General features: G+C 46.7%; 7 protein-coding genes across 7 annotated transcripts in view; 6 read left to right on the top strand and 1 right to left on the bottom strand.

The window, feature by feature from the left end:
* The first annotated feature begins 34,963 nt into the window (after positions 1–34,963).
* LOC131283557 (beta-1,4-glucuronyltransferase 1) lies at positions 34,964–40,410 on the top strand. The gene is made up of 8 exons (XM_058312779.1): positions 34,964–35,407; positions 37,602–37,933; positions 38,038–38,217; positions 38,306–38,468; positions 38,549–38,814; positions 38,879–39,054; positions 39,128–39,261; positions 39,321–40,410. Exons 1-8 carry the CDS (start codon positions 35,066–35,068, stop codon positions 39,516–39,518), a joined length of 1,791 nt encoding a protein of 596 aa, XP_058168762.1. The 5' UTR covers positions 34,964–35,065; the 3' UTR covers positions 39,519–40,410.
* A 2,817-nt stretch (positions 40,411–43,227) lies between these two features.
* On the top strand, positions 43,228–45,447 carry LOC131281662 (beta-1,4-glucuronyltransferase 1-like). The gene is made up of 3 exons (XM_058311009.1): positions 43,228–43,463; positions 44,254–45,190; positions 45,253–45,447. The coding sequence occupies exons 1-3, from the start codon at positions 43,228–43,230 to the stop codon at positions 45,445–45,447; spliced, it is 1,368 nt and encodes a 455-aa protein (XP_058166992.1).
* A 195-nt stretch (positions 45,448–45,642) lies between these two features.
* On the bottom strand, positions 45,643–47,288 carry LOC131281244 (protein obstructor-E). The gene is made up of 3 exons (XM_058310515.1): positions 47,225–47,288; positions 46,233–46,309; positions 45,643–46,158 (listed from the first exon to the last, which is right to left on the bottom strand). The coding sequence occupies exons 1-3, from the start codon at positions 47,286–47,288 to the stop codon at positions 45,643–45,645; spliced, it is 657 nt and encodes a 218-aa protein (XP_058166498.1).
* Positions 47,289–48,518: 1,230 nt separating this feature from the next.
* On the top strand, positions 48,519–50,963 carry LOC131293834 (zinc finger protein 467-like). The gene is made up of 2 exons (XM_058321891.1): positions 48,519–48,729; positions 48,797–50,963. Exons 1-2 carry the CDS (start codon positions 48,580–48,582, stop codon positions 50,618–50,620), a joined length of 1,974 nt encoding a protein of 657 aa, XP_058177874.1. The 5' UTR covers positions 48,519–48,579; the 3' UTR covers positions 50,621–50,963.
* A 339-nt stretch (positions 50,964–51,302) lies between these two features.
* LOC131282016 (1-acyl-sn-glycerol-3-phosphate acyltransferase alpha-like) lies at positions 51,303–52,636 on the top strand. The gene is made up of 4 exons (XM_058311399.1): positions 51,303–51,330; positions 51,400–51,604; positions 51,667–51,800; positions 52,080–52,636. Exons 1-4 carry the CDS (start codon positions 51,303–51,305, stop codon positions 52,634–52,636), a joined length of 924 nt encoding a protein of 307 aa, XP_058167382.1.
* Positions 52,637–55,758: 3,122 nt separating this feature from the next.
* LOC131286389 (1-acyl-sn-glycerol-3-phosphate acyltransferase alpha-like) lies at positions 55,759–62,430 on the top strand. Its single transcript, XM_058315373.1, has 5 exons — positions 55,759–55,836; positions 60,922–61,100; positions 61,242–61,375; positions 61,481–61,662; positions 61,772–62,430. Exons 1-5 carry the CDS (start codon positions 55,798–55,800, stop codon positions 62,084–62,086), a joined length of 849 nt encoding a protein of 282 aa, XP_058171356.1. The 5' UTR covers positions 55,759–55,797; the 3' UTR covers positions 62,087–62,430.
* Positions 62,431–68,802: 6,372 nt separating this feature from the next.
* Positions 68,803–69,672, top strand: part of LOC131282950 (1-acyl-sn-glycerol-3-phosphate acyltransferase alpha-like) — a 2,784-nt gene continuing 1,914 nt past the window's right edge. The window contains exons 1-2 of the mRNA XM_058312502.1: positions 68,803–68,987; positions 69,606–69,672. The exon at positions 69,606–69,672 is cut by the window's right edge and continues 67 nt beyond it. Of these exons, the coding sequence (XP_058168485.1) occupies positions 68,809–68,987; positions 69,606–69,672 (246 nt within the window). The 5' untranslated portion in view covers positions 68,803–68,808. The remainder of the gene's footprint in view (positions 68,988–69,605) is intronic.

Genomic DNA, 69,672 nt, shown 5'->3' with positions numbered 1-69,672 from the left:
CTCAAATGGCAACCTGTCCCCACGGACTCCCGACGGCCTGAAAGGTCCCCTGGCTTGGCGAAGAGTGTGAGAATGCCTTTTTAACGGAATTGATTTACGATGTGTTTTTGCCTTTCGTGCGTTGCTCTGGCACGTTTGTCGGTGTGTGTGCCAATTTGTTGAGTGTCGTATCGGTCTTCACAGTGGATCATCACTTCGTCCTTATGATTCCCTTTTCGCAGATGACGCTTGCACAATAAGGTGCATTATTTTAATGCGTCACCTTTTGAATGCGGAAACCAAACAGCATATCTTTCGCGTTTCATGCCGCCGGTTGGCTTTTCTTTACAATCGACCAATCTCTCTTCAAAGTGACATTTTTCTATTGCTTGTGTGTGTACTAGTGATGTGCGAAAAGAGTAAGAGTGAATCATTTAGTTGAATCTTACTAATAAATGATTGATTTAAATCCTAACGGATAGTTTTTGTTACTCGTTTTTGATTTGAATCCTTAACTGGGATCGAATCCCTAAAGAGTGAATGAGTGGGTAAAAGAGTTGCTAGTCGTCATAGAGTCAATCCCATGTAGTGATTCGAATCCCATACTGGGACTAAATATACGAACTATATATGAATACACATACAATTTGGGATTCAAATCCCAAATTGGGACTCGACTCTCTATGGCGACTAGCAACTCTTTTAATCACTCTTGGGATTCGAATCCTTATTTGGGACTCGAATCTCTATGGCGACTAGCAACTCTTTTAATCACTTATTCACTCTTTTGGGATTCGAATCCTCCCTCCCGGATTCAAATCTCATCGAAGATTAATAAATCATTTGCACGTTTTAAATTACAAAAGAGTAGCTTAAAGATTCGAATCATCGTGATGATTGTTCACTCTTATTCAAATCTTTAAAAAGAGTTGTTATTCCATCATAGTCCGCTGCTTATTTTGCTTTATTCACGCACTTACTGAGTGTGCCCAAATACACAAATGGTTACAAACCACCGAATCATTTCCATCATGGACGTACCTTTCTGTCCAACTCTCTAATGAACTCCGTCCGAACTAAATTTAATGTACATCAATGTACGATACAGCTTTCCCTAGGAAACTTGTAATGCTATTAAACAGTGTAACTGACACAAAGTGGAAACACCATCCCTGATGGGAAAAAACACCACTTTTCCTCTATTTGTTGATTTGTTTTCGGATCGTTTTTAGAACTTTCGCAACGATAGAGAGAAGAAAAAAACGACTGGGGGAGTCATAGGAAAATAGTTTTGTTTTTGTGTTTGTTGTGAGTAACAGTTGTTATCCTTTTTTTTGGTTGTCTAGCCGTTACCATGGTTTGTTTATATTGCATTGAGGGTGCGGTTTACTGTTACATTGCGGTATTGCGACAGGGGAAAATGTCCCAAAACACAAACTGGCTGGCCGAAAGGTGTCCGCTTTTCTGGGCGTTTTGTGTTAGCTCTAAGGGTGCTTTTTTACACCTAACCTACACCTGGTCCGTGATTCGATTTTCGTTTTATCTACCCATCTACTCCAGTCGTCCTTCCAGTGAAAAATCAACCATGCTTCTCTACAACTACCGGCCATTTGGGGGTGTCAATGAAAACTGGTGGAAAGTTTCAGCATAGAAGCTGATTAGAGGTGTGAAACGAAAAACAGAAACAAAACCGCATCTACACAGGTGTTAGTTAGATTTTCGAACCGAAAGTTGGTCCATTTGGGCTTCCATGAACCGAGGCTCCTGTCACCGGGGGAATTCGCTTCCAACTACATCGATTCCGTTGTTTTTTTATTTATTGTTGCTGCTGCTGCTGTTGTTTATTGCAACCGGCCAAAGGACAAGAACACATGTTGGGACAAAGTGCTTTTTTGTGAAAAGCTTCCGGTTTTCACAACCGACACCGGTTGGGAAATTGAGCGTCGATAGGGGGAGTATTTGGGTTGAAAGTGTAGTACTTGGTTTGGGAGGAGGCCGATTGTCGATCGATTCACTCGGAGCAGGAATTTGTTTTCGCCCGAGCATGGCGAAGTGACGAACTGTTTGGAGGACATTATGAAAGCAAAATTATGCGCTAGCCTACGATAAAACTAAAGTGTCTTGAGAAACAACCAACCAGGGATGAGAAATCAGGCCAAGAAGGAACAAACATAAACAGAGTTCATAGCACCGTTAGGAAAAGATCTGAACATATTTTTCGTCGATCAAACCGGGACAGAGTGCAATATATGTATTTTATGTCATCGATCGAGGTTTAGCACAAACGGGTTTCTGCCAAATTTATGGCACTTATGTTTGGCATTTGTTTGTCTCCGAGCGTCAAAGTGAGAAACTTTTTTCGACATTTCGATAAGAAATAGGGTCAAAACAAAATGTCTAAAACTGGTTTTAAATACAGTTCTGGAAAGGAGGGATAAAAAAAACCCATTTGAGATCGCTGAAACCGGAATCTAAGACTATCGTGTGTTTGGACGCAAAATACGAACCTAACGGTGATGTTTGTAATCGGCTACGAATATGCAAATTTTATCAAAACACTCAAACTGGGGTATGCAGGGTCACTGAACCGGCAAAGATTGCGAATTATATTAAGATTATGCATTTTAAGAGCCACCATCTAAGAGAAAGCGATGAAAAACTGTTTGGAAAGTCCTTTAGAATTGTAGCGTTTCCGGTCTATTTATCTACTCCAAGTCGAATAATTACCTCCCTTCTTATCGTATTATTCATTGGACATCTTTACACCAATATCAATCATCTTACACTTCAATCATTCGATCTTCATTACGCATACTCGAGGAAAGGAAATGCAATGCTTTGAGCTTCCCACAGGAAGATGCACTTGCCCGAGTCGAGTGTTGCTTGTGAAAATGATTTATAGTGGCTCGATACAGTCGACACTTCGTTTCACTACAACCCCGGTTGTCGCTGCAACCGGTTTTACAATGGTGATGATCACGTCAAACGAGGTGGATCTGTGTCGCAACGGAAGTGTATCATTCCGGACCGGATTCTTGACCGTAATGTAACCGAAACCCCTGTGCCTGGTTCATCAATCCTACTTGTGGTGGGTTAAATTTGTGGAGCAATATAGTATTGTTTACAATGTTGTGTTTAGGCTTTAATAAAACTGTCGGGTGTTGTTGTTTAAACCAAACAAAGTGAAAGTTAAGAATACAGTTGGATGGAAAAACTTCGAAAAGAAGAAAATAAAAATGGTTACTCCACATCGGCTATAATTTAATTCCAATATCTGTAGCATTGGGTGAATGGAAACTCATTGTTCTGTAAGGGCATCTGAGACGTCGTGAGAAGATAAAGCGATAAAGCAATGTGCTCTGTTACATAAATTAATAATTAGATAAACAGATCCTACGATAAAACGGCCTCCCCCGCCGCAGCTCGTTGTTTCTTTAGATGGGGATAGATTTTCATTGAACCGTACAGACATATACTCCCACTTAACCGGAATCGTCTTTTCCGTCGATGCAGTTTCATTCATTGCTTTCTCATCGCCCCAGAACGCGATTCCTTATCGATTAAGCAGTAAAGCGGCCGCCTCGAACCGCCCAGCCGGAAGCTTGTTTGCCTCGATCACGGCAACTTTCCGTCGCTCGGGCTCGGAAAATATGGGTTGCAAACTCTTTCCGGGGAGGCGGGGAGTGAAGCAGCTAAATTGAAAGTAAAGTTTTCGTTTCGTTTTTCGCTCCGGCACACACACACCGGCTTGACAGGTTCTGGGTGTTTTCCATCTCTCCCGTTGGGTTGGTGGCGCCACGTCAACACTACTCTAGCTCGACAAGTTTGCAGCACAACCAGCGACGTTGGCAACAATGTTGCAATAAAGGAAAGGGAATATTTTCCACACGAGGGCTGGCCCACACCAAGTGTGTGTTTACTTTGCCGGTTTCCGAATAAGCCGATTCCATAAACCCGACCCGACATTCTAACCCGCGTTTTTACCCCCTAGGGCCATGCCCAGATGTTGCTGTGCGTGTAATCTTGTTTAGCAACCTTCCGGGGTCTGGGGTCCATTTAATTGCTTGAGAAAACATGGTTTTGACTTCGGAAAACGATTGCCAAGGGGGGGCGTTTCCCTTGGAAGTGCAGTTATTGCTTGCATTTCTCCGTTCTCCTTTGTAGGCCAAGCCAGGCCGTTGCCTTTGTAGTTTCCGATCGTGCATGGGGCCGACCATCGAGTGCGAGGTTCTTCGGACGCCGCCTATCCATTGCATCCTTTTGCTCAATGGAGCGAATTTTATTGCTTCTTCCAGCACATTTCCCGTACCTTGATTGGATGAAAAATCTGCGAAGAAAACACCTCGTACGTTACATACTTGGTGATAATGTTGGCATTTTTTGGCAAAACATCCAACACAAACACACACACAAAAACACACACATATAGATTTCATTCCCTTCCTTCCCTTGGTGGGCCATTCCGGAAGGAAGGAAAACCTAGGGCAATTTCTTCCGATGTTTTCTTCACCGAAAGGAAGGTCGAAGATTGTTGCTAAATATTTATGACATGCAAATGAGGTGAAATATGTGTGCGTCGGTAATTTTTTCTTCACCTTTTTCTTCATTCGCCCTCAACACACGTACAAACACACATACCTAGTCCATGTCTTAGAATAGGTCCAACGTTTCTGTTCGACGTGCGGAAAGATGGTGTGTTGCCTTTTCGCGAACCATTCCAGACGCAAGATGGAGAGCTTTCCACCGCCTGCTTCGCTCGCCCGAAGTTCGCTGGAAAAGTTGCAAAATGACGATATTTATCGTGGCGCCCTTTCGTTCGCGCACCAGAAGATGGAACCCGATTGCCGCCGGACTGCGCTTTCCCCCCGTGACCTGTTGGAGTGGATGGAGCATAATTTACCGTTTTGGAAATCGGTGCACACAATCTCGGGCGCGAGGAAAAGGGGAGGGAGGTGGCGGTTTTGGCATGGCGTTTGCTACGACGTTTGAGGAAGCGTTTGTGTGGCAGCCCACAAGTGTATTATTATATGATTTGCGCTATTTGTTCAAGACCGGGCATTCCGAAGCCGAAGCTGCTGCTTACGTGCGATGAGATAAATGATCGGCCGGTCCACGCTTTCCCGGAGCAGCAGCAGCCGGGGCGACCTTTTTCCCATTCCCCCCACCATATCCATTATTCATCCTATCAGGGGTTTGCCAGGGTTTTCGTGACCACTTTCCCGCCGGCCGCGGTAAAACGGGGGCTAATCTTACGTCACTCTATTTTTAGCGCGCCCAGCACACGAACTGAAGCCCCATAATCTGTTTAACTACTCGAAGCCATCAATCAAAAATTCGAGACGAATTGCGCTCTTCTCCGGGTCGGCCAACAACAAGCCAACTGCTGGTCCATTGTTTTCCTACTCCACTTACAATTATGCGCCCGGCGAAATGGCCGATGCGAAGTGGGATTATTTTGCATACATGAATTGCTCGTCATCTCGGAGATATGGTGTCCGAAAATATTTAAATGTCTCTCCCCCGACATTCCTCGTTCCCCTCGGCATCCCCCTTGGCGCTCACGAACCACACCGTCAACACTGCATTAGAAAGATATCTACCCTCTTACCTTGCCTTTCCTTAGCTTAGCTTCGGTTGGAGCTAAAACAATGACTTCCTGTATTGTGTCCTCCTCGGCGTGGAACATTATCCAATTGGCGGCTTCGAGAGGCTCCGGCGGTTAACCGTAATCTCCCGATTTGAGCAACATCGTCGGCGCATAGCAAATAGGAGCGGCGTTGTGTGGCGTACGGCCACGGTTGGCGTAATTGTTATGGTTTAATTGAATTGATGCTCTCCGATGCCACCGATCCGAGGATGGTTCCACTTTTATGGCGCACCAACGATGCGGGCATCGCTTGCCTTGTGTTTGTGTCGAGTAGATTACTAAACCGAAAACTTACAACTTGATGACGATTATATTTTCATCCCCCCCCAGCCAGCCTAGCCCCCCTCCCCGCGCTGTCAAAGTGACGATCAGCCAACCAACGGAGGGCGGAGTAATAAGTTCGCTTTCATTTTTCGAGCACTAGAAAGGGCATTTATTGGTAGCTTGTTTTTCGGAGTGGTTGTTATATAATGAATCATGCCCTTCTCTATCTATTCTTGCTGGGGTGTATATTGCAATCATTTGACTTGTTACAAGCGAGCTCATTTTGTTGTTTTTTCGGTGGATTTTTTGCTTCTCCAAAGTGTGCGAAGAAGTTTCTTGCTGAACTTCTTCTCCTCTGTGAATCTGTTTATGAGAAGCATTTCGTGCGGTGAATGACGCCTTTTGTAAGTAGTTCTTTGTGCGTGATTTTAATTTTCAATATTGGTGATTGTAAAATTGATTCAGGTTCTAAACCAAAGATGACGCTGTTTTCAAAAGTTTTCTTTCAAATCTATTAAACTTCTTTAAAATTAAAGCCAGTTTGTTGACAACTCTCTTGCGTGTTTATTCTGCCATTCAGCATGTTTCTATTTTCTTTTTTATTTTGTTGTCTAAATCGTGCCTGATTCAACTTTGAACTTTTGGAAAGTAAAAGTTTATAGGGTTTGTTTAATGCCGGTTTTATTTCGTATTTGTTACCCCGTTCGGTCGAAAACAAAACCGCCTAAACCGGCGTGTCTTATTTCTTTCCCATAACTTCCCCTTTTCTTGTTGTGTTGCCGCACCGAGCAACCACAAATGCGCGAACGCACGGAAGGGACACGAAAGTTAGCAGGAAGGGCAGACTTTTCCTAGCGCTAAAACCACCCCATCAAGCCACCACAACTGGCGCCCGCGCGGGCTCGAAAAAAGGGACGGGGGGGAAGGCAAAGGGAAATGCCAAAAAGCGTCCACTTCCTTCATCGACACGCAACCAAAAACCGAACCGGCGGGAAGCAATAATAAGGATATTAACAAAAACAGTAACAAGCCCGAGCGTCGACGGGAAACCGCAGCTTGGAAGGAAATGCCTCGCCGCGGCAACACCTGGTTTCCTCGCATTTTACCTCATCCTCCCAGCAAGGGAAGTATGATTTATTACATTATTCAGAAGTTTATGTGTTCGCAGGATTTTTACCTGTGGTCTAACAAACCGCTTGAAGTTCGTTGCTGAGCTGTGTTCGTCGGGCTGGATGAATGTTCACGCGGGGTGGGTTCGGTAATGGTTGGGGGGGAAAAAAGGATGTTGTGTGTCGTTATAGGGTCCCCCCCATATATACCTTGATTCTTTTCTCGCGTGTTGCGTTCGCCAATACACCTTTTTTTTTCTTCTTTCGTTCCCTTTTTGATCTGTCCAGATGTTTTCGGCCAAGCTCGTGGTATAGGTGGAGTGTCAAACGGGAAATTGGAAAATTCAGTTCCATTTTAGGATACCTAGCTTCCAGTCCCGACTGGGAGACTGATTGGATCCGACTGGAGGTAGCAAAATAGATTCGGGCGGAAAATTGACATTTTCTCTATTTTGCTAAACGATGCCGGAAAGGAGTGTTTTAAAATTTCCGTATAGAGCTTCTCTACCAACGTTTCATAGCTTGACATCATCATGAGAGAGCAAAGTTATTTTGGAATTCGGTACCAAATATTCTAGTGACCTGTGCGATGATCGAGTCTTAATTCATGCCGATGGTTGATCCGAACACATCTTGTTGGATGAGAAATATTCCAAACGAAACGAACGGGCTTAGCTTGAGTAATGTTTTATCACAAAGAAACTAATTCGACGATAAGATATTATTTTATCAATGGCGAAATAAAAACTGGATTATCAAAATGTTATGCTTTCGATCGTGAAAATAAAATTATACCTGATTTTATCCTCCGTTTCGCTTTGGGCAACAGGAGTTCATCTCATTTCCCGCATTTGTATTGCACATTGTAGCCTTAGAAAAGACAACTTCAACCATTAAAAGCAACCAACCCATTCCCTCTCGTTTAGTGTTAGTGTTTCTTGTTTTTTTTTTGCTTTCCCCCTTGCAAACATTTAAGAGCCTTCCCATCATTACCTAGTTCAACACTAGAAATACAAATGGTACTAATTCATCACATTTCGGAGCGCACAATTCGAGATTCGATGGTGTGTGTTTGAGGTGGGGTCTCGGGGGCAGATGAAAGAAAAAGTTGGTGGAAAATGAAACCGAAAATCATGAGCTGAGAAGAGCCCCGACAGACGGAGACGGCGGAAAGCGATCTTCTCAGCCCGTATAATAAATATGTATGATGATCGTTCGGACACGCCAGCTCTCGAAAGCCCTTTAAATTTATTACGCTCGGTGAGTTGATGGGGCTATTCAGTTGCTGCGTGGTCGGGCAAACAGTTGCAGCATTGTGTGGTGGCTTTCCGTAGATCATGCGATCCGTGCGCAGCCACCGCCAAGTGGCGACGATTATGTCGCCGGAGTAAGAAGGTAGCGTGTTTCTTGAGGGTATGTGGAGGGCATTAATAGCAATACTGCGATTACTGCTCGGGGTGTGTGTGTCCTAATCTGTGACGACAAAACCCTCGTCGACAGCTAACACGTCGAGTCAAAGCAAATTACCAAACGGTTACTACCGTGTAGGGAAAGGGATGAATTTATTATGATGTTGCTGCGTGTTGATAGTGGATGATTATCGTGTTTGGAGCCTGACACCGAGCGGTTTATCTTGCCGGGCTCCAAGATGAGCCTTAGTTAGCTCCCACCTAGCATTGTAAAATTCGACTCCGGGAAATGGTGCTTACCGGGGCATGCAAAAGGCGTACCGGAGGCCTACATTCCCAGGCCGCATTCTCGGAGCCATTCTCGGCATAGTTCACCGGGTGGCCCACTTTCGACGATAATTAGCTCGCGTGTTCACGCTGCCCGCGACTCCGGCGCTTTACGACGTTGCAACTGCTACCAAATCCTGCCACTCAGCATCGGTGTGTGTTTGTGTGTGGGGGGAAAATTACACCTCGAAAACTGATCATCGCTCGCTGATGCAATGCGGCAAGACCTCCTTCGACAGTTTTATACACGTTCGAGTGCAGCTTACAGCTGGCATGCAGTGTTGTCTTGTGTGTTTGTGGTTTTGCCACTTCGAAAGCTAGACGAGTCGACTTTGCCATTTGCAAATCATCACGCCCCGTGCGGAAGTTACCCCATGAAAGCACGGGAAAGGTCAAATTATCTTCATACGAATTTTACACTCCCCAACGACGACCAGTCATGCCGCTTTATTACGGCGAATGGGGCTGAGGTGCATCATGTTGGGTGGGTGTTAGCATATGAAAGTCACCATGGTCGAGCTCTTTCCGTCATATCCATGAGGTGGGTGATAGCGAAGATAACGACGACGGGCGGGGGAACGGGAACACGAACGCAAATATGCACGGGAAAACTGATCCATATTGCTGATGCCGTTGGATGGATGTGCCGCCTTTCAAAGCAAACTAATAAAATGTGCTCCGCCCGATGGCATGCACATTGCATTCCCGCGCATCAAAGGGATGCAAGTGCATTGCGAAAACATCCCTCAGCCCCCAGATGTGCATCGAAGTGCATGAGTTAAATCAAAACTGTCAGCAGAAAACCTCTTTCAACGCTTCTTGGAAAGTTATTTTATGTTTAACTCTGAACTAAAGAACTTTTAGCATTTACTACTTAAAACATTGTGATAATTTGCACAAACAAATAAAAAAAAAGAAAAATGGAACACCACCTGTCAACAATGATTAACATCCGTCGGATAATAAATCATACCAATGGAAAACGATAAACAGAAGACAACAAAAGACAGTAAACGGCATCGTAAAGGTGGAAACAATCTCTCGAAACGCCAGTTGAGTGCAGGGTAAAGATAAAGCTATTGCAAACTTGTTGTCGTTCGGAAGAAATTTAACCCACATATTTTGTTGCGGGCGGAAGCGGAACAACAAAACCCGGGGGTTGTTAAAAAATTAGCACAGTAGAAAAACGGTTATAGTCGGTGAAGCAAGTTGTCAAAGGCTCAATTTCTGTGAACTCTGCTGTGTCTCTTCCTAACATCAACCTTGTGACCGAGTGTGTAGACACTTTTGTCCTATTTTGTGTGCCAGTTATGGGTTATGAATTTTGTCGTACATCTGGCGGTTTTTTTGTTTCGGAGATCTTTGCTTTCTCGGTCTTCTCGGCTGGCATAACACTTTCTCCCCGCCGGGAAATTAAGGTATGCAACAAAACGAGCCTGACAGTAATTTACTGTCACCATGAGTCACTCACTGGTGGTACGGTGTGTGTGTCATCGGTCGCGAAAGTTTATTTGCGAAAGTAATTGCGATTCGTTTGGGGGCGGTGGAGCAATCATGTCTTGAAATGATGAAGTTGTCTATTTCGTTCCGCGTGCCTTATGCTTCGAGAGGTGTGTGTGTTTTGTGTGGGGTTTTTTGTTCGTTTTTACCCTTTCAAAGGAGAAGCTTGAATATTCGCCTTCGAGCACGTTCCAATCAGACCGACGAAGATGATTATGATTAGCACACTTCATCGTCCGAGCCCGGCTATCTAGTGTTGCGCTTGCACTGGAACCTCGATTGTGCTAACCGGATGAGAGATGTGACGATGCTTCCTATCATGACGCTATACAGCCGCAACCTCGTAATCTTGATGTTTCGATAGCGATCGATTGTTCTTTCTTATTGCTTCCTTCCTTCCTTACTTTGCTAATATTTATTTCTCGCGTGTGTTTTTTTTATCTCTCGTTTCAGGTAAGCCCTCAGCCCCCCGAGGAGCCCATACCTTGTGAAGGTCTCCACCGAATCAATCATCTCATAATTTTTAATTGAAACGTGAACGAACACCGAGCGATCGTTTGGAGCGGAGGTTCTCACCAACCTGAGCTGCGCTGCGAGGGTCGAACGAAGTCGAATTCCAACGGCGAACTCTCGCGCGGCCCCCCGGAAGGTATCATCTTCACGTTTGTAGCACCATTCGGGCCAACAAGATTCGAGACCTCTCATGTGGTTCTCGGGCCTTTTTTTCCCCCTATGCTTGCTTCTTGCGACTGTGTTCAGCTCAAGTGGCGTTTGTTCAAATGCTTATGGAGGGTATTTTTCTCCCCGGGTTCATGGGAAGGAGGTCGGTTGGCCCCGCACGTTGACCTTGAGCATTATTACATGGTGCCTTCTTCTGCTGGGGGGTGAAGAGCATGCACCCAATCCTATTTCGAACTCGTGCTTTGAAGTGTTCGTTTCTGCTCACATTAAAGTTTGATGGACGGATGACGAAATATATATATATTTTTTTTATTTGATGCGAAAAATTTGAATATTCGAACCAACTGAGGCAGCACACTCAACAGCTTGGAAACTGTGCATGACTGAGGGAGGGAAAAAAAACTCCTTCTCGTTGTGAGTCAGATTTTATGGTTTTTCGAGCAGAAAAAATTGGATTCGTTGATTGAATGTTTTCAAGAGCTGCTTCGGACTATTTCGATTTTCCTTTTTTCCTCTCCGTCTCTCTGCACACTTACACCACCGCACCAATAGCTCGATCATGAACAAATAGCTCCATGGGTAAGGAACAGGAAAAAATGGCTAAGGACATTCCTTGTCTCCTGGCAACCCGAGCTGTATCCGTTATTTCCTGATTGAGCCAATTACCGGAGTTCGTGGAAATGAATCTTGCCCGCTCGGGCGAGGAAGTGAATCGCCCGAAGTGCTGAATTAAGAGCTAAACGGAATTCAACTGATGTATTTATCTTGATGCTAACGTTTTTTTACAAAGTTTTCTCATTTTTTGTATTTTATTTTAAGCTGTCAAATAATCTTTGTGATTATTGTTTGTCACCTTCACTTAAAAGGTCCGTGAGTATCATGTCCTCCTAGTTTTTTTTGGAAAGCAATATTCGAATGTTAATTACCGATTGTTTTAGGCTCGAAAACGATGCAAACAAACCCAAACCTAGCAGCGGACGGTACGAGAGGACAAGGGGAAAGCAAACGGGACGGAAGGCAGGCACCAAGTAACCGTGTCAAGTTCGCGGGACTTGATGTGCATCGCGATGGCGCCTATTTTTCCATGAGGTTAATATTCATGCAACAATTCCCTCTCGAAATATGGCCACTTCCAAACCGAGAGCACATGAACACAATGTGCCCCGGTGGGCATTGTGTTTGTTGCGATCCATGTTTGCTGAAATTCGCGTTGTTGTGGGATCGAACGGCGCGCGTTTGTGGTGCAAACCCCCCCGAGTTTTAGCCAAGTTTTATTTTTCCACCCTCACCCTCTCGAGGTGGATGGTATCGTTTTCGGTGGTGCAAGGGGAGGAGGCGGCGGGTGCCTCGTCAGAAATTGCCAACGCAGAAGGTTGCATTTTTAATTGCAATCAGCCCTGGTTAAGCGAAGGTAAACTGAAACTGCACCGCCGACGCCGAGTGGGGCACCCTTTGCACCCATCGGTTTTTAAAAATAGGTTGCCGGTTGGTGGAAAATGATGACGGAAAAGCTGCATGACGCAATTTCGTCAGGTGAAGCTTTTTTTCGGGTTTAAAAAATAACCTTTCATGCATTGAAAAACAGCGAACGTAAGTGTTGCTCTCATTGTCAAAAGTACTGCTGTTTTATGTCCCCAAGGGACTACAAGGGCCTTTAGTGGAATTATCGCGTAATCGATCGGTTAGTCATGTGTCTGGTTAACATCGTTGTGATGTCCTCAAAGTAGGTCTTATAGTTCTTCAATGCATCTTTTGTTGTGCTCTTCGAAAGTCCAGCATTCGAATTGCAACAATAATGGCATCATTGTGTAATTCAACCAAACTTGAACGGTATGATTTATTCCGTCCGATAGAGTCAACTGCACTTCAAACGCACCACAACTAACACTTGTGGAGCTCATCCTCACATACCTTCTAATGCTCCTCGGGGCGCGCAACATCAATCGATGAAGGGCAACACGATTGAATTTGCATTCCAAAGAGGCACTCGCGGTGTTTTATGGGCAGCAAATTTATTAGCCCGATAGCAGACAGCATACCGATGCGGTTGCGCTGTACTTTACCTTTGATCATCAAGGTATTGCTGGAGGTTAATACGATGGGCATGCACACGCTGTATAATATTTAATCTATTTTCTGTACACAATTTTCATGTTCAATGTGTTTCTCAGTATGTTGACACCTTAACACAGTGATGTCAAACTCGTTAGACTTCGCGGGACAAAACGTAAAATTGATTGCAGTTCGTCATGTTTGTTTTCTATGAGCACTATTTATTCGCTTTTATTTAAAAATCTGTGTGATGTGGATCAAAGATTTGTATCACTTTCTTAAAGAAATTGTTTAAAAGTGTTTATAAGTGAATTGCTCTTTCAATTCGCAGTTCGTGAAACCATTCGCAAATGTTCTTATGGGCATGTTTGACATCCCTGCCTTAACATATTGTCTTCCTTTACTGTTTTTCAAACCCATCTGATGGTCATTGGTATATTTTCCTTACTTAATGGATTGTAAAAGTACCTTTAAAATTGTACTCAAACCGTAAGATGCAAAAATGATGCCATTGCTGTCTAAAGCAACAGAAGTAGGAAACCCCCGTCGGGGGAGCGAAAATCATAAATTTTGAGCTATGGTAATTTAGATGCAGATTGCTGACTGAAGCTAATTAATGCCTTCTTCGCTGCTTGCGCCGCATTGTCGTCACAGGAAGTTGGCTTGCGCTTTGACCGTGTGAGCGCGAAGGCAGGAAAATAACTTCAGCTGGAAGGCGAGAAAAGTGGAACTGAAAAACGGCCTTCCCGAAACCATCCCTGCCTGGCCTGCCAGGTTTGTGTGTCCAATAGCTTTACTCACATTTGCTCGCACATTTGAAGATATGGTGGATGCTCATTTGCATAACCATTACTTGCGAAGCGCGGAGCCCTCATCCTAGAACGGCCAGACCCCGCAGGGCAGCATTGGCAAGAGTACCCTCTCCATTTGAAAGTTGATGAACGGTGTCCGAACTTACATCCTGCATCATAACGAACCGCAAATACGAGTGATGTTCGAAGGCGATAGGGATTTTTGCAGACACTTCTCTCACTCCCTTCTGGCATTCATGACTTTTGCGCTATTATGTTGGTAGTTTAGCCTGGCGTTTGGGTTCATTTGGCGAACTGGAAGACTAACTTTCGGCCTGGCGTCGCCCGCAATGCGAGATTGAGTTTTATCGGCTTCTCGCAACACGTTCGCCAGACGATCGAAAGGGGCCGGGGCCTGATGAGACTCTGGGAGTTCCTCCTTCCTTGTTTAAACTAAATGGCGCTTGACGACGGGACGCATCCCGTCTCGAACCGCACCGAAGGGGAAATTAATTGTAAATGATTCGGGCAAAATTACGGGGATTAAGTTAACGATGGCGACAGCGTCGAGCTCGCTCTCGAGATCGTCGTTGTTTTCACAGGAGCAAGCGGTCCCGAGACGTTCTTCCCGGTTGCGCGGTCGTGAAAACCAGGAAGTTTCGAATATGTATGAATGGCCACCAAGACACAACGCTGGGGTTGGGAAATTTTTCATCTTTCCCTCCCCACTGCGTCTCATAAAGTGACCTTCTAATGTGGGGTGTTTGTTGGCCATTCCCTCCTTCGAGGGAAAGCTTTTGCAGTATGTTATAAAGCTGCTTTTAATGCTCACAATGAGCTGTCTCTTTTCTCGACCCCCCACCGTCGCATCTTCCTTCCTTTCGAGACGGTCGAGTGCGATAGAGGGAGACGCCATTATGGGCAACGGAACCGGAACGAATAGCGCCCCTTTTCCGGCTGCGTTTGTTCTTGCTCGTGCGGCGCATGAATGAGAAATGCGGTGTCGGTTGGTTGAATTATTTAACATTTATGCAGGACAACGGAGGACCGACCCCGATCGAGACTCACACCTTATGCTGGCCACAACACTGCACTGGCCCCGTTGGTGCGTGCCGGGAGTTACGGGCTTTACACCATTTCAAGGGTCACTTGCAATCATCGTTAGAGGCGAAAGAAGAAAAATGAAGCTTTTAAGCAGAGTAGAACGGGAGAGAGAGAGGTAGGGAGGGAGGGTGGTTTGCATACGATCGCCGCAAAACTTTCTCCGCCTAATGGTTGTCCGTCTCGGTGCATCCCCGGGCAGCGCTCGTCTCGAGGTTGTTGTTGTTTGCCTATGATGAGATACGCCGAACGGATGAGGCTCGGAAATCTCGGTAACACGAACTCTCCTCGCCTCGGTTTGGAAAACGGTGGCGAGGAATTTCCACCATTTCGGAAGATCGCAATCTGCCGCGTCGCTTAACACAACCATTAGTTACGGTTAGGCTGTAACCGGGCAGAGGGTCGGTTGTAGTGCAGAAACTCAAACAAATCTCCTACCCGAACCAACTGCTCTTAGTGATGAGTTCCCGGAACCGCACCCACCGCCCGGAACCGCTTCCGAGCATCTTTAAACCGGCTCCGATTACGGCTTAGTAAAACTCACGATTCCGGATCCGGACGGCTCCGAACGGTTCCGGACGGCTCCGGCTGCTGATTAGCGGCTCCGGACGGCTCCGGACGGCTCCGAACGGCTCCGGACGGCTACAGACGTCTCCGGACGGTTCCGGACGGTTCCGGCTGCTGATTAGCGGCTCCGGACGGCTCCGGACGGCTCCGGACAGCTCCGGACGACTCCGGACGGCTCCGACAGCTCCAACGGCTCCGACAGCTCCGGACAGTTCTGAGCTCGGAGTATTGCACCTACCTTACGGAGCCGCTTCCGATGTTGGTGGAGTCATTCGGAAGCGGTTCCGATTTTTTGTCGAATTTACCCATCACTATTCGCTTGTAGTGCAGAAACTCAAACAAATCTCCTACACGAACCAACTACTCTCCCTCTGTTCGACTGAATCCGCTTAAAACCGTGTCGTAACTGTTTCGATCTCCTGTTACACCATCAAAGATTGCAAAGCTCGACCTCTCGTGAGCGTCGGAAAAACGACATCGCGCACATCCCGCAAAGCTGTATTTTCCCGGAAGTGTTGCGCGGGATGGCCTTGATTTTTTCGGAGCACATTCCGGAGCACATATTTTCGTCATCAGCCCTGCTTCCTAATGAGCAGGTTTCCGAGAAGAACAAAGTCGGAACTGTGCTTGGTTTCGTTTGAAATCAATTGTATCGCGAGACAAACGCCACCGGGAGAAGGCTCCTGGTTTGATTTATTATTTACTCGCCATTCGAGTGGTTTTTGATGGGAAGCAGGAAAGGGTCGGAAAGCGACCACGATTTTAGTTTCTCGCTCGGTGCTAAATTTTTCATCAATCCGTCCTTGACCCTCCCGCGTTCTGTTTCTTCCAGTGCACACAACATATTTGTGAAACTCGTTCAGCCGACAAAGACGTCATTTTTGTCTGTAAAAAATGGAATACGTACGTACTTCCGCAGCTTCATTGGTTCGGTGGTTCATTTGAATTTAAAATATTGATCGCCCCCACCGTCTTTACTTCGACTTGAAAAAGTATTTTTGAAAAGCCCGAAAATATACCAGAGGGTGAGCTGATCAAATTTTGAAAAATATCAGAATCCTTCTCCAGAAGAGAAAGAGTGTTCGTTAACACAAGATAGTCAATAACGGGTTGGTGGCCCAAAAAAGCAAATTTCAACAATCCCCCCCCACTTGAAGGGGCGGATGAAACTGATTCATCGGCGTTGGTGAGTTTTTTTTCCTTTTGCTTTTTACCCAATGTCAGCGAAGGCCGGAGCAAAGATTGAATTGGTGGTTAAAGTTTAACCAACGAAAAGGTTCGCAAGGGTCTTATCACGTAGCGGACACTCAAAAACAAAAAAAAAACAAAAAAAGGGTGCCCAGTGCTGGGAAATATAATGACGCAGCAAGAACTTGTTAGTTCTTGGGAGATTCTGGTTCTTCTTTTTGCGGAAAAGCACAAACACACACACACACACATTTAGAGAAAAGGAAAGATGGAAACATGGAGATACTATCGACATGATTGGGAGCCCCCGGACAAGGGTTTGTGTAAAAGTAAATAACATTTGTGGCTGAGATTGTGTGTACTCCTGAGGAAGTTTGACACGTAACCACCGACCGCTGCTGTCCTGTTAGGAGTTTATGGACATTTCCGCTAGCGAGCAACAGTTCTACAAACAAAAATAAAATAAGAAAAGACCAAATATTACACAACATTTGTGTTTGTCGTGAAAAAGGCCACCACCAGAAGCGGTTTAATATTTCCAGCAGGTAAAGTGCAATTTGATAACGTTGTGCGTGATTGTTCGGTCAGATGTACGAACATCATGAGCTCGGGGATTAATGTCCACTTAAATACCTCGTTAAGATGGCTCTCGCACCACCTCTTTTCCGGAACGTTCTTACTGCCTTTTTCATCATTGCATGTCGTGACAAATTCGCTGGACCATGCAAAAATGTCAAGGACCTCCGGAGCCAGGGTAATTTGGGTAATGTTTTTTTGTTTTGAACATCTTTGAGCGCGTACTCGTTGGGATGACACACACAAAAAAAAGAAGCGGCCATCTAATGAGACATCGGAACCGCTTTGGGGCTTTGTTTGGGTAACTGTAAAATCGTGATGAATTCCTTTCAACGCATGATAGACGTCCTACAGATGAAGCACGCCGGTCGAGTAGCAATCGGGCAATGTCAAATTCGCGGATGGACAAGCTGAGAAAAAAAAATGGGGAGGGAAATTGGGTTCATGTGAGTAACCACCTCGACCCTCGAATCTCTGACGGTCTTCTCGATGTTGTTGTTTTTCGAACAGCTCTTTGGCAAGTCAGCCCTAGAACGCTTTTTTTAATGCGGTTTTCCTTTTGGTGAGAAAAATGAGACTGTTAAAAACGCTCGGGAGTAGATATCAGATCTCCAAATTGTAGCGCCGATGAGTTCCTCAACCTAGGGAAAAGGGCTTCGGTGGAAAATTAAAATACTCTCAACCTAAATTAATACGCCTGCTAAAATTGGTTCTCTGCCTTTCTCCAAACCAAAACGCTCGTTCTATCTTCCCGCGTGCGGTTAAGAGCGGCGACGAAGAAAGGATTGTCGGAGATGGCCGATTTCGCCGGCGGAAGGGCAGACGAGTCCGATTGGGGCCCCCAAATTAACCATTGTGTTCAGTTTGATTTTCTTGTGCTGATAATCGGCAAAACCGCCAGGCGGCAGTAATGATGATGATGACGTGCCGTTCGCCAATGGGGTTCGCCCCGTTAGATTGGCGTTGGCATGGCGTGAGTGAGAACATCGCCGGCCGAATGGGCTTCCGAAAAATCGAATTCTTCTTTCTCCTTCGGCGGTGACCTGTCGTCGGTGACCGAGTTTTGGTGGGTTTTCGAACAACAGAAGGGTTTTAGAAAATTACTCCACCCGAAAAAAAAACGCGATGTTTGCTCTCTTACATTAGTTGGGCAGAAGGGACCGGCTGTTCGTTGGGGGGAAGGAGGACGATGGCACCACTCGGGAGATTTGGGTGGTTGGTTGCGTGACGAACCGTCATTACTGAAACGCGATCACAAAACGGCACAACCGTTGCCGGAGAAGAAAGGTTCCAAGAAAGTCAACAACGAATACCAGCTGTAATGTAACCGTAAGAGCCTGAAAAAAAAACCTGTTCCAATAATGTCTAACTCATTGCGAAAAAAGGAAAACACAACAGAACACGTCAACGGTCAAAAGAAAGTTTGCTATTTGTTAAACCTCAACCCCAGGCCGGTGGAAGTAACACGGTGCCTCGTATCGATTGGTTGGTTGGTTTGAAATGTTATTTAAATATTTTCCTATCGCGCTTTCCACCGGTCCGTCCTTTGGTGACCTTCACATCGATGGCCTTTTTCTTTACACCGGCTTCGGGAACCACTTACCGAGGGTTCGGTATTCATGTTTTATGCTGAGTGCGCACCGGCATGCACTTTTAATGGGTTGACCCGTGACCTCTAAAGCCAAGATCACGCCAGAGGGGTGGACATCTGGGAAAGCCTTTACTTCGTGATAGTCCCAGCTTGGGAGTTCGTCATTTACGTCACGGCGTGTTATTGGAACTAATGTCAATTGATTGATGACATTTTCCACAATTGAACGCTTCGGAAGGGTTGGGAAAAATGAATCCACCTTTGTGAGATGTCACCGTGTATCTACAACGAGGAAAGCGTCTATTTTCGGAGACACTCCATGGGAAACCCTTTGGTATACGCCTAGCCTCAACTATCGATCCACTGTAGGGAGTGAAAACCTCCGCATCAAACACCTGCGAGGAAGATCACAAGAAGGGAGGAAGGACCAATAGGTAACTCTGTGCATGCACGATAATAATTTGGCCACTATATCCACGCACGGACGATTAGAATAATTGGAAACGGGTGCCATTAGCGTTAACAACAAATGGTGCATTGCGTGCCTCTATAGAGTTCCCGTCCGCATGGAAATTTCCCTTTTGGCCAGATGACATTACATCCATTTGAATAGTGCATGGGTAAGTTCATTACTTTTGTTCACGTTCCAATTTTATGTAACAGAAGAATTGTGATAGCAATTACCTGCAAATGGGTTTAAATTAGCTTTAAGAAAGTAAGTGCTCATAGAAATAGTATGAAAATGATTGGTCAAAGATCGAAATTACAATTAACAATATAACTTTCAAATAGTTTGGTAAATTTCGTACAATTTGGCCTTCTCCAACTAAGGAACAAAGAATTACCGGTTTACCTTGGCCTTTTGTCAATGTCAATCATGCGTGTTGTTCGCTCTAATGTGTGGGTTAGAACACCCAAGCGCAGTGACAACATCCTGCGATCCAAGACGGCCGGGCGAGTCTCTATAATGTTCTGTTTGATTTGGTGATTTTCATTTTCGACAGTCTCCAACATCCAGCGACGACCTTAACCTTCAAATGCTAACCAGTCCATCGCACGCACGCGACCGGAGTGTGTTTTTTGTTTTGGTCTGCGAGTGTGTGAAGGTTAATATATCCGCTAAACGCTCGTTAGCATTAATCTTCAAGATCGATGCCGAGCGAACGGACTCCAATGTCCTTCTCGCGTGCACTTTCGTCGTCGAAGGCGAACTCCGGAGGATTAGGTTTTCCGATCGTTTACGGGCGAATTTACGACTCTAGTTGCGGGGAAATGGGGTACCTTCGTTCGATTTTCCACCTCGTGGCGGGAGAAAGAAAGGGTATAAAAATGCATCCAAGTAATTAATATCGACTACCCTTGCCTGGCTTCGGAGGGCTGCGAGAGGTCGTTTGGTGTTCGGTGGCCGGTAATAAATTCTTCGACCGAAGACCACAGAATACACCCATAAACGCGGGCCCCAGTGGAGCAGGCCAGGGCGAAGGTGGTCATTCCCCGACTGATATCCAATATCCGGCGATATCGACCTCGGGGATGGCCGCGAGGAGTTGTCGATGGCTGGCAAATAGAATATCGAAACGCCTTCCTGTCCAACGACATATTTTCATTCTCCTTTTCCGTGCTGCCAAAGTCATCGTCCTTACGAAGCGGAGGAGCGATGGAGTAAGTGCATCCCCCTGGAATGGAAGGCGTAGACCCCCCCTACCCGCCGTGCGGTATGTAACTGTCATCCGATACGAAGATATTCCCCTGAGGAGATCCTAGGAGATTCCGATGGCAAGGCGCCATCCAAGGGAAATTCTGTTTTGCTACACATTCCCCGCACCCCATCCCCTCCGGCCAGCGTCTTTCCGGTTTCACCTGCCATCGTCGTCGTTGGCGTACGGCGGAGCCTTGATTACAAATCGTTCCCAACTCGTCGTTTGTTGTGGTTTGTGGTTGCGGGAAGCGGGAATGTTTTTAATTCTTTGTGCTATTAATAGCCGCACATCTTGGTGCCCGTAATTCCGCCTCTGTTAGTTCCTGGAATTCTCATCCTGGACAACGAATGTGTATGTGAGAGAGAGAGAGAGAGTGAAAGCATTCATGTTGTAGTAAAAGAATGTGGTGGAATTAATTATCAACGGACAGTTTTATGGTACGGTCGTCCTGCGATCGTCTTGCGTAAACTTTGTACATCCCTCCCCCCCGCGGGGCCCGCTTCCTGGGGGTATCTTTTCAATCCGTTTTTTCTCTTTACCTTATGGCATCGGTTTTCCGACGATTGGTTTGCGAAATGCTCGCGGTAAGGAGGATAAGGAAAGGGTTTGGTTGGTTGCACCCAGGGAGTGAAGAACGACATCATCCACATGGTGGTGGTGGATCCATGATAAATTGTAGCCCCTACACTCCGCTGACGTTGTGTCCGTCTTGCCAATCCCAAACGTGCGTTGTTTGCGCGGGAAAAAGATGCGCGCATAAACCAATCCGAAGGAATCCGAGACGAATGATAAACGAACGCACGAACCGCAACGAAAACGTGCAATGGAAATCGATCTTCGTTTGATCTGGACTTGCTTGCGGTGGGGAAGGAGTCTTGCTTGCTTGGCTCGTTTATTCTTTATCGTCATCGTCTGGTGGCGATCGGATCTTATCAGATCCTTCTTCTGCTGCTTCTCATCTCTGAACGTTGCAGGGTGCTTGAGAAACCATTTATAACACGGTTTAATTAGTGTCAGGTTCGCATTCGCCGCTGGCTTCACAAGGGGTAATGTGGATGGCCAATGCGACCGGCAAACATTTTGTTCGGTCGAAATCCATTAAGCTTCACAAGATATCTGCTATTGCGTCCCGAATACGCTTAAGCTGCACGTGCCAGAATGCCTCCGAAAGGCTCCGGCGAGTGAGGTGATGAAATCTTGCCTGTTGTGTTTTCTATCCCCCCAAGTGGAAACTCATACGAAAGGCACCCGTTCCCGATGAATGAACCCTACGAAATGGAGAAAGAGGTAGAACAAGAAAAACTTAAAGAGCCTCCACGGTGCAGCTAATTACTACCAGGCGTAAATTGATACTGCCCGACATTAATCAGCCGTTATTAGCCGCCCGTAAGTATGGTGAAGAAATGTGCTATTTACCCGTAAAAGGAAGAATGAAGAAATCTATTTTAAAAGAAGTCTTTTGTCTTTCAACTATTCATTAGTATTCTTGTGTCGCCTGTTGAGCAACAGCAGCTGTGTGTGGCGTTGCATGCATGATGAAGAGTAGTTATGCTTTGGTTCACGCTCATAAACGAGATACTTTGGCGGGACGAAGCGAAAGTAATTGTTACGACGTGCAATATCAATATAAAGGCTTGGGTAACCGTATCACAAGACAGAAACACAAGCGATTGATTTCAATAAAGTACGTTGTAAGACCATGATGATTCAGGGTGGGTTATTTAAACACAAACCTACTTAAACTGTCTCCATCAACAACTTCGAAGCTGTGATATTTGGTGTGTTTCCGCAAGGTTTCCAAATTTCACATACCCTTGCGAATATTCCTTTCAACGGTTCGGTCAGTTCTTACACCCATTCGTGTAAAGGCCAGACATGTTTGCTTTTCTTTTTCTCGTCTCAAAGGCGTACGTCCAGCAACCGATAATTAAGATGCAAAGTTATCGATGTGCTCCTCTAGTGATGGGTAAATTCGACAAAAAATCGGAACCGTTTCCGAATGACTCCACCAATATCGGAAGCGGCTCCGTAAGGTAGGTGCAATACTCCGAGCTCGGAGCCGTCCGGAGCCGTCCGGAGCCGTCTGGAGCCGTCCGGAACCGTCCAGAGCCGGAGCCGTCCGGAGCCGTCCGGAGCCGTCCGGAACCGTCCGGAGCCGCTAGTCGGCAGCCGGAACCGATCGGAGCCGGAGCCGTCCGGAGTCGTCCGGAGTCGTCCGGAGTCGTCCGGAGTCGTCCGGAGTCGTCCGGAGTCGTCCGGAGCCGTCCGGAGCCATTCGGAGCCGTCCGGAGCCGTTCGAAACCGCTCGGAGCCGGAGCCGTTCGGAGCCGTCCGGAGCCGTCCGGAGCCGTCCGAAACCGTTCGGAGCCGTTCGGAGCCGTTCGGAGCCGTCCGGAGCTGGCGCCGGCTGCTGACTAGCGGTTCCGGACGGAATCGTGAGTTTTATTAAGCCGGAATCGGAGCCGGATTAAAGATGCTCGGAAGCGATTCCGGGCGGTGGGTGCGATTCCAAGAACCCATCACTATGCTCCTCATGCTCCTTTTGCGTTTTACTTGTGTGTTGCTTATGTGAACAGGAATTTATTCCGCGTTTTGTTTGATTTTTGTTTGTGAGCAGAATCTGCGTACGACAACCAATTGGACGTGTTGACCTTCGTCGAACCGCCGATGGTCCTTTCCGGCCGCTCGCAACCCCAGGGGAGGTTAAGGTCGGTTGGAGAGAAGTTTGTGAGACTTCGTAAAACTGTTTGCACGTTCGGTTGTTTCACCCTTCAATTATGGCGTCTCGATCGGTCGCTCGGCGTTCGGAACCAATCTATAAACATGCCAAACCGGGTTGAGGACACCCTACACGACAGGCAAGTTACGATGTGAACTTTGGCGTGGTGCAGATTTGGAGATCTGAAAAATCAAACACGGTCCGTGGTCGCGGTGTTTCTACCTGAGGTGAGGATGGAGCTTCAGAAAACGAAACCACCATCATTAACCGTTTCCCGTACGCATGGGAAAATGGTGAGGGGAGGAGGGGGGCCCCATTCGAGGCTGTTCAATTGCGAGCACGATGTTTCCTGCCCGTTTATATTATACGTCGCCGTTCTTTGTCGTTTGCTCATCGCTCGCGGTGTTGTTTAATTTACCGGAAAAATGCATATATTTTATTTTCCATTATTGTCTTTCTACCTTTCAATGTGGTGGAACTGTTGTTTTGTCTTCTTCTGAAAATAAGGTGCCTTCAAAGACAGCGTTATAATATAAACGAGTAATTAATCTTCATTCCATCCGGAGGATGTATTCATCTTTGCCAACCCATCCGCACTGGATTAACCGTGATGATGAATTTCAATACACCACCATTTCAAAGCCCTGGTGACGTTGACCAACGTTATTTAAGTTTGACTTTTAAGGGATAAGGTTGCGAAAGGCGAAATGAAAAAAAAAAACACAACCGGAAAATCAATTCTCCGAAGGGTTTTGCTGAAAGCGACACCTCATTGACGAGGGGCTTTGGATAAGAAATTACCTGCCAGTAAGGTAAAACGTCCATCCGCCCGTCCGTCCATTAGTCTGGGCCGCGCGGCTCATAAATACCAACCCATTTCCACTTCCCGTCCCCAGACGCATCCGTCCGAACGAACTCTCCGTTGCGAACACTGATGGATTTGAGCAACAAACGGCCGCAAACTCGCACTCGGAAGTGGGACGATGATTGATGGAACGTGAACAAGTCACCGCCAACAGCACGCGGGACTTGGCGCGACTTGCTGAAGCCCGGCGCGTCCAGGGACTGCTCCGGTCCGAAATTAATGGCGTATGGGGAAAAAGGATTATTGAATCGAGATTTTCCCCGACGCTGGTCTCTCGGTACTCCGCGGCATTTACCAACAACGACTGATCAAAGCGAGAGATAGCGCCTGGAAGGGGTAGATGATACTAATGGTTGCGAGATGGTTTTGTGATAAAGGCTTCACAGGCCTATTTCGATTAGCTAACACCATCGCCATTATCAATAGTTTATGGGCGTTATTTTCAAATTAATGCATTGCTCTGGTTCACCACAAGGATCGTTTCGGAGGTCCTGCTTGAACGGTGTGGATATAAAGCAAAAATCCGTTAATTTATTTTAGAGTCTGAAATACGCTGGGGGCTGGAAAGGATTATATACACCTTTTCCCTGCGAGCGGTGGACGAATAAACATTTGTTTCCAACTGGCACACTGAATAATTTAAAACCACTCCAAAAGCAAAACCATTGATCGCCAACCGTTATCCTTACGGACACCCTTCTAATCTTTGCACAGACGGTAACCCACACTTCTACTCTCCGATCTCAACTCGGCAGAGGAAGTTTGAATTATTGTTCTCTTCCTGCAAACACATTGCCCTCTCGGGGCACACCACGGACAGGGAAAATGCACCGTAGACGGTCGGCAAAAGGAAGGGGGTTTTAAAGTGTGTGTGTGGCTGGGATTTTCACATCCAACACCACGCCATCGCTAATCCCCTTTTGTCAACGAACCATGAACCCGTCTGTGAGGATCAAACTGCTGGTGCTTTCCCTCCGATTTCCACTCGACCATGTGACCATTTTCACATCATACAACAGCCGTAATTAAGGTTCACAATAGGACGGTGGTGGGTGGAAGTACGCAGTCAACCACCATGCGTCTCCATTCATCCGGAGACTGACCCTTGTTTTTGCTCCCTATCAGAAGATCGGTTGTGCTGCTGGCAGTTTTTCGGTCCAGACATCTACAGCATCAGACCCTTCCCCGTGTTTCCCGAGGGATGGGGGGACTCGTGCCAATTGCCGCCGGATTGTTTGTCACTCCACCGCCGCCTATACGTTCCTAGACCGTCCCTTTTATGTGTAATTTACGAAGCAATTGCACACTTCCGTCCGGCGTGTTCGAAGGGGTTCCTGTTCTTGTTCGTCGTTCCGATGCGCACGGCTGGCCACATGGCAAACAAGCGGCCCCGTTCGGACCGGCAAAACGACGAGAGTAAACAGCAAAATTATCCTCCGACCGATCCTTCCGAATCACGTCCAGCACACACGACGCACCACGACGGACGACCACGAAGGGGATGCGATACATATTTGCTTTCCCCCTTTTTTCACAGGAGGAGAAGGGTGAGGAGGAAGGCAGGTAGCCACACACACACACACTGCAGTGTGTGCAAAATTACCCAGCCAGACTGGGAGGATGCTGGGTGGGTGCTTTTGGTATTCCGAGCCACGTGCCACGAAGCAGGAAACGGACAGGGGGGAAAACCTGCGACCCCTAAATGGATTTTCCATCCATTGCATATCGGAAGCCGCGATTGGGGGAGATTTTAATTTAAATATTTGCAACCCCCCGTTCCAGGTGACGCTGCTGCAGAACGGTTGCCGTCGCAATTTGCACGGTTCCTTTTTGGCATCCCATCAACTAAAAAGGGCCCTCGTTGGAAAGTCCTCCCAACAACCGGCCCGGTATGCCCGGACGATTCGGAATTAAAGGGATTCTGCTCTGCGTATGTTGTTTTTTTCCCCTTTCGATATTAAAGCGCCACTCGTTTGACAATTTGTCCCGTGTGAGAAGGGCGCTCCCGGGAAAAGGGCGATCGATGGGCGTTGCATGTTTTATGTTTCCATCGAGGGAAGGGGAGGGGGCGGTTTTGACCATGAATTCCCCCCGGGATGGGTTAATTGCGAATGGCAATAATTCATCCGGGCGTCGGCACGTTCGTCGTGTTCAGAAAAGTGCAGGTTTATTAAAGTAAATATAAATGCACTCAGTTTATGGTAAATCAAACGTAGGAGCACAGGTTCATTTATTATACCACATGGATTTTGACTGTGTTTTACATCAATACGAGTGATATTTTAGTTATCTTAATTGAAAATTTGACGTCATTCGGTCGATTTGAAATAATTGAAACGACCATCGTGCCGTCAGATAAAATGATTGATTACCTCGATCGTTTCCAATCGCGCCAGCCTCTTATCTAAAATTTAATTCAACATTCCTCGATACCAGAGATAAATGAAAACGATTCAAATGAATCGATAGCCTTTTTCGTCGTGGGGCGAATAATGAGTGAACGAATCATTCAACGGAATCACTTGGTTCCGCTTCACGGCAATATAATCGCGACCATAATTTTTCAAGGGCTCTGCTGCGTGAGTGCGTTTTAATCCACCACACGGTAGCATTACTCGTGCCCACCCTTCGAGAGATGCATCCTGCAATGCACATTTACGCAATCACGTCGACGACATCAACCCCGGGTTGCGTTCGCGAAGAACCTGTTTCCCGTGTCGAATCGAATCGAAGAAAAGGTATCCAATCGATCGGAAATTACCATACAAATGAACATAAGTTGCCAATCGAGCTGTTGTTAGGCTTCCATTTTTTCCTTCCCCCTACCCCACCCCAGTCTTGACGAGACATCCAACGACAAGGGTGCGTATGTCTCGAAGGTCGAAGTCTCTGGGCGCAACCCCGATTCCCAATGAGAGCGCGCGTGTGTGTGTGTCTCAGGTGGGGAGATTAAAAACCATCTCGGGAAATAAAAGCCTAACAAATTGCACCCAGTTTTCCACCGCACGCTGCACCCCCCTCGTGGTCTCCCCATGGGGGGAGGGAGTGAAGAGTTCCGCCTAATTCCATGTTCTTCGCGTGGTTCTGCAACAGGGCTCTTCCTCAGCACGCGATCGCATTTCATTGCAGTCGGGTGGATTTGCCGCAATTTCCATAATTCTGTCCCTAATGACCCGTTCGTACGGGCGTGTGCGGCTCGCGGAGTTGTTACGTGGACGGTAACTCGTTCGGGAACCGACCATAGTCCCGCTTCTCGCGGGTAGGACTTTAGTTTACGCGAAGATCACGATCGTATGTTAGCGGAGACCGCTCATGCTCATGTCGCTTGCCAAGATCTGCGATATGTGCACGAAAACAACACGCTTGTGACCTTCCGCAGCACCGACCAAGGCCATCGGATGATGGTCAGTGTCCACGCGAGAAATATAATTTCCTTTTTGCGACCCGCGCGTTCACTGAACTCGCGATGAAAAATGTTCCCTTTCGAAATTGGACGTTACACCTTTTTTAAAACCATCCTCCGTTTATGCTTTCGAGACTGGATCATCGTCACTGTCGGGTGCTCCGGAAAGGACACTGCACACCCAAATCCCCCGTTGGGGAAAGCGTGTGGAAAAACGGAGGAAAAAAGAAGAGAGGGGTTCCACAAAAGGTCAACCGTGAGTGTTACACCAGCGTCAACGGTTAGTGATAATCGAATTAGCGTTATGGAATTTTCTGACACCGACATGACGTCGGTACAATGGCTTGGCTCGGTTGGCTTTTCCTCGAACCCTCGACCAGGACAAACATTGTTTGCAACGCAAAACTTTCTCCAGGGTGAAGTCGTCGTGTCCGCACCAGGTAACACCTACACCCTCCCCCTTGGGTGTCAAGGGAGTTGGGAACGAAAAGGAACGGAACCTCTAGTCCCTTCCTTCCTGGTCGTGTTTGAATGCGTTACACCTTTCCAAGGAGAGGAGGGAGGGTTGGAGTTTGTGGAGCAAACAGGTGAGGTAAAAATTCCTGTGTTAAACATGTATGCATACACACACGGTTGGTTGGCAGGTTGAAGCGCTTTACATAATTAATTATCGATTAAATATTAAATTAAGCCCGGAAGCGTGACATGTGGAAGGACACAAGAAGAGAGCTAACGCAATTAAAAACTAATATCTGAGTCTACTTTTCATACGGGGAGCCTTCTTTTCTATCTCATACTTTTATCTGAGCTTCAGTGAAATGTTGCAATGTTGCAATGAAACACCAGAACGCATTTGCAATGAGCATCCTTCCAGTGCAACGCGTGAAGTGCGTGCACGCACTTTCACGCGAACTTCTTCGTCACGAATAATGGCATGGCGTGCGAATGCAAAATTGTGGACTACAATTACGCCGCATGCACAGTTGTCAGATTGTCATGTTTGTTGGTCCAACGTCCATGGTCTTTAGCTACTTACATTGTATCCACCCGCGAGATCCTGTAGGGAAGGCGAGAAGCGTGCGGATAAGGTTTTGTTTTAAGTTAATTTAGTTTTCCGGTTGCGAGCAGTAGAGGAGTCGTGTTCGGTTTAGGTTTCGAGTTTCGATAGTATCGTGCCGTTTTGTTTTCTTTCTGATTTTCTGATAACAAGGACAGCTTTTCCCCCACTTCCTTCCCACAATTCATTGCGGTGGAGGATATATGAGTCATGTCGTCGTGCACTTTTGCTCTCGTCGTGTGCATGCGGTGATTCCAGGCCCACAAGGCCCACAACACAACCGGTCCAACATGCGGTCGTCCGGCAATCTTCTTGGCATGCGAAGCATGCATCCACCGTTAAGGAGCAGCGGCATATTAATGAGCCGCGAACTTATTTATAGCCATACTACGCGCCGCAAGGTGATTGAAGCTCCTACGGATCCCACCTCCGGAGCGGGATTTGCTTGCGTAAAACAGGTTAGCCCCACCGGACCCCCGTGCGTTGTTGTATCGAGCGTGATCGAGTGTAACGATTCCACACCGATCGGTACTTATCTTTTTAATTAACTTTCCACGCTTTCCCTCGCCCTCGGGGGGTGGACGAATTGGTGGCTTGGTGAAGTTGTTTGATTATTTGTTCACACAGGAAAGAAGTTCTTGCCCCCGCGATGATAGGTTTTCACACCCTTCTTTGGCAATAAGGAATACTCTGTTATGATGTAAGCTGGTCTTGGGAAGGAAGCTATGTTGGAAAATAATTTATTTTTACCATAGGCATACGAATCCTTTTTCATAATCATTTGAATGGCATTAACATCACCACCGTTCCATTGCTTTGCTCATGCTAATTGGTTACGTGTTGTACCCGTCGCATTCGCACAACATTTGTTTTTTTACAGCAGAGCCCTACTCCAGGGAAAGACATGCTTCCACCTCGAACCGGCTCCCTTTTAGATTGCATCCATTTGCGATGCATGTAATCATCCTAGAATCGATTAATCTTCCAATGCCCGAGTCACCAAAGAGAAATGAATTGATGGTGGTGTGAAGCGGGAGACCCATAGGGGAAGGGCAAGGGTTCGGAACGGACCTAAGGGCACGCGCGCGCATCCAGCAAGTCATTAAGATTAATGCATTTCGTGATAATGATTTCCCAAGCTGCTACGCCAAAGACGGCGCAAAGTCGGTGAAACAACGGTGAAATCCATCCCGAGATGCATCATTATGACACCTTCCCCGGATAGTGCCTTTTTCTTGTCAATTTAAAACCGATTTTTCTAGACCCGTTTTCGACGGAAATAAATTAAAACGAACGTACCTCCCGCTCAACCGTTCGTGTGAGGTACATTATAGTAGTGGCTTCCGCCGTTACGTTTATCATTTAATTGACTTAATTTATCTCCGGAATTGCGTCGCTACACTCGCATTTGCCTATTCTTTCCACCTCGCAGGAAAATGGGAACCTCCTGTAGTCGTGAAATCAAATTATCGATGAAATTGTGTCAGCCCCACATAGAAAGGTTTGTGTCTATGTGTGTGTTTGAGGGTGGAGAGTGTGCGGGAAGTGGGAGGTTGTTTGTTAATTAAACGATCAATTATGCATAAATCTCATGTTCGCCATTTTTTCCCACCAATCACTGGGTTCAATTACGCAAATGTACGCTCCAGGATGCCATTATCGAATTTGAAACCATTTAGCGAGTTGTTGTTATGGACTTATTTTTCCAACAGTTTATAGACATATAAAACCATTTTTTGTTGTTGTACTAAAAGCTTTGATAGGAAAGGAATATTTATTTTTGGATTAATTGGCAACCCCCGGGAAAGTGGAACTGCAAAGAATCGTTAAACACGAGGCAATAAAACGTTTCCACTCACAATCCATTTCCGTATTATCATCGATCCATTTATCGATTTTCCACACCGCCAGGACTTACCACCTAATGTCATTCTCTTTTGCTTGTCTCCTCTTTTTTTTTTTGCAGCAGAGTTAGTTCCCACTGCAAGTCGTCCTCCCGGAAGTGAGTTCGATTGAAATCAAACAGTATCCGGCAGTCGGTCGTTGGAGACAAATGGATTGTAATTGCTGTCAGCGCCATTGTTGCCGGTCGTCCCGTTGTCATCCAGCTTATCAGCAGCACGCACACCACGACCATCACCACCACCATCGTTGTCAGCACCTGCTGAGCGTGGGCCGGAACTAGGAAGAACGTCGCGCGTTCCCTTTCTCGTCGACGCCGTCCTTGAGCCGAGAGCGTACCCTCGTACTTCCGCCGCCGCCGTGTCGAACTGATGTGCCCTCGAAGGGCCTCGGCTGGTACCGAATGCATCATCAGCAGCGGGTGCATTAGAAGGAAGAAGAAAAGGTTCGTAGAGGTTCGTGACGCCACTATCGAAAGAATTGATGCTTTGCTTTGTTCGATTTGCAGATTTGCTCAAGGTAGCTTCACATTGATGATCTCACGCGATGTTCTCACGGATTGTGAATAATCACAAACTGTAGCCACACACACTCAACTTCACATTGATCGGTTCAATCCATTGAACTGGGCTTCGGGCTGAGGATAATAATATCCGGCGGTTTTTATTGGAACTTCAGCCGGCGCGAGACAAACATTCAATCAGCCTAAGTGCAGCACAAACAGGAAGCGACAAATGCAACGGCGACGACGCTCCGTTGATAATACCGTGCCGTCGTGCCGATGATTGGTGTCCCCGCCGAAGGGATCAACAGAACAAAACGACCAAACAGGATGGACACACCACGCGGACCTTCTCGCTCATTGCCACTTGACATTGATCTGTCCCGTTCTTCGTTCGTGTTCTGGCGGGCAGACTGAGCGTCAAACATTTGCACAACTGACCATGTACACCATGTGCTCCGGTCCGGTCCCTGGCCATATTATGCAGTCACTTTCCGGTCGCTAAATATTGGCAGAGGTGAATGGAAAAAAGGTTACCTTAATAGCGGGGGTCAATTTGGAAAAGAATGACGATCTGTTGACAGAATCGTTGTCGAGCCGGCTGTGACGTACGGTGACCACCACAGCTAGCCTTTCAATATTTTATGATACACCCGTGGACCCGTTTAGATACGTGATATCGCATCGCAAACAATTACCTTCATGCTCGCGAAGCAGAAACGACGCTATACGACTGAATGGTGGTATGAAGTTGATTGGTTACATTGTCGGAATTGTACTTTTTAATCCACTAGTGGACATGAGTCACTCAACCGCAAGGGTCAGAGAACCGTATACAACTGTTTTTAGAAGTTGGTTTTACCTTTTAAACTAAAGTTTTTGGTGTAAAGCATACAATTCCGCTTATCATACGGTACTAAAAGGCACCGGGATAAACCAGCATGTTTTTCTCCTCGGGACGGAGCTGGAAAAGTTCCACAAGAAAGTCCGCCTCACTTTTGCCGTCCGTAGCCGAAAGTCAAAGGCAGGTCCCCGACTTTTCCCACCGCCAACATCATCGTCCACGCCACTGATGCTGACACATGTCAAACCAGATGAAAAGAGAGCAAAAAGAAAAAGGTAGCGGCATGGCGCTGGTTAAAATTTACGCCTACACGACCGACCCACATCATCGATCGGGTCCTCGGCTGGTTCCGTTATTCCGGCAGGTTGGGGGGTTCAATCCTAAGATTAATTGGAAACATTGTGCAAACATGTTTCGCTCGTCATCGTTTTTCGGGGCTAATCAATGGAAATGGTGAGTGATAAATCGAAATGACGCCACAAGAACACACCGGCACCAAGGGAGGAGTGCGGGATTAATACTTTTAAAAAGGGGACACACTTCATTCACTTTGGAAAAGGTTGTTTCTTTTTATCCTGACAACAAAGAAAATGATAACACAGCATCATGAGGCACGCTGCTTGAGAATCATTTATCTAACGTAGGCCCTTGCCTCTTTTTTTTTTCTTCGTAAACGAATGAACCACCTGTTGGGTTGGTTACGTGTCCTTTTTGAGCACCGCATATCCACTAACTCGAATGACCGACTCACCAGATGGAACAGATTTGTCGAAAGACCGGGAGGAGGGGGGTTTGGCCTTTTGCGAGACGACTTGTGGCTTTAGCGAGACGGCCGTTAAATCTCAAACGTGCCCATCGTACCAACTAAACGGCTCCGAGCGGGTCGGTCGGGTCGAACGTGTCCTAATGCCCCCAAGCAGTCGAGACCTAGAGGCTTAACGCTAAGACATGTGTGTCGTTTCTTGTGGTGATTCAAGTTCAGGGCACTTCGTTGACCCTACCCCGTCACAAGGTAGGGGAGGCTTTCGGTGTGAGATTTGTAGAGTTCGCGCCACGAATCGGTGCACATGTGAGGTAGACCTCAAAGTGCAATTGCAGTTACACCGGAGTGTACCGTTGCCGATCGACAGCAATTTATCATTCTCGTCTGGAGTTCGTCTTGCGCCTTGGCGTGGCGCGGTTCTCACATTGCGTGTAAAAATGTCTCGCGGAAAATGACGCGGTGGGAGTAGGTTGTTCTCAGGCCAGCCTGGCGCCATGAAATCGCGTTCATCGGCTAGACGGGCAGCAGCATAGACAAGAAGCTTTTACGTTTCGCCTCTTCGCTTGCTGTTGCCACCCACAGCGTCATGTTGGGAGTTTAGGAATACTTTTCCTTAATCAGATTGCAGCAGTATCTTGTCTCATAATTACACAACCCGTATGCAAGAAGGTGCATTGAAAGGTGCAGGCTTCTTGTTGGCTGGGAGTTTGAATACTTTCATTGTTTTCTCGGCCTTTTAACGCTCATTCTTTCACCCATTCTTTCGTTCGTTTTTTTTTTTTTTTTTTAAGGAAAAGCTTCCGTACTTCCCTTGTTGCTCCGTGTTGGAAATCTTTTAACTGCCGTTGTCCATTCCGTTCCTCGTTCTCCTTTCTCTGTCTCTCTCGTGGCCGTGGAAAATGGTCACCGAAGCGTGGAAGTGAAGTGGCCGTCCTGGGCGCCGAGCATTCCCTTAAATTGGCATTTATGAGACGCGCATTTTCGCACATTAGCTGTGTTATGGACGGTTTTATCGGTTGTTTGTGTTGTTGCGCATCGAAGCGCGCTGGGAAAATTGGTGGACTTTTCCTCCGTCCCGTTTGCCAAGGATAGTCGCTTTTTTGTAAGTTCATCTCGACGCGCTAATTAGTTGGGTTTGCCTTTTAGATGTTTTTCCATTCCTTTTTGGGATGTTAAAAAAACTGTCATTATGCTTTGACGGAAAGCAGAAACTCATCCTGTTGACCTTTACTCATATCTCTAACATAAAACTTTGAAGATAATTAGCAGCCATTTTATGTGACTGATGGCACCACCAATTGTGGTTTTGTAGTTGTTTTTTTTTAAGGCTCGTCGGGATGTGTTAACGTGCAACCACTTGCCCCCTTCAACCTTAACCTCAACCGAGAAGTGTTTAGTTGTCGTCGTTTCGACGATGACATCACCGTTAGCGATGATTATGTTGCGTGTATCATCCTATTCCCGAGGAAGAACGAAGGCTTCTCAAGGCTACTGAAGCCACCGAGGAATGTAAAACGCGATGGCTCATCCGGTGTATATTAAAAAAAAAAAAAACATGGTAAAAGGGTTAACGAATGGACGGTTAGTCAAACGTCGAAATTGTAGATCGTCTGATCGCAAAGTTATTATGATGCTGTGTTGTGTTAGCTCTTCCGCGCGCAGGCATTCGCTAACTTCGTGCTCGCTGACATCACTTGCCGTGAATTTAGTTTCGTAGCCATTGGCCGGTATTTAATTCCCTTCGTTGGCGCAGGAAATCGCCATTGCTTCCCCCAGTGCCTCAACACACGATTGTACCATTGAGTCAGAATCTCGGCAACCCAGTCTCCCCTGCCTCGATGGTTCAATAGAGATGATGAATCAATTGCTTGCGGAACTGACATTTGAAAGAGTGGAGATCGAAAAAGGGAAGAGAAAAAAAACATGGTTCTACACAGTCAAACTGCTACGACAATGATAATCCATTCCCCCAGCCTCTCGTTTCGCACGTGGAAGTACGTGTCTTACTGATTTCGCGTTTCTGGTGTTCTCTCTATCGTCCCTTTGCAGATTCATCGGTGGGAATTGGAATTCCGTGCCACGTACCGCGACAGAAATTGGAACACGATATTAAAAACGATGACATAGATTTGTGCATGCAAGTTTCGTGCGAGACCGTGAAGCCCCGGACCGCCATAGACGGAGACTGAGCCGTGGAGGTGTCGAATGTTACGGAATCGGATCTGCCACCGAACGGACTAGAAGTTCTGTCTTTGGCGCACATCGCCGTTTGCCAGTCTGTGGTGCACGCAGCAAGTCAACGAGGCCCTTCGCTCTCCCTTCCCTCTTCAACGCTGCCAGATTGTTGGACCAAACGGAAAAACTATCCTTCGGAATCTCAATCAACTGCTAAACTCCACGCTACATTTCGCCGATCGGTAGCTTCTACTAGAGAGACGCCTGCAGCAGTGTCTGAAAGCTATTTTTTTCCGGTGCACCCCAAGTAAACACTAAACGGCCCCAAACTGAAGCTCCCAAACGTCATCAGAATGCGTCGCAACTGGCTCCTGCGCTGCAGCATCCTGATCAATGTGGCGGTGGTGCTGTACATCGGCAGCCACCTGCTGATCGGGAGCGGCAATTTTGCCATCGGACCGGCCTACATCATCTCCGATGAGGTGCTCAAGCAGCCCGCATCCTCCGCGGCCCAGTACAAGCCATACAATCCGACGGCGCAGCAACATCAGCAGCAGCGAATATTGGAGGAACAGCAGCAGATATTCGTGCAACAGCAGCTTCTTCAGCAGCAGCAACAGCAGCAACAGCAGCAGCATCAGCAATCACCCGAACAGGCGCAGAGTAGTTTAATATTAAAAATTCAGGAAAATGGGGTAAGTTTTGGCCCACGCCCTAACGCCGCAAGGTTAACGTTTTCGCCAAAGAGCGGCCAAAGAGGGGACGTGTCACGTGAGGATGAAAAACGATCCCCCACATCCACGGGCACGTGAGGCGCAACGGCCATAGGTCGGTCGCTTAATGAAGGTTAATGTTTCTCGTCCACGTGGTGGCAAAACCTCGCCACGGAGATTTTCCCCCGCGTGGTGTAGTGTACGGCCATATAATGCCTTCCATGGTCATTGTGGGGCTCCCCGTCTGTGGCCCCTTTTTCCACAGCACATCACTCTGTTGGATCTGTTTTTGGACCGTTTTATGTGGTAACGACAGTTGCATTTGAATCACTCCAAATCCGTCGCGTCGTCGCGAAGGTCCGCAATCTGCGCCACTCAACAGCGGCGCGGCTCGTGGTCGTAAATGGTATAAATGACTAATGGTGCCGTCGGACCGTCTGTCCGACGTGAGATGATTGCGTTGAGGTTCGGTTTCCAGAATTGCATCGTGTTTTGCCTCTTGCATTCGTTTGGGGAAGGTGGCATTAGAACGAGGCCTTTTTCTACTCTACTCCAAGCTAAAGAACTCACAGTCGGTTGTTGGTTTGGAGGAACGAGAGTTAGAAATGGGAAATGCTAATGAATATTCAAACAGTGAATCCGCTCGTTTATTGAGCGGTAGAGTTCATGATTCCGGAATTCTATGCTTCCATTTAAAATGAGAAAATTTAATCAAGCGATAGTTCTTGTTTGTACCACTCCCATGAAATCCCTCGATTTTTTCAACACATTCAAAAACTGGTTATTTTTGCATGTTTTTTAGATGGCCCGATTCATTTTATCACTCGTATTTCCAATGCTCGACCTCGAACGGATATAATAAAAACTTCTGCGTTGATTCTTCGGAATCCATCATCCATCTTTGATGCGGATTTTGATCGAGCTGACGAATATGCATAGACTGGGACGATAAAACTCGCCAGGTTTCGCGAAACGACATATTTTATGAATCCACGAGCAGCGAAAGAACGTCTTCATCAAAAGTAAAAAAAAATCCTAAAAGTAGAGGTTTCTCCTACGTTCTTATCCCAATTAGTGCCACGAGAGAAAAACACGATGCAATCGGAAACACCACAACGTAACAAATTTTCCTTCCTTCCTTTTTTTAGCCAGTGCTGGAATTCGGAATCAACTTGATCGTCAAAGTGGCATTTTTTAGGACACATTTTTCGGGCGGTCTGATCGGAAATGGCAAACCGCACATTTTTTGGCCAACAGATTTCTCTTCTTTTCCTCGTTGGCTGTCGTTGTACACCTGATTCGTGGCGGTGTCGGCTAACTGTGCTTTTCGCCGCGTTCCTTTTGTGCGAACACTATCGCACGACACACGGAATTCACTCGACCGGGTCGTTTGACATATTAACCGTAATCCTCCCGCGTGCGGCAGTTTTCGGTCCGGAATCCGACATCACGAACACCGGACGCTGCTCTGCATTGCGTCCGCCCCCCGGTGGTAAGCATGTACGTCTTATGGCCGGGCCAACATCAGGCAATAGCAGATGATAAATATTTGCCCGAAAGCTCTCTCGGGCCGTTGCAGATTCGCGACATCGAAATCGCGAGCGCTATCAATTATGCAAAAAGGGTGGATGTGGAGATGGTGGTGGACAAAGAGATTTTGTGCACTCGGAATTAAGTTGCCAATGCGACATCGGAGTATGCACCGGGGGAATGCCAGCTTGTTCCCCGGGGAATATAAATGACCGTGACATGACCGATGGAAAGCTTTTCTTAAGCGTTTGCGGTGCGAAGTTCATATTTATGTGTCTTTTTGGAGAGTGTAGTGGCAACCTTCACCGGGGAAGACCGTTTAACGGCGAAGAATCCTCCTCCCTCCCTGGCTTAGTGTGTCACCGTGCAAGGCATCATTTAGTGTGCCTTCGATGACAAATGAGGATAAGGTACGCGCTCCGGCTGCGGAAGGAAATTAGGTAGAGATATAGCGGGGGAGGGAGGGGCATTAGCATCGGTTGGCATTCGGCCATTGCTTGTGGACGTGACTTCATCAGTCAAGCGGCACGAACGGAACGGAAATTGGGTCACCAACGACGACACTCGTTGCGTGTGAGCGTCGCACAAAAGCGAGAGACGATATGATTGATGCAATCCGTTGTTCCCCCCCCTGATATGATTGCAGATCGGTGTTCAGGAAGTGGCCGCACCGTCCCAGCAGCAGCAGCAGCAGCATCAGTTCGTGGCAGGAGGAACGCCGCAGCAAAAGCAGCAGCAGGAGCAAGCGATGCCAGAAACTCGAGATGTAGATAACAGTAACGTAGACGATAGTCGTTTCGATGTGCCAACGGAGAGGAACACCGTCCGGAAGCTGGATATGCTCTACCAGGATCAGGCCCAGCAGATGGCGGCCGGTGGTGGCGGCGGCGGAGTGCCAGGAGCGGCGGCCACGGGTGTGCTGAACGGTAGTGACATCTTCTCCACCACCGCTTCCATGGATTTGGATGCCAAGTTGCGGTAAGTAGAAATCCGATAGATACCTCGCGCAAACGGAAAAGAACCCCGTTGTTGACCCCAACCCATTGTGCTCTCTATCCCACCCCCTCTTGTGCATCCTGAAGGTCCCAGCTAAACTGTCATGACCGCGACTATGAGCCGTACATCGGCCAGCGGGGCGATTTCTGGGTGCTGCAGAACTACATCCGAGCCGAACACGGTGACCTGCGGTGCTACGAAACAATCACCTACACAACACACGCCGACTACACGTTTCTGGACAATTTAGTTCCACTGCTGGAAAGGTAGAACCGAATGCCAATGGTCGAATGCCCAGGAACGAATGGAACTAACCTGAACCGTTTCCCTTTTCTCTCTCTCTCTTCCGCACAGGTGGAATGCCCCAGTTAGCCTTGCGCTTCATGCGCCCGGTACGGATTTTGTGCCCACGATCAATTCGATAAAATATTTAAGAGACTGCATACCAGAGAGTCATTTAGTGCGACAGTTTGTCACATTTCATATTTATTTTAGTAGTAAACATATTCCAAAATTTGTAAGTATTTTGAACGCCCTTCTTCGGAACTAACTGGAGGATAAGTGAGAGAACTAATACAATTGTTAAATATTTTCCAGGTTCCTAAACACAATCAAGTATTAGACACACCGTACAACTGTTCGCTCGCGGTACCGTACTTCAACGTGTCCGCGGCGCAGCTGTACAAGACGCAGAAGAAGCTGCTCTATCCCGTCAACGTCGGTCGCAACATTGCACGCGATGCAGCGATGACGCACTTTCTCCTAGCTAGCGATATCGAATTGTATCCCAATCCGGGCTTAGTGCACAAATTTCTCGAAATGATCGCGCGGAACGAGCCCGTTCTGCAGCGCAAGAATCCACGGTATGTAGTAGGTGTATGTATAACAATCTGGAAACGATTTTATAACACCCTTCTGCTCTTTCAGAGTCTTTCCACTGCCGATATTTGAGGTAGATAATAGTTCACCGGTGCCACGGGATAAGGCGGAGCTGCAGGAGCTGTTGCGCAGCGGTAAAGCGATTCCCTTCCACAAGCGTGTCTGCTCCAGCTGTCACGGAGTGCCGAAGTCCAAGGAATGGATAGCAGCCAACGAAACCGATGGTAATGGGCTCACGTTACATACACCGGAGCATCGTTCGGGGTTTAATTAATCTCCCTTCGTTTGTGGTTGCAGATTTGGGCGTGTTTCATATTGGCAAACGTATCGGTTACTTCGTGCACTGGGAACCAATCTACATTGGAACGCACGCTGACCCGCACTACGACGAACGATTAAGTTGGGAAGGGAAGAGTGATAAAATGACACAAGTAAGAAGGAAACTAACATGATATGAGAGGTTTTACTAATTGCCGATGTTTCGCTTCAGGGTTATGCGCTTTGTGTCCTCGACTACGACTTCCACATACTCGACAATGGCTTCCTGGTGCACAAGCCGGGCATCAAGGTCCTGAAGAAGGACCCCAAGCGCGCCATGCTGGCGGCGAAAACCAACCAGCTGATCAAGAAGATCATCTACCCGGAGCTGCAGGTCATGTACGGAACGCGCAAGGGCTGTGCTGTATAGTTGAAGGGGAAACAACATTAGTATAAGGCCAACGACCGTGCTGGTAGCGATAGTACTAATGGTGGTGATGGTGGTAATGGTGCTAGTAATCATGCAGGTGGTGGTGGTGGTAGTGTTCTAAGTGGTAGACGCTCGCGGACCATGATCTCATCATCCTCGGGAGGATGGTCTTCGCTGTCGGTGATCTCGCCGCTATCGGGCGACGGTGCACTACCGTACCGGCCGCACGTCAGTAGCCGGCGCAAGAAGGGCAAACCGAAAGGCTACATCCGTCGCCGACGCCGATGATGAGCGCATGGTCCATGGCCTTGCAGCGAACAGGGGAGTCTACAGGGTATAAGAATCTTGCGTATTTTTATGTAAGTATGTACACGTAAGAGGGGAACAAGTAGAGTGAGGGACAAACTCATCTCGACGCCATCTGGGACGACTGTCCCGAGTGGTGGCCAGAGTGTCCCCGCAGCAATTGGAAGATCTGTCGGGGGACTGGAACGGGGCCCCGTACAAGTGATATTATATGAGAACACTTTTATTAGTTATGATTTAATTTTAAACTGCGTCAACAACAAATCTCTAGTGTGTAAAAACCACGATATTGTGAAGATCTGAATGTGAGGTAAATTTAGAAGCAAAAATCACACTTTTCCCCAGTCATAGTCATTTTCGATTCGACTCACTCGTCGCAGCAAAGGATCGGAAGAGACCCCCCCCCCCGTATTGTTGTTGCACCCCGTGAAGCACCCAACAAGCATAGTCATTTCAATGTTTCGTGTTATTCAATGTGGATAAAATGAGGATGAAACAGAATGATGCTGGATGTGATAGAAAATGCGTACGGAATACAAACACAACACATGAATCCATCAAATACGGTTGCATTTGGTATTCCTACTCCCCCAAACATGCTTCTCAAAACAAGCCTATTCCCTTTTACATGCTACTCTCATCATACATCATACCTTCTTGAAGATGGCATTACACATCTTCACAAACGATCCAGTTATTTCAGTTACCAACCGGAGTTAGTGTAACTCAAATTAAATAGAAAAGGAAATTTAATAACGAACGACCAACCAATGACGAAGGACGAGGTGAAGATGCAAAAGAAACGTTAAGGAAAAACATTAGACATTTTACAATCCTTAAAAGCTCGCATAAAGGTGTATTAGGATAGGAAAACCCATACACCTTATTGATAACATTTTTAGTTTGTTTTTTGAGGGATCGAGGAAAGAGAGAATATAGATAAAAAGTAACATAGAAAACAATATGACACGTTTTAAAGGAATGCAATCAAAAAAACACAAGGAAAACTTCTTAAAGCAACAAGAATCTTACCCTAAACTATTGCTCATGAATGATTGATATAGTTTCGTGTGTAGTGCTTTTGTAAAGATACATGCCTTTCCGCTTTGCACTGTTTTCAAAGACATATGAGTTTTTTTACGATGCACAGCTTTTATTTATCCATTGTGGAAACAGTTTAATGGAAAAATCACATTTCGGGTTGTTTTCAGATGTACTACACAACGTTCGATGGTCGTCCATTAACGCTTCGTATAACAAGCCCCAAAAGCTGACGCAATTAGAAATGTAGAACTTTGTTATCTTATCGCACGAAGCAGACGTTCGAGCAAATATGCAAACGAAAAATACTAGTAACATATCCAAACAATAAGCATTGTAGCGTGATAAAATAGCTATTTATCTCTAACACATTCTTTACCCGATATAAAAAAAACAAGCACATGTCTACTCTCCTTTGCATGACTAGCACTGCATCACTTTAATGAATTTTAAATTTACAACCATCTCTAACTCTCTCTCTCTCTATCTCTTCATTTTGTTGATAAGAAACAAACAATCCCCTATCACGAATGCGCAATACTAACGGTAATAGAATTTAGAAACAAAACCAAACGGACAACAACACTACACGATGGTACACACATCTCTCAAGTAGGTGTTTTATTTGACTTCTCCATAGAAAGTGCCTTATTCGTATTGAAGAATATTTGTGAAACACATGCAAACGAAAAAACAAACTCGTTCATGAACGATGGATGAAACCAAACGAGCAGAATCGAAGAGTCGGAAGGAAATTTACCCTTAGGTGGAAAAAAAAATGCAGGAACAATGTCGAGCCGAGCTAACCAAGCGAGAATCTTTAGGATGAGGAAGGGCAAAGAAAAACGCTAATCTCAACGAACCGTTGACTTTCTTGGAAGGTCCACCGCTAGCAAACCCCTGACCAGTCACAGGAGGACAAATGCCCCGGTACCATTAAGCAAAACAATATGCGGAATATTTTGAACGGTTTTAGTTCGAAATGGTACGGTTTATTTTCTTCTTGCACTAGTTACGTTAGCTTTTGTACATAGTAGGAGTTATACTGATTAATTGATACGCAAATCTTTGCAATTTCGTAGTTAGTTAGTTGCAGGAGAAGAAAATGTGCAGGAAATAAGATAAAGTGCATTAGTTTCATCTTTTTTCTCTTTATTGACCACTTTCAAACCGCGGGTCAAGCAAACTCGAACTTCCTAGAAGGGGGCATTCTAAGTCGAAGAATTGAGTTAAACTGAACCCCATTTAAGTTGAAGCTTTGAAGTTGAACAAATAACAATATTCTGTACATAAACTGACATAGTTTTTCAGTAACCTTTAGTTAGTTGATAGGCGCATTAGTTTCGTCGCTCTACGTCATGTTCTACGTTGGTTTTTACTAAAACGCGTTTGCAAGATCCGATCGTGGACCGAAGGGATGTAAAATGTGTACAGAGAAGAAAGGGTGAAAGGGTGACGAGGCCATCAAATAGATTCTGCCACAATGGAGATGGAATTAAGACACACTGGTACGGTAGCCGAAGGATAGGCGAGAAAAGAAATCGCGGGAACATATTGGATAGCCACAACAACATGCAACAAACAACCCTGCGAGTAATAAATGTATTTCCATAGAAGTGTTCCTTTTTTTTAAAGAAAACAAATTTCTACCATTTTCATTCATCGTATGTGGACTGCGTGGTCTCACAAGTTGCTGACGCATGATGACATGCTTTCTATTGTGGCCCAATGTAATATCTGCACGAGACAAGCGAACCTATAGGGGTCGTAAATTACCTATCGCTGTATGAGTCCTTTTCGTGGGCTTATCTTATCGGAAACAAATTCGATAACTGCAGACGTATTTGACGATATGAACGAAGAACGAAGTTGGCGTTGAACTTTTGCCATCTGATACATCGTGTACAGTCATTCGTGAACAACCTCCCGTGCCGGACTGTGTAGCTGGAGAAAATCCCAACCACTCGATGGTGGGAAGGTCTGTTTGATCAAACACGCTTTCAATGGTGCTAACAGATCGCGTTATTCGTAAAGTGCTTGTTCAACTGGCGTGATCAACGTGTTAGGACGGACGTCTCCGTCTCGCGGGGTTCGCGATATTTTCTCTCTCAACGAACACCAACAATTGCCAACTCAATCGAGATCACTCTCGTGCGGTGGACGGCACGGCGTGTTGTGCTATTGATAACAGATTTGCCGCCGGTGGTGGGCGCCAGCGAGTAGAAGGTGCGTAAGGTGGCGCCGTGAAACCGTTTAAGTCAAGCGTCAGTGTTAGTCTCACAGCGAATCCGGTCGGTTGGTGACGTGACCGTCCTGCCTCCACGCGAGGGGTAGTTTGACCTCCCACAGTGCAGACCATCCGATGACGGGAGTCGGTAGCACGGCCAACTATAAGCCGCTGCGTACGAAAGACGATGTTGCCATGGTTGCCCGCCGTTCGACCGTGCTCCGGACGGTGCTGCTGCTGGTGGTAGTGTTTTTCGTGCTGTTCTGCCTAATGGGCTACTTCTACCAGCCGGGATCGTCATCGGATCGCTCGAAGAACCACCAATATCCGACGGATGAGGCATCCTACGAAGCACTTTTGCGTCGACTAAAGTAAGTTCCAAACAGGGGTTTTCAAGATTGTTGGGAAAATTCGGAAAGGTTATGAGTAACACGCTCTTATCACAAGCTGGCGCGACGAATGGCCGTAAAACTATCCATTTTATCGCATCCGTTGCAACCCTTTCGCTACCCTTATCCGCGTGACTTTGTGATAAGAATTCATTGCCGCCGATCATTCGCCTTTACGTTGCTTGCATTCGAGCCAATCAAGGAGGCATGGACACTGATTGGAACAGCTTTAAGTGCGCCTGCATTATCTTTAATATTTGCACAAATATCAGTAGAATTTTCAGGGCAGGTATTTCGTCAATTCGGGTCTTAACCGGATGATTGAAATACCCACAATCTTGTGGAAGAAATGGTAGAAACATTAAAAACATACAGTAACAAGTAAAAATTAATTCATTGCAATCCAAGCAATCCGAATGTTGACGGTTGCATTCTATACCCTCTATGAATTAATAATTTGCGAGTTGCTGATGCAAAATACTTACAACCATAGTTTAATTTGGTTCGGACAGTGCCGTACTGAAAAAAATTGTAAATTTTTAGTATTAGACCAAGCATTTACAGCAGTGCATTCTTCCCCACATAATCGGATAAACCCAATTCTCTCCAGAATTGTTTAAGTACTTGATGAATATCGGTTTCTATATTTTTTTAACACTTTGCAACGCCATTGCGAGGAAATTTTATAAACGAAGGTGCACTGGTAGGAATTTCCACCACTGTAGGTCGGTCGAATCAATTAACATCTTGATCGTTTCTTTACGCCTTTCAGAACCATACTGAACTGCAATACTCAGAAGAATGATTTCCAGCTGGAAACGCACGGGAACTACTATGCGTTGCGTAACATTGTGGCCGCACAGCAACCGATCGAGTGCTATGAAACCATCACCTACACCACGCACGGTGACTACACGTTCCTGGACAACGTGGTACCGCTGTTGGAACGCTGGCGCGCTCCACTCAGCGTTGCCCTGTACGCGCCCGGCACCGACCTAGATCGGACGGTAGAACTAATACGCTACCTTCTGGAGTGTCACGAACGCCGGCTGCTGGTGCGTCAATATGTCAGCTTTCACCTTTACTTCGGTGTCGAACATCTACCGGAACGTCCCATCAGCCACTATCGGGAACTGTTGACGATTCCACTCGACTGCTCCAACACTACAACCCTGTGGAACGTACTCTATGACGCGGAGGTTGGAGTGGATTCGTTTCGTGTGGTAAATAATCTCACCTACCCGGTCAACGTGGGCCGCAATTTGGCACGCAGTTCGGCACTGACCCACTTCGTCCTTGCGAGTGACATCGAGCTCTACCCGAACCCGGATTTTATACCGATGTTCCTGCGTATGATCGCCCACCCGTTCTATCAGTACACTCTACACAGTCCCAGTGTTTACGTGCTGCCGGTGTTTGAGGTGGCCGAAGGGATGCCCGTCCCAGAGGATAAGGGTGAACTGCTAGATGCCTTGCAGCGCGGTGAGGCGATCAAGTTTCACGAAAAGATCTGCTCCAACTGCCACACGGTGCCGGGCTATGCGGAATGGTTGGGTGTGCTCAAGTACGACTACACGATGGACATACAGACGACCTCCAAGCGGTTGGGCGCTTATTCCCAGTGGGAACCGATCTACGTTGGCACGAAGCACGAACCGCAGTACGATGAGCGGCTCAGCTGGGAAGGCAAGGCGGATAAAATGACGCAGGTAAGTTAATGACTCTCTTTAAACCATTGTTTCCCTTTCTAATTTCCACCCATCGTCCTCAGGGATACATCATGTGCATCCTCGGATACGACTTTCACGTTCTGGATAATGGCTTTCTGGTGCATCGGCCGGGCATAAAATCAATCAAACAAGCAAACCGGCCGCCACAGCAAGCCAAACAACGGACCTTCATCCGGCGAACGATTGCCAAAGAGATCCATGCGCTATACGGCGATTTAGAAGGTTGTGCTATATAAGGACACTGATCCTGACAATCGTCTCATCGATGGGCAAACTTTGTTCTAGTCAAACAAATAACAAATCCTGAGCATGTGACCAACTATTTTTTTATTCACACGCGTTACACATTACTAAAAATAGAAGGGATAGCACGTATAGAATCGAGTATTAGTGAACTTTTAGATTAAACACATCCGCCGGAGAAGTTTGCCCTAAGCACACCCGGTCACGTTGGCAACTCCATCGCACGCGTTAATGAGTTCGTTGAACGCCTGATCCGGGCCGCAGAAGTTCAGCCTCGGCCTATCGTCCACGCACAGGAAGAACTTCCGGCAATCGTCCGGCGCACGGAAGAAGCGCACCGGCTGGACAAGTCCTTGCGCCTGCGGGGGGCATCGGAATCCGAGGAACGCCTCGGCATCGCAGTCCTCCACCAGGTCGGCCCAGTCGCACTGATAGGTGGCCGAGTTGAAGGCCAACCCGATCGGGCAATCGAGCACATACGCCGTCCCACCGGCACAGTTCTTAAACTGTCCGCAGTTGGCCCGATCGCCGACCTTGTAGTAGCCGAACTGGTGCGGGCAGTCCTCCGTCGGAATGGCCGGTTGGGTGCGCGTGCGGCTACCGCAGTCTACGTCGATCGGGTACTGGCACGGGTAGGCGAAGACCGATGCCTTGTCGTTGAACAGCAGACCGTCCGGGCAGAGTTGTCGATTCGGTTCTCCATCCTAGCAAAAAACGGCGGAAATTCGTGGCATTATTTTGTGTTGTGTTTTCCAAAGACAGCGATAAAAAGACGTACCACACACTCGATGTATGCGTCACACTGATCCGAGACGGGAAAGCGGCCATTCTTCTCCGGGCAAGATTGGCTTTGTGCTGTGAAGTAAATACAAGTGAACGGTTTTAAATAAATATTTCATTGTTAACTGAATTAAACATGATTCACTATAGGACCTATGCTTTGTGATAACGGTAAACCTGTTAATCAGAAATATTCTTGTTTAATTTTGTCGCTTTATGCGTGATTGATGACGATTGCGGTTTCCGGTTATGCTAATTATAATCATCATCATCAGTAGAGTTGATCTGATTTCAATGTCAATCGTGTGTTACTAATGTTTTCTAAACTTCGAACGGAATTTTTAATTCACCTTCCGCTAATGGAAGACACATGCATTGATCATGCAGGAATGAAGGCACCGAAATTCAACCTTGGCGGGTATTTATATGCCACCCGTGGTGACTTCTCACGTCTGCCTGTAAGAAAGAAAAAAATACCGTCGGGACGGAGGCATCTTCCTGCTCCAAGGTAAACCGGTACGATCAAACAATCCTCCCCTGCTCCAGCACGCGCCTATGCCCCTTTACTCAGGGGTGGTGTGGCATCGTGAGGCAGCGCACCTAAAGATCACATCTTTGCACATCAGACGGCTTATGCAATGCAGCATGTCGGCATCTAGTAACCTTTTTTTAAGAAAAATCTCTTTGAGCGCTGAATAATTTGCACAAACTGCACGTGCACCAACGATTCTTTTAAACCTGCAAAGTTGCACAATTGCACTCAAGAACATCTTCCACAAGCCCCTCCATTCTCCTCAACACCCGCCGAGTGATAATTCGTTGCGGTAAAAATCACTTTCGCTTTTCATTCATTTTCAACTCTCACGCACGTCCTTGACACGTTTCCGCTGGAGTCACGCTCGTATCGGACGTTTTTCTGGAGCTCAGATAGAGACTAGGGTTTACCATGCGGAGCAGGGGGCACTTCTAATAAATGGTGGAAATAATTACCATGATAGATCAGCACCGTTGTACAGAGCACGATCGCCGTCGCGATCTTCCCACTCGAGAACATGTTGATCTTCTTCGACGTCGGAGGGTTCTATTGCACGTTGGGTGTTCGTTTCTATTCGATTCTCTGTCGATCACGAGGCTTTAACAATCGGTTGCCCGCTCGTAGCTGTTCTGTTGCGTTACCGTTGGGAGATGAATTCAAACTGAATCGAACAGCATCCGCCTTTTAGTGGATGATCTTCGCTCCATCGGGCGTGCGTTTGCATGGAAATCTTTTCTTGTGGGAACCATCGGACCATGGGACGGGGGACGTTAGGAAGGGGGAGTGCCTCGTCGCGCCGTGGGTTCATCAGATATTCAGCGACATTTATTTGTCATCGTCTTATAACGTGCCGATCCTCACAGACAGGTGGGGTTGGGATTTCGGTTCCCTGCAGTGGTGGGGGGAAAACAGGTAGGTGGGTGATCAATTGCTTTTAAAACGGTGGCAGCGGGCACGTGTGTTTGTACAAACCCGACAAAGAGCGTTGTGTAGGGTCATATGCATTTTTGCGATGAAGTACACATAATCCGCCAACCAATAGAATGCAGGACCTTGACATTTTATGGAGGCAACTTTTTGATATTTTTGGGTTTTACCAACCGGTTGGGAAGTTTCTTTCGCCGAAGATGCAAATGGATGCTCGAAATGCTCGAGAAGTGATTTATGAGGAGTTGGGTTTTTTTTTATCTCCATTTGAATTATTTGCTCCCCGTTGAGTCAATAAACCGTGAGTTCTTTCAATCCCCGTATTATTAAGTTCTTGTGTAGCTGTGTTTTCTAACCAAATTTTTCCCGATAATTAATAAATATTCCGATTAACTCATTTTCTCGAAAAACGATACATTTAAAACCAATGTTATTGAGCTGCGATGTTTCAGGGTTTTCTACTGACAGTTCTGGGCGATGATTTCGTAGCGAGCCGTCAAAAACAGTGATTTGTCAACCTGCAACTTATTTCGTAAATTGTCTCCACCAAAAAATTGGTTTAATTTCGACAAAATTGCTTGTATTTAAATCATATGAGGGGTCACACGTTGAAATCGGTTCGGCAATCGAAAAGTCATTAACAAATTTACTATTTTGGGAGGTTCCTACCAAGGTTAAGTCGTATAGAGCGATTTGACAGGTAAACACAACTACGCTCCAGTAACCTTGGTCATTGCATAGCGTTAGTTTTTTGTTTACAATCTTTTTAAAGCCAAATAAACATATTGAAAATGCGTGTGGTGTGAAAATGGTAGCTCGGCGGATGATGCTACAGGAAGTTTTACAAATGCGGTACTAAACAGTTTGCAAAACAGGGTAAGGAATGACCAGTGAATGCCAGAAGGACAGTCAAAGCAGGCAGCTTTGCCGGCTTTGTCTGGGGCACGAGCAAGAATTGTTGGATATCTTCGATGTGCAGCACGCCCACACAGATTCCTTGACCGATCGAATAAACGAATTTCTCCAACTGAAGGTAAGCTAGAATAACCTAACCTTATGCTTCATGCCTTTTCTCATCGACTCTTTGCTGCGTTTTTCAGATTCTTCAGTGCGACAACCTTCCGAAATGGATATGTAAGCAATGCCTGGACAAAATAGACGATTTTACCAGCTTTAGGGAACAGTGCAAGTTGAACGAGCGCAAACTTCTGCTCGATCTGAGAGCAGGTGTTGCGGAATGCTTGCCGGAAGGCAACCATCCGGAGGATGTCGAATCGTCGGACGACGAAGAAACGGAAATGATCGTAATCGACCCGTTTCAAGATTACGAAAGTTCCAATCAAAGTCTTCCACAGCACGATGAAACGGCGTACGGCGGGGAAAATGGAACCTCCCTTCTGTCCACCGGTGCGGCACTCAACGAACAGGAACGGTTGGCAAGTGATGCGGAAGGTGATGAAGAAGATCTCAACGGTTCGCTCGCCGAAGAGGAGGAAGAGGATGATGATGAGGAGGACAACAAATGTGATACATTCCCGAAGGACGCAACAAATGGCTTACCGCACGGAGGCGGCAGTACGAATTCGACCCCGCAGAAGACCGTCGTTTATACGTGCAAATACTGTGACGTGGCGTTTGCGGATTCTTCCGCCTGTCAGCTGCACGAGATGCAGGACCACGATCTGCTGGCACCGTTTGCCTGTCAGTACTGTGCCTACAAGACCGCCATACGTCTGTCGCTGATTTCACACATCCGCGAAATGCACCAGAACCCACGGCCGTACATCTGCGTCATATGCAATAAGGGATTCCCGCGGCGGTCCGATCTGAAAAAGCACACATTCGTGCACACCGGCGTCCGTCCGTTCGCTTGCGATCAGTGTGGGAAGAGCTTTTCGCGCAATACGAATCTCACCAAGCATATGCGCATCCATTCGGGGTTGAAACCGCACGGGTGTGAACTTTGTCCCCGATCGTTTGCAAACCGAGCGGACCTGGTGCGCCACCAGAAGACCCATTCCGGGCACGGTAGCCAGTTTTCGTGCGCCCGGTGCGGAAATATCTACGCCCGGAAGGACAAGCTCTACAGCCACCAGCAGCTATGCTTTAGCCAAATGTTAGCTGGCCACGATGCGCCGACGGTCGATGGTCTTCTGTCAGCTGGAGGCAGTATGTTGCAATCGAACAACTCGGACTTCCCGATGGCTCCGTTCTCACTTCATTTCGGCTCACAAATCCCCTTCGAGCAGATGCTGATGGAAAATCCCGTCCCATCGGAGCTCCTTAGTGATCCAGTGATGGCGAATTTCCCGAGTATCTCTCAACCGCCCACTCTACCACCAGCACCTCCACCACCACCACCGCTGATCACCTCTCCTTCGCCACCGTCCAGCAAAATTTTCAACTGCACCGAATGCCCGAAACGGTTCCTCAGCGAAACGAGTCTCCGCGTGCATCAGACGACCCATTCGGCGGAGGACACAGGGCGGGCGTACGAGTGCCCCCATTGCCAGAGTCAGTTCCTCAACAAACGCGAATTCGAGCGCCATCTCATGACCCACGCGGACGTCAAACCATTCGGCTGTACATCGTGCAATAAGAAGTTTTCACGCAAGGACAAACTGCACCGCCACGAGCGGGTTCACCAGCGCGAGCGGCAATCCTTCGAGTGTCCCACCTGTGCGGCCAAATTCCAACGCAAAGGCGCCCTGGCCTCGCATCTGAAGATTCACTGTACGGGTGCTTTCGTGCCCGGTGGTTTTTTCACACCGTCGACCCCGGTGGCCACGACCACGGCGGCGGCACCATTTCCATTCAATGTGGTCCGTGAGCAGCAGCAGCAGTTCGGCCAGCTGCCGCCGGAACATTCCATGCTGTATATGTTCGGTAATGATGTGGCGGCCCCCGATTCCAGTCGAATGTGACCACCGTTGGAGGAGCGTTAAGATGCAAACTGGAAATATCTTCTTTTAGTGTCATAGTTTTCGTCATAGGAGGAATTAAGTTATTCGTATCTTTTAGATTTAAAACAGAATAGCATTAGTTCGAAATTCGAAAAGTTCTTGGAAATATCAGAATTCTCTCTAGTTCTTCGTCGTACCGTGGCTGTAAGGGGTATGTAAGTGGGACGATTTTAAAACTGATCAATGCTTGTCATGAACTATCGAATAAGAAGCAGTCTTCGTAATGATCTAATATTATTAGGCTAATTGATTATTGTAAAAACGTCTATTTACACCAAAAGTGTTTCAAATACAGTCTTAACACAACCACAAGAAAGATTGCAAATATTGCGACCCGGCATCGGTCTATTTGGACACACCTTCGAAACACTGACTGAATTGTTCGATAATGATAGAAAAGAGAGAAAGAGTCCGCCCAATAACCTTATCAGGACCAGCGATGGTGGTGGTCCAATGTCGGTGTGCGTCCGTGGTTATCAACCCCAGCGATCGAGTACGATTTCGGGTGTCAAAAGTTCCGCGCAGGGGAAGGGACTAACTCTAACTAACTCAACGAGCAGGGAGCAATAATAGAATCTAGACGGGGGATTTCAGTCGGTACGGGTACTCCAACGGGACAACGTTTCATATCACAGTGTCGAAAATGGTCGAGTGTTTCATGTGCAGCGTAGGTGAGGCTTACGGCGGACGCGTGGAATAGTATTTCTCTTGATTAATTGGAACCACTTTTCCCGTTTCAGCATGGGTCATTAAATGGTACCTCTACGCGTGTGCGGCCTGTTTCGGTATCTTCGTGTTGCTGACCATCTTCTCCAAGCTTGGCCAGCGGGGAAACAAATTCAAGTACTACAGCAAGTATGGCATGATCTACTTTGCCACCCAATCCTTCACGACACTCTTCGCGCCGTTTTCCCTACTGCGGCCACGTAACATCGACAATAGCCGGTAGGTAAACGCGCCAATCGAAGCAGGCTCCATTTTCTAATGGTCAGGTGAACTATTTGCAGAATCATCACCATGGTGATTGCACGCTGTTCGAAGATTCTCGGCATCACGTGGGAGCTGCGCAATGCACAGGTTCTTCGCCAGGCGAAAGGCGCCATCGTTCTCGCGAACCATCAATCGTCGATGGATATATTAGGTGGGTTTGAGGAATTGCATCGGCATTGAACGGAGTCCAGGTTACATCGGGCTGGCCTTTATCGTGGTATTTCCTTCCGATAGGGAAGTTTATCAGCATCATTCGCTCCGAATGGACTGACCACTTTTTCGATAACGCGACTGACGAGCGGCTGATTGAACTTTGGATAGTGGTTGCCCTATGCCTGTAATCTCCATTTCGGATTTTTTGTTTCTTTTTTATTGATCGAAATAAGCGTTACCTCGGGCTTGATTATTGCTCATCCATTTTTCCTTGCAGGTATGATGATCCTCTGGGACCTTCTCCGAAATGTGGTACCCATTGCCAAGCTGGAGCTGCTCTTCCTCTTCCCCTTCGGACCATCCGCTTGGCTTGCCGGCGTTCAGTTCATCAATCGCAAGAACCGTCCCTCAGCCATGAAGACGTTTGATCGCTGCAAGCGTATGATGACGGAGGATGGAGCCAAGATGTACATCTACCCCGAGGGCACCCGGTATCCCGAGCGGGGCATGCTCCCATTCAAGAAGGGTGCCTTCCATACGGCCATCGAGGCGCAGGTACCGATCATCCCGGTCGTTTTCACGCACATGTACTTTATCCAGTCGAAGAAGCACATCTTCGACGACGGGCACGTGATTGTCGATGCGCTCGAGCCGATACCGACCAAGGGGCTGACGAAGAACGACCTGGACCAGTTGATCGAACGGACAAGGAATGCTATGCTGGCGCGCTACGAAGAGCTCAACCGGGAGGTCGACGCAGGGCTGAAGGATCCCCGGTGGGTTGCGGTCGATCGACCGAGGGTTAAGGTGTACGAAGGTAAGAAGACGAACTGAACATTATGTAAGTCGTGCGGCTCTCCTCACTGCTGCTCAATATTCATAAGGGAAATTAAAGCATATCCGAACCACTAACACAAATTGGAATCGAATGTTTTTTTATGGATTATGTCTTTGTGGGTCTTTTCTTGGGGGTCAAAAGGTAGATACATATCACTCATTCTAATTTTTAGATTCGTTAAATTACATAGAGAACTACTAACTCTGACCGGTCATTGCCTATTTTTTTGTCGCGTGCGTCTTAAATTGTTTCGTGCTCGACGACAGACAATTGAACAAAATCATAAGCATCCGCGACGCGGCGAGTAATGCGCTTGGGGCGCGTCTCCACATGATCGTTTCACTTCACGCGCTTATTTTGCAAAGTGGCCCTCGCTGCTCTTGGCGCAATATTTGCATATCATGGGGCAAACGGCGGTTTGCGTGGTGTGGTATGTTTGCTTTTCGTTCCGTCTATGTGCATGTTTAGCGGTCGGTCGTTCGTGCGTTTTGTATTTTGTTTATAAATGAAATTAATTCTCAACATCGATTTTAGAAGTTTTTTTTCCTTTGGTCCAACGAATCCACGAAACCCATTTAACGGCGCGTTCGGTGCGGCCACTTCAAGAGTCGCTTGACGCAATAGACGATGATGGGGCAGTAAGTGAAAGGGGATAATGACCATCTCATGATCGTGTGGGGTTTCATTGGATCACTTTTTCCATCGAAGGTTCCTTCGGTTCGACCTCGAGGTCCGAGATATATCTCGGTATATTGGTATATACCAATGCTTGGACATAATCGTTACAATCGTCGAAACTGTAATGAACTGCTACGTAATGTTGGCCAGGCAATGCAGTTAATCGTTCGTTGGTAAGATATATTTACCTACATTCAAACCTACAATAGTTACGGTTAATCTAAGGAATATTCTTCAGGTCAGCGTTCGGCAGAGTGCGGCTCTTCATCTGCTAAAATGTTTCCTGTAATATAAACCATTTGCCCGAGTGCATTTTAGAATAACATCAGTCAATTTGAATACACAAAATGTATTTAAAGATAACACGTTTTCCGGTGGAAGAACTCTTCGTCTACAAACTGCTCAAATTTCGCAATTGTCTATTCGAGCGGTGAGTATTGAGTCGGTAAACCCCTGGTCATAGCTTTGCGCAACCGCATGCGGTTGCGTTTTTTTTTCCCATGGGAGAGATAGGAGCTGTCATGGGCTGTCACCGCAGACGCAAGAACTTGCGGTTTCTGACTCTTGCGTTTTTATATGTCAACAGTAAATATTGTGCCTAGTAGACTTTAATGACAGTTCCAGTTCGGTAGTGCATCAGAGCGGATGTTAGCAGTGCATAAGTTTCCTGAAGTAGTTAGCGAAAAAGTAAGGTTACGGCACGACCGCGTGGTGACGCCGAGCTGGAGCTCAGGTCAGAAAAATCCTAGCTGCCGCACATCTCGTGCTGTTTGAGTCAATCAAGCGGACCACGAGTTCTTGTGTCCTGACAACGGAAGGAATTATCCCTCCCGTGACCGGCGGGTGGACATATGGGTATTATAGCCGGTCCTAAAGGACGAGCCCCTTCATAGGAGTTCGGACAGAGTCGGTACGCCTCTGATTACGAGTAAGGGAACAAACGTTCGACTTAGCGTAGGAGGATATACCCCGACTCGCATAGCGAAAGAAGAAGAAAGAAGAAGAAGACTTTAATGAGATTGTATGCTCATATAAGTGGTATATTCAAACATTAAAGTATTATTTTTGGCAAAAAGCTGTGCTCGTTTGACAGATCAAAAACGCAACCGCATGCGGTTGCGGAAAGCTGTGACCACAGGTTAATATAAACACAAGTACTTGCGCAGAACGATAGAAGCCGAAGTTCCGACGAACACAATTGTTCAGTTGTGTTCGGTACGCCGTCGAAGAAGGAGTTGCCTAGGGGAGGTTGATCCCGCTTCACGTTCTCGTCGCGGTTTGCGCGTGCTGCTGCTTTTGTTTCGCCGGGTTTCACGACTCCCTTTCCCAAGTGGCGTCGTTGTCCCCGCAAATAAAATCGTTTCCGCGTGAAGCCCTCTACCGTTGCTGGTGCTGGTGTCGCCTACGTACGTGTGTCTCGCTGCGAATTCTGTCCGTTTCTCGCGCTTTACCCTTCAGCGTTCAATATTCTCGCGCGTCGCGTTCTGTGCCACCGTTTCCTATTTTATCGCTAACAAAATTTATTCCAAGCGTTGCCAGCCGCAAGTACGGCACACACATACACGGGCCGCGCCCCCCTTCATCTTCTCGGGAGTGCGTTGCGTACGAAAAATGTGGTTTGTGGCGTGAAAAAAGTGTGGATTGGTTTTTTTGTTAACCCTTGTGCGTATTGTTCGGTGATTTATGCGATGCTGAATACCTTCCGCATCGCGGGACTTTAATTTCTTATATCCATACGAAGACAGCCTGGGGTTGGTAGTTCTTTCTGATTAGGAAAGTTTGTGCAAAACCGTGAAACCCCGGGGAAATCTTTTTGGTTGTGAAAAATCGATCGAAATACAACCGAGCACAATTTGACAGCAATTCATTGAATGAAACAAGCAGGCGCCGGTGTTGCCATGAAAAAGTAATTGCCAAATGTCTGACGGAAGGGAAGAAGGGAGGAAACAATAACAAAACACAAAACCAAAACAAAGGGCGCGAAACGCGTGAAGGCAACACATCAGACGCACGTTGCGGTAGTTGGAATTGGTTTTGGAGTAATTATATCGAACAGGTCCAGCAGTGTATAGTGCCACCGTAAGTAATTGATACTCCCTTTGCCGGAAGTGAAGTAAAAATCACCGTTTGACGAGCGGAACTACCAATCAGCGGCACTTGAAGACCAGTGCATATCGCAAGGTGCAGTTGCAGCGTGTTTGCAGTAACGAAGCGAACCACATTCAGGTCACCCAAAAGATACCTGAAGCAGAACAAAGCTCTTTTCTCTCGTCGTGAGATATTGGTGCATTTTGATGAGAGGGAGTTTGTGAACGGCTAGAAAAGTAACGGAGACTCGGTGCTACGGATGCATAAATTTTCGCGATAACGAGACTTATTGGACGCGCCAGTGCAGACAACCGGGACCTTGGAGCGCTCCTCATTATAACAATCACAAAACTCTCAAGTCCGTGCCGGCCGCGCAACCGACGAAGCAACGATGGCGACGCTTGTGGACGGAATAATTATATCATTGATGGTAAACGATTTGAATTAACAATTCATGATATGAATGTAAAAGGATGGGTAGCAACCGATTTGGGTGGGGAAATCTTTTGGGAAGATGAGAAGACCTTTTTCGAAGTTCTAGGTTAAAGTAGGAATAGAAACATCTGGCCATATCTTAAATTTTTCATATGGCCATATCTTAAACACCATATGTTAAATTTTTATATTCTGTCACCCAAAATTGGAAATATCAAAGCATGAAATTTTGTTAATTGTATCAATTTCATCTGCATTAAATTTATTCCATCTAAACAAAGAAAAAATATCTTTCGTAACCAGCAATCACTGAACCCAAGTCGACCGACAAACGTTTATTATTTAGCATAGTGTTAGCTTCAAATTGGTCTTATTTGGTCATTAGAAACGATTCAACCATTGATTTCTGGTGTAACCATCAAAGCGTGAAATGTTAAGTTGTGGAAAAAACCTGATGGATTAATGGATCACTTTAGTTTTAATTTTAGTTTCCGCTTCGTTCATAGTTGGGCAACTGCTACGCACTGAAAAACATGCTCACTTGGATGGGCTGAGAAAAAAACTTTGTCACTACCAAATGGCATAGGGTCTGGTGGGAAATGAGATGGTCGTCTAAAAACAACCTCCTTGTACAGAAGACTGCACAAGATATAATTAGAACGGGCAACGGCCGGCATTTTGTAAATAGCGAGCGAAACGACACAACCAACCGACCGACCTGTGCGATGTCAACAGCCGACCTGTCGAATCGATGTCATCCCTCGTAAGAAAGAAAGTCAGCAACGGAGATTGAGGGGCAGCAAGGACGGGGGGAGGGATGACTGTTGGTTGTCTCAGGCGTCCGAGTGGAACGATACGCTTTCCTTGCACATGCCATCCACTATCACTTGAACTACGGCGTCGGAATGTGCCGGAAATGTTGTTCCCATTCCTGTCCCGATCCTATTTACTACCTTCAAGGAGGGAACCTTGACTAATGTGGTCCATATTTTCCGGAAGCGTTGCACCGAATGGAACATCATCCGGGTACAAAAATAGCTACGATGGGAAAACTGTCGCCCGCACAAAACCCTCACGGATTAATCGGAAAACGAGACACTTTTACGGCCCTCCCCGATTTATTGATTTTTAGCAGCAGGCAATAGAGCGAAGTTGGCCATGCGATTATCCTTCGTATCCTTCAGCTCGTCACATACTGACACCCCCCGGGGTAGGCAAATAAGAGCGTATGAGAACATCCATTAGGTACCTTTTTACATGCCTCTAGGCAATAAAGTGTTTCTTTGTTTCAAGCAGGAAATAAAACGCGGCCATTATGCCGCTCGTATGAATATTCCAATGCGATTGGTGATACATATTATATGCGTTGTCTCCGTACGATTTATGCCATAGTAAAACCAAGGAACTCCAGGAAAATGACATCAAGTAAATCAATAGTGAGAGCGAAACAGTATGTGAACGGTACTCGCAAATCTTGCCTATGGTTTAGAAGATATCCTTTAGCACGATAAAACAGGAGTAAGAAACGTTGACCATCTGAAAATTCAAAATGAAACATGAGTAGCATAAAATCTTTCAAGCACCTTCCTCTTACCTTTTGAAAGCGTTCCATGTCTATGAAGCAAAACTTTCCCGCCATTAAACCGACCGGCTTTTGGGCACACTGCAGGATCAACTGCAGTCGCCTACGAAGATCGGCGTCCATCTCTTCCCAGCCGCAAGCATAGACTGCTTTGATCAGCTCATTTCCCTGCGTTGATAGGCGCGTTCCAATGTGGCACATCGCGTATGTTTCCACCGTGATGACGGAAAAGAGTATGCCAAGATTGACGAATTTCAAATTTAGTTCGTCCTGAGGAAAAGTGGGTTGAATTGGGTCATCCAAAAAGGGCAGTTTGTTTATAGGATGTCACTTACGGCAACGACGAAATAGAGCATCATCGAACACCAGATGAGAATGCAGAAGGATAGCTGTATCAGTATCATCGGTTGGAAGGTAACAACCAGCAGATGGATGCACCGCAGAGCGCTTCGATGGATATATACGATTTCACGCAGCTCGTCCTTCAGCGCCTCCTTCGGTAAGCTTGGCAGATGATCCAGCTTCATCGAAACCAGATGCAACATGGCTTCGCAGTAGCTTGCAGAGGCGAACGTCATCAGTACCTTCGTGTGCTGCGTGATGGCGGTAACAATCATCACCGGCAGCACAAGGCTCGTGAAGATGGTATAGTGAAAAATATTGGTACGTGGATCTAACCCATAAAACCCTTGCTCCATGTGGAGACTAAACTCAGCGCTCATCAATGACTCCGAGCTGGCGTTGTTTGTTTCATCAAGCGGAAAGGATTTTCTAACGTAAACCCACGCAGAGTTGAGAACTGGTGCGACCATGAAGAACACGACCGGAGACATAACGGTTAAGCAGTAGATGTTTGCGTACCGATGGACTTGATGGTTGAAACTGATCAGATACTGCTTGACAGAATGCAACGTTTGATCTTGGAACACTGCGTCGATAAAAAAAAGTTGGTTCGAATAACATTCCAGTGTGGTTACTTCGCACAAAGGACTTACCATGTTTCGTCAAGGATCGCAATTCTTGAATCAACTGTTTGAACGATCCATGCTGCAACCAGAACAGCATCGCACCGCAGTTGACGTTGCTGATGAAGATGAGTTCTGCGATGCCACAGACGCACGTCGGGATGTCAGGGTAGCTGAACAGAAGTTTTGGAATGACCACCGTAAAGCAGTAGGATACGAAAAGAATCAGAAAACGCTTCCGTTTCGGTCCGTCCCAGAGACCGATCTGTTCCTGGATGGAAAGGATCAGTGGCAGCACGGCCCGATCATCCTGGAGTCGTCCGAAAAGCAGCATTTCGCTTGAGCGAATGTTCTTTCTGTGTTTCTGGTCTCGATTCAAACTAATAATCTCATTCATGAAATTGATTTAGTTTTTATACCCCCCGGATAGTCCAATTACCTTTTAATTCCAATAATCTCGAAGATCGCCATTGGAGACTCCCTAATTTAAAGTGGTAGGTCTTATACTTTTTTGCGTACCCTGATGTACCGTGAGAAATGGTCCAAAGGGGCATGACCTTCAATCAATAATTTCAATTATCGTTGACCATTAAATTAATGGTACATTTTATGTGACGGCAATGGGTGGTATAACTACAATTTTCGCAACCGATGGGATCTTACATCTGTTGGAAGTGGTTTTAAAGTATACATATACATATATTTTATTCATTTCGCCATATATCTTCCAGCAAAATGAAGAACGAATAGGACATGTTTAACATCAATAGGCTAATCTTGGACGAATATGCTTACCGTACTAAACTGTTATATGTCGACGTACCAACGCTCGTTGATGAAAGTCCCAAATTTATGTCAATACCGCAATCCGTTTCTCGCTTTTCGGCTGATTGTTCAGGTGTTTCATCTTCAAGACCACCACTGTCTGTAGTGTCGGCTGGCAGTAGTTGATCGCTTTGAAAACGGCCAGCATCCTAATGGTGCCGGTGTAAGCACATACGTACATGAGTGGTAGCATAAAGATGGTGAATTTGATGTAAATCGATAGAATAGCGTATAATGCAACTGAACAGAGTATACTTGTGGGATCGGGCGTTCGCTGAAATTAGCTTTCCCTTCATCCATTATGGTTGGTAGTCTCCTTGAACTGCATGAAATTTGAATTTACCTAAAACACGTTCTCTAATTCATTACCTTCAGGATATGAATACCTATCGAGTAGAACATTTGTGGTACGTTGGCAAGAAGTCGGAAACGATCGGCCAGTAGGTGGAGCATCATCGGCATGCCGACAAACACATTTGTTTCGAGGGCCAGCTCGCAGTAACCACGAATTATGGCATCTGGCGAACGATACTAAAAACACATTTTCGGCACCACAATCCCGACGCAGCACGTTGTACGCCATCACAAGCACATACTTGTAGCGATATCTTCGCCTCTCCCCAAACGCCAATGACTCGCAGCAAACGTAGAACCAGAGGCTCCAACTACAGCCCCGATTGTCTCCATCGTAATGGAGTTGTTGTGTCACGCATCTTGTTCCGAAAAAAGTGCCCAGAAGTATCAAGATGAGAATATGTCTATATCGCTGTAGGTTCAACTTTACTCATTTCATAAGTCTGCATGACTGACTGCGTTAAGTACCATTTCTTTGATCGTTTGACCCTTTGTGGTCGTTTTGGAGTTGTCGTCAACCATGCAAATATATTGATGAGTGTGTTTATAGTATTAATTGGACTTTTATAGACTCCCGCTGTAGACAGCAAACAAGTGCTAGAATCTGTGCCTTTTAGCTTTACAATGAATTAAATGTATTTATGATCGATATGCAAGAAATTTTCTTGCAAATCTTGTTATCCAAAAGACGATTAAAATTAGCTTACAAAGTATCGAAGGTGGAATTCGGGTCACCTGCTTGCCTAGCGATCGATAATAAATGGACATTATCATCATTCCGCTAATCCCGTTTCATGATATTCGGGGGTGCATTAAGTTGGATTACTGTAGAGACCTTCCATCAGATTCGGAGGCGAAGGAGTGGAAGAAGAGTTAAGACAATAATTTACGCTACTCATTAACACCGCGGGGTCGGCCTTGATGGTCGTTATCATTGGTGCCGGTTCAAGCGGCCTGTGACGTGGTAGTAGAGTACAGAGATTTCATACCGAACTCATTTCCTCTGGAGAGTGCGGGGTTCTTATCGTCTCGAAGAAGGAGGAGGGTCAAGCGTTTTTATCAGTAACCCGGGTTGTGGCTTCTCGGTTGAGTAGAAATGAAAGATACTTGCAAATGCTACACCCGGTCGCATCGCGCGTCAGCAGGTCAATTGGGAGGGCTTGAAGCATAAGATTACTAGAAATTCCCCCTTGCTGCAAGGTTGAAGTCCATCAAACGTACGTTGGTTGGTCACCTTCCTTGATTCATCCACTATCTCTCAGTCACAGTTTCAGTTCTTCACGGACATTTGTTACTTTTGAATCGCGTCTGAATGCTCATTACATTTGATGGTCTTTTTGCACTTTCGTTTCAGAATGTCTTCCTCAACAGCATCACACTGCAGGTGGCGGTGGCCCTCGTCGTCGGGAGTCTACTGTCCAGCAGATTCAAGTACCACGCCAAAATGTTTGTCATCGTCCTGATGTCGTTTTTAGTGCTGGTCGTCCCAATCCCGCTGTTCCTCTTCAAACCGCGCTGGCCTTTAAACGCACTGTAAGATGGCATACCGTGTCCTGCCGTATTTACTCATGGTCTTTCTTCTCCCCCCGCACTTTTCTCTTTCCGATTTCTCCGTTCCCGCAAAGATCTATGACCGTTTATCTTGTGATGTGTGTTGTGTGCGCTTCTTTCCAGCGTTCCGGGGATTGTCGCGTGTACGATTATCAAACTGTTCGGCGTCGAGTATGAGATTCGCGGGCAGGAGCACATAAACGTACGAAACGGCGGCGTGGTGCTGCTCAATCACCAAAGTGCAATCGATATAGTGAGTAAGTATACGCGCGCTTCTTTAACTAGGGAGGATAATTTAAGTATTGCCTCCAAAATTAGATGCAAAGCTAACCGTTTCCCCCCCCCTTTTCTTGCTTTTGTAGTGCTGTCACGGTTGCTGCGAGAGTTCCGTAACATAGTGCCCGTGGTGAAGAAGGAACTGTTCTACGTGCTCCCGTTCGGAATTGCCTCCTATCTCGTGGGGGTTGTCTTTATCGATCGGAAAAACACCGCCTCGGCGAAGGATGTGATGAAGCGGGAAGCGGTGGCGATTACGAAAGACCACGTAAGAAAGAAAAACCGCTGCAATCAAATCAATGATAAATGAACCAGCGGAACCAGATTAACTCGCAACTTTTTTTTCTCTATGTTTTTGCCAACGTTACCTATTGCAGCTGAAACTGGCCATTTTCCCGGAGGGCACGCGGCACGACAACGACACGCTGCTCCCGTTCAAGAAGGGCTCCTTCCACGTGGCCGTCGACTCGCAGTCCATCATTCAGCCGGTGGTGGTATCGAAGTACCACTTTTTGGACCACAAACGGAAACGGTTCGGCCGGGGTCGGGTCATAATCAACATCCTACCGGAGATCCCGACCAAGGGCATGACGAAGGCGGACGTGAACGAGCTGACCGACCGGTGCCAGAAGCTGATGCAGGCGGAATTCGATAAGCTCAGTGCGGAAGCGAAACAGTACTGCCATAATTGAGCAACGGAACCAAAAACAAACAAAACATACACAAACCATTAGAGAGACAAGCAATAGTGTAGCAATGTTGCGGGGACCAGAGGCAAACGCAGTAGAGGTTGGCAGAGCGCATAAACCACACCACACCGGCACGTTCAAAACGCCAGACGAAACGCCGCAAACGAGAGAAGGGGGGAAGGGAGAGAGGACGAATAGACAATCTGTGATCAATTGGTGACCATACAAACTATGCGGATCGCAGACACACCACACACGGTGGAAGGTGGTAGCAAATTGTCCGGGGATGCGTGCGTGGTCACTTTCCTTTCGTCAATGTCAATCTGCACACGGGAAGAAAAGATAGTCGATAGAACGAATAACATTTAAAAGACGCCTCTTTAAGAGTAAGGATATGCCGGTAATGGCATAGATACACTTTTACTACCGAACAAGCTTGTACCCAGTACCTGAGTACTTTCCTGGTACGATCAATCCGTTTTCAATCGATTAACATTTCAAAAAGTAATAACGAACATTATTGCGCGGGGCAAACACAGGGAACCAGTGAATGGGAAATTAATATTCTTTCGATGGACATCGGCATATCGTCCAGCCCCAGCTCTGTTCGAGAGTGTTGAACAAACCAAATGACAAGCATTACAAACCCTTGGGGTGGTTAGAAAGTAGTAGTCAGTAGGTACTAGCGAGACACACTCATTCTGTTGTTTGTGTGAAAAAGTTAAACAATCAAAACAAAACAAAACGAGAAAAAAAATCGTAGGTCAAGGACATGGTAACATTAAAAACATTTTCCCTAGGAAAGAAAACAGAAAGTGAAAACTGAAAGTAGTAAATGTACGCGTGCGCGTGAGCACTATGGTTAGTTATACAATTGGTTTCGACTATGTTTTTGAAAAGATATGGTACTAGGAAATCATATTAAGTAAAACTTTACCCCCTAGTGTAAACGTAGCAGGAACTGTACACACGCAAACACACCGGTTTAGTCGGTCATCGGAAAACCGGAAGGGATGTGCTATATATACATATAGAGCTACATGCATTGACTGGTCAAAATAAACTGATGGCTAATTTTAGGACTCATTCTTTTGTTTTCTTGGCGGACGGGGGGAGGGCTTAAATGTGAAATCAAACCCTTTAATCGGTCTGTTGCGTGTTTGATACCGACACTAGCCTGATGGAAAATATGCAAATGACAAACGACACACCTGGCTGGTAAGGGGTGGGTTTTGACCTCATTACCATACCGCGGGAACGGTTTAGCTTTAGCTAACGTGACCTTTATACCAGGTTTCATCCAACATCCGTTCGAAGGAGGGAAAGGAAGTGCACCGGAAACCTTTTTTCCCAGGATATCCGGAGAGAAGAATGTAACCGTATTTCATTGGTAACGATTGTGGCATCATACAACAGTTGGATTATGTGTGAAATACGACCTGTTTTAGGGTTTTGTTGACTTTTTGTAGAATGATACTAAAGTTTTAGTAAATTAGAATGCCTGACAAAAGCTCTCACCGCTAGAGCCATAAAGCTTAGCAAAAGCCCTAATCGCGTCGCTTTAGAGCTTTATCCGTCGTTCGAGCTTATGACGAAGCTCCACTTTTATTTTTCGCATTCGAAAATGGAGCTAATTATTCGGTACTATTTTTGTTGAAACAACATATTTTCTAATTTATTTGTATCTATAGAATTGTAAATTTTATATTTTTTTCTAACTGTTTATTTAGTCCCTTCATCTACAACACCTCGTAGCGGTGCGAGATTGTGATAAAATTCTGCGCGCGCATCCATCCTCCCCTTCCTCCATAAACCCCTCATTTACCCACACGTGTGTGTTGGTGAGCGGGGAGCACACGTGCAACGAAAAAGCTTGAACAAGCGCTGTTTATTTCCGTTCTACATCTCGGACCGGACGGTCGGGCGTAGTTCTGTAAAGGCGCGCTCCTTGTGTTCGGGGGGACCCCGCCGTTTGTCCGGACGAATAGTTTCTATTTCCGTTCCGGTGGCGTCGCTTGTACAAAACCAAAGCCACCACTGCCGCACGCCTTCAGTCGATCGTCGGATGTCGTGTGGAGCAGGTGGCAGGTGCTGTGCCGTTCGAGAGTCTATCGAGTGTGTTTTCTTTTGTTCGTCCAAGTGGCCATTGGCCGCTTCCAGAGTGGACGGGTTTGTAAGAGTTGCATCAGAAACAGCCGGTCGGTGAGAAAGGAGTTTTAAATCAATCCGCGTGTGTGAACGGAATATTCCCATCATTTCGTCTACATCTAGTGCTCATTGGTGACTTCCTTGTCCTTGCGGTAGTGCGATTGTTCGTGTTGCGTGTCGCAGTGAAATCCGTCATTCCGGACGCCAAATCGAACGGTCTCGCCAGACACGGCGCTTTTGGGGCGGCCGGTGGAAAAAGAAAGGAAAATCGGCAGGCAGATTTTTGACAGCCGTTTTCGCCTGTCCATTGTTTGTGTATCCACATTGCCCCAAAGCGCACACATACACCAGTACAAAAAGAGGCCCTCGTGGTTGCAAAGTGATGCAAAGGACGACATTTCTTCCGACAGTTTCCGTCGTCGGCGATTACTTTGCTAAAGAAGTGAACTAAATCCTGCTGTTCAGGCATACAGCTTGAAATTTCCAGTGGTCACCATCTTCCAGCGGAGAGTTTAAACACGGTGCAGTTGTGCAATCGAGAGTCAAACAACATCACAAGTAATCATTTCGTCGACCGCAGAATCGTTCACTTTTTAGCTGATTGGAGAAATTTCACCGCAAATCATCGGACGTTGGGCAAGGATTGGATTGTTGATTGATTTGGCGCATGTTTGCTTTTGTATGTTCGTGGAAATAATCCACTAATCATCTCATCTGGAGTTTGAACGAGAAGCGAAAACATCGCCGTCAAGGTAAGGAATGTTTTCTCCATCGGTAGATGGACTTTCACCTCGGGAAACTATTTCCAAGCGATGGAATTTACTTCTGTGCTTAGGGAACACGCAGGTTAGAGTTTTTACGTTCGATATGTTTTAGTTTTTGGTATGTTTTTATCCTTAGTTCTCCAACCTATCACCTAGAGAGTTGATAATTAAATCACGAAGCATCGTACGTAATTAACACCTCCGATTTGATCGAGGAAGGGGACGGATATTAAAGAGTGTCACGAACCATCGACGATGCAGATTCATTCCGATGCCATGCGCCCGAGATCGGATGCCGCTAAATGCACAAACCACGGTGATAATTGTAGGTATGCCCTCGCCAATACAATGGATGTTGTACGCCGGCACACGCATACACCGCCACCGCACAGCTGGACGTCGGTTGCGATGGTCAATTGAAGCGATCACGTGTCAAGTCGGAGGGCGACGAATAAAACACGATCCGGGCTATCGTTTCCCCGCCGGAGCCGTCCTCCTCCTAGAATAACCGACCGAACGAGCGGAGATAAGAAAGGAAAGGTGATCGGCGTGTGCCATGCCGTGATTCACACACTCATACGCCGAATGCTAGGCACGGTTCGCGAGATGATGCAGCTCTGTGCAGTCCCGAAACGTACGATCGATGACGTGAGGGAACGATCATTCGATGCGCGAGATCATCGGGCGGTGGGGGATTTGGTTTTTGGGAGTCAAAACATGCCCCCTTCGAGGGTGGAGGTCACGAGAATGGTGGGAACGAAACTTGCCTTCCATCCAGCTGCTAATAACTCGCCCGAAAAGTAACCATACACCAACCCCGTGTCCTCTATCGGGTCAAATCAATAAATATTGATAAAACACGATTACCCCGTCCGGGGCGCAGGGAGACGGCCCGCTCCGACTTAAGGGTACCGCATTGTTCGGCTGCAACATACATACATAACATGCCAACGGTTTAACATAACACAGACACGGCTTGCGACCGACCACCGGGTTGTTGTTGTGGGTGGTAGGGCAAAAGTTCCTCCACCGTTTGAATGTTTACAAACAATAACCGGAAACGATTCCGGTGCCCCCCCACCCCAGCGGGAAAGAAGTTTTGTGGTCATCGAAACCACACTCCATGTTCAATTATTTACCGGTCACCAACAGCGCGGTTGATGAACCTGTTTGCCCGCGAACGCTTGGCGCGCATGGTTTTGTAAATTATAACAACGAGAATCCCAACTTTCACTTGTTCACTTTCCCGGGGACGTCGCGTTTGTGTGTTGGTTTGCAGTGTACGGCTTGAGTGAAGGAAGGAGGAAAACTTCTAGCATCTCTCCCTTATCAGTTCCCTAGACTCGCGGCCACGCGAGCACTCATGATTGCATTCAACTACAGCAGGTCTCGGGTTAGTCTCTGCTTAGCAATCTCTCACGTTGGGTCAGTTGCATCGTGCAGTTTGGCATCAGTGGAACGGCGGTTACCTTTCCGGCAGTTTCCGGAGAGATTTCTCAGTTCAATAAACATCCGTCAACATGGAACCAGTAATTGACCAGACGATCGAAAAGGTTAATTAGAACAGTACTAAAGTTCTTATTTCTTGTAAGGGTTTTTAAAATATCCTAGTGAATGTTGATAGGCAATAGGTTCCCACCAGTGAGATTACTTCTTTTCAAAACAATTTGATTGAATGGCGAGAAATAATCAGTTCTCAATCACTGGAAGTAGACCATAATTCGCCAGAGTAATTGGCATCGTGCGTCCATGATAAAGTGAAAATAATGTCAGTATCAGACATCTTCATCATCGCGTTTTTAATGGCTTGATTAGGTTTCGGTGCCTGCCTGCCGTGTTGTGGTTGCATGTTCTTCCACCGTGATCAATCATCCGGAGGCCACACCGAGTGCGTGTCCACCGTTGTGCATGAGGTGTTGTAGCCCTTGATGGCCGTTGTTGATCACTACATCGTCGCCGGAGAGGATGAACTTTGATCCCTTTTCGAAACGTTCGTGGTCGAATGTTATCGCTCGATGTGCTTCGATCGTCTTAGAACAGGTGTGTGCGCCACAAATAAGGCCTAATCCTTTCGTCTGCGAGGTATTAGGAATTCATTTTCTTCTTTCTCCGGCCCTTAGGCGGGATCTTTATGGGAAACGTTAATGAGCCTCTGGTAAAATCAGACGCCGTGTTCCGAGCCGGCGATTAGTGGGGGGGAATAAAAGTCTTAGCCGCATATTGTCTCCCACGTTCCCAAGCTTTCGCGATACGATATCTCTGCTTATCCCGTTTGCCAAAAAACCCGGCCTCCAAACCAGCCCACACACCACGGGGTAGCCTGTTGCGTTCGGCTGACCTTGCCTGGCTTAGATGTTATCAGCGGAAACGATGCACCCTCGGTCGGTATCACTGGTTTACACTGCAGTAGAAGGGCAAGCAGACGGTCAGAGGAACGGAACCAGGAAATGTCGCCCTTTTCCACGCGACTTTGGAGAAATTATCCTCCCGGGCGGTTCTTTTTATCGTCTTGTCAAATTTCCCACTTGCGCAACAACGGCGTCAGAGTAGGCCGTGTGGAGTTTTGCAAATCAATGGCGCTTTTATCAGTTAATCAGATCTGGTATTAGTAGCTGCTGGCCCATTCCCATATAACCCCCCCGCTCCGGCCTGCGCAAAGGCATGCGGCGACGGTTGCGATCAGTTCTATTTCCAGCAGTCCAGTGTCCAGTCTGAACCGGCCCCGTGCCAAGTGGAGTCAATTTCGAACGTCGTCTTTTGATTGCGTGCGAATTCCCCCGGGCCGGCCTAAACGTGAGTTTGGATTTGTGGAGAATTTCGAGCACATTGTTGCGCGATTGTTGCTGAATGGATTGTTGCTTTATTGGTCGCTTGAGGTGCGTGTGTGATAATTTATCGTTTGATCGTCAACTGGTTGAATGGATTAAGGTATAGGCAAAAGGCACAGTGGAACCTTCATAACGCAGATACCAAGGGACAAGAATTTAACTCGATTTTAGTTCTATATATTAAAGGATTGTGGCTTCAAGAAAATCTATAGAAACTGTGTGCAAAAGTGTGAACAAATCTTAATAAGATAAGAATGTAAACCTTATGTTTGAGAGGGGCAACTGTGTTGATTCATCAACCGAACTCTCATAAAATTTTATGATGTTCTCAAAAGAGTGATTTTACCACTTTGTCCTGCAGGGCCATGAATCCCAGAGTTCAGTTGTAAACAACGTTTATCAGGTGCGCTGCTGTAACATATCGACTTGCGATCGCCGGTCAGGTTCCCTATCGTGTTCACACCTGCACAACTACCTCATAAGCAAATATACTGACCAGGCGATAAGGAGACGCTCTGTCTAATCACCTGCAATGGCCAAAATATCGCTCTTTATCTCGCCCCAACCGCGATGTTGGCTGTCCGCGTGGTCGGTCGGTCGATTGAGCCCAGAAGTACCCGGACGTCTTCTCCGGTCCAGTTTGCTCCGGTCCGATGGTGCAGGTGGTCTACACTACACGTGCCTTATTTTTCGTTGATTAGCAGACGGGAAGTACACCTGTCGAACACTAAGGTGGAAGAGCAGCATGACTGCAATTGTTTGTAAGTGCAATTAGCGACAAGCGAACAACGGCCTTACGGGGGGAGAAGGTGTGGGAATCATCCCTCGGTCGTTTGACGAAATTGATTTACCGAATGGCGAAATGTTTGTGTGCGTCCTAATCATCGTAACAACTTCCGCGCTTCTAAACGACGTCAAGCTGCACATAAACTTGGTACTAGCGTTACTAATTAGACGGCGTTTTTTTTCTTCTCTCCTCTTCCAGATGACCACATCCAATGGTGAGCTGCTCGGTTTGGCCTTCATGGCGTTCTTCATTATCACGCTGTCGTCAACGGCGCGCTATTACTTCAAATTCTTCTGCTTCGTCGCCTTTTCGGTAGTATGCGCCGTCGGTCCAGTGCCGCTAATGCTTCTCCGGCCCCGGGACTACCGGAACGCGCTGTAAGTAATGGAAGGGACGGGTGGACAAACGCGAACGAAAACAACAACACGTTTCTCATAAAAACCCATTTCTCCCATTAGAGTTTTAGTCCGTGGAGGCACAAAGCGCGTGTGAGGGAGGCTTCAAGTAGTGGGGGGAGGATGACATAAAGTGTCGAGACCAGGTTGACCCTTTCGAGTTGTGGCTCGATTTTCATGGCCTCTACTCTTCAACGTTAACCCCGCGTTGTGCTTACATTTTACATGCGTTTGTGCCGGTCATCCGGGTGTTTGCGCTGGAGTTGAAGTTGTGAACCCAACTGGCCCTAATGTTGTAGAGAGGGCCCCCTTTTTCAATGTCGTTTATGTTAATTATGCATTAGCTCTGGGGTGTCGTGGGACGCGTGATAACCTTTACTATCCACAAGTTGCCGGGACCCGGTGGGTTGGTCACGAAAGAGTAATGTAACATTTTCTTTATTGATTAACGTAATGAGTTTGATGTGAAAAATTACTTAGACACAATGATTGATAGGTGGAAGTGGAATGAACTACCTGATGCCGATTTGGGAACCGGTGAAAACTTGCTCTCCAACGCGGATTACTAACGAATGCTTTCGTTTTCCTTTCGCTTTTCAGAATTCCAGCGTACTTGTGCGTCCGGTTCGGGAAGATGCTCGGTGCGTCATTTTCGGTCCGTGGCAAG

This window comes from Anopheles ziemanni, chromosome 2 (genome assembly GCF_943734765.1).
Source record: "Anopheles ziemanni chromosome 2, idAnoZiCoDA_A2_x.2, whole genome shotgun sequence".
Classification (NCBI taxonomy): domain Eukaryota; kingdom Metazoa; phylum Arthropoda; class Insecta; order Diptera; family Culicidae; genus Anopheles; species Anopheles ziemanni.
The sequence above is the reverse complement of the archived record's forward strand: the minus strand, read 5'-3'. Positions and strand labels throughout refer to the sequence as shown.

What these genes read in the sequence shown, in the direction of transcription:
- LOC131283557 (XM_058312779.1), top strand. Translation starts at nt 35,066, where the DNA reads ATGCGTCGCAACTGGCTCCTGCGCTGCAGCATCCTGATCAATGTGGCG. An exon ending in CTGCAGCGCAAGAATCCACG is followed by an intron (nt 38,815 to 38,878) that starts GTATGTAGTAGG and finishes CTGCTCTTTCAG; the next exon opens with AGTCTTTCCACTGCCGATAT. An exon ending in AGCAGCCAACGAAACCGATG is followed by an intron (nt 39,055 to 39,127) that starts GTAATGGGCTCA and finishes TTGTGGTTGCAG; the next exon opens with ATTTGGGCGTGTTTCATATT.
- LOC131281662 (XM_058311009.1), top strand. Translation starts at nt 43,228, where the DNA reads ATGACGGGAGTCGGTAGCACGGCCAACTATAAGCCGCTGCGTACGAAA. An exon ending in GCACTTTTGCGTCGACTAAA is followed by an intron (nt 43,464 to 44,253) that starts GTAAGTTCCAAA and finishes TACGCCTTTCAG; the next exon opens with AACCATACTGAACTGCAATA. An exon ending in AGGCGGATAAAATGACGCAG is followed by an intron (nt 45,191 to 45,252) that starts GTAAGTTAATGA and finishes CATCGTCCTCAG; the next exon opens with GGATACATCATGTGCATCCT.
- LOC131281244 (XM_058310515.1), bottom strand. Translation starts at nt 47,288, where the DNA reads ATGTTCTCGAGTGGGAAGATCGCGACGGCGATCGTGCTCTGTACAACG. An exon ending in AACGGTGCTGATCTATCATG is followed by an intron (nt 46,310 to 47,224) that starts GTAATTATTTCC and finishes TTTACTTCACAG; the next exon opens with CACAAAGCCAATCTTGCCCG. An exon ending in ACGCATACATCGAGTGTGTG is followed by an intron (nt 46,159 to 46,232) that starts GTACGTCTTTTT and finishes GTTTTTTGCTAG; the next exon opens with GATGGAGAACCGAATCGACA.
- LOC131293834 (XM_058321891.1), top strand. Translation starts at nt 48,580, where the DNA reads ATGACCAGTGAATGCCAGAAGGACAGTCAAAGCAGGCAGCTTTGCCGG. An exon ending in ACGAATTTCTCCAACTGAAG is followed by an intron (nt 48,730 to 48,796) that starts GTAAGCTAGAAT and finishes TGCGTTTTTCAG; the next exon opens with ATTCTTCAGTGCGACAACCT.
- LOC131282016 (XM_058311399.1), top strand. Translation starts at nt 51,303, where the DNA reads ATGGTCGAGTGTTTCATGTGCAGCGTAG. An exon ending in CGTAACATCGACAATAGCCG is followed by an intron (nt 51,605 to 51,666) that starts GTAGGTAAACGC and finishes AACTATTTGCAG; the next exon opens with AATCATCACCATGGTGATTG. An exon ending in ATCGTCGATGGATATATTAG is followed by an intron (nt 51,801 to 52,079) that starts GTGGGTTTGAGG and finishes TTTTCCTTGCAG; the next exon opens with GTATGATGATCCTCTGGGAC.
- LOC131286389 (XM_058315373.1), top strand. Translation starts at nt 55,798, where the DNA reads ATGGCGACGCTTGTGGACGGAATAATTATATCATTGATG. An exon ending in GAATAATTATATCATTGATG is followed by an intron (nt 55,837 to 60,921) that starts GTAAACGATTTG and finishes CTTTCGTTTCAG; the next exon opens with AATGTCTTCCTCAACAGCAT. An exon ending in CGCTGGCCTTTAAACGCACT is followed by an intron (nt 61,101 to 61,241) that starts GTAAGATGGCAT and finishes GCTTCTTTCCAG; the next exon opens with CGTTCCGGGGATTGTCGCGT.